We start from the raw sequence: 72089 nt of genomic DNA, 5'->3' as shown, positions 1-72089 counted from the left end.
GACTTGCTTCAGAGCCCTGGACTCCCCCCCGTAAAGCACCCATCCCCACTGATCCTGGCAACAGCAGTGAGCCAGAGAGAAAACGACAGAGGTAAGCCAGGCTCCTATAGCAGCACCCTCTTGTACGGGTGGCATGGCATGCTGAGATGTGAAATTACATAGCAGCTGAAGTGTTGAACGTGAACTATATGCATGGCATACATACGTACATATATACTGTATACATAGTATACAAACACATAAATAGTACACAAACATATATGTAAATACACACACATAGAGTATACATACATAAGGACAGACAGCCCAGTGCAAGCAGCTGTACTGTGCAGCCTGCTATAATGAACCATCCCCTGTGACCTTTTCTAGGCCTCACCCTCCAGCGATAGAGGGCATGGCTATGAATTTCATGGGCCTACCGGGGATTACCCTAAATGCCCCACAGCCCAGTCCAAGCCTGAGCAGAAGAGCCGGTAAAGATGGCAATCAGGCGTCTGGAGGTGGGGAAGACCCTTTGGTCAGTATAGAGTGGCAGGAAGTCGCACGCCAGCATGAAAAGAAAATGGATAATGAGTCTTTCAGAGGCCACAGGATAGGTAAACAGAGTTATCGGGCTGGAAAGCAGTAAGACTTACGTCTTACTCCATGCCCACCCAGGCCACACCCCAATAAGACGCAGTTTATTAAGGTTGCGATCAAGGACAGTTTTGATAAATTGTGCCTTAGAAAACCTACCCCCACTGTGGTGTTTAAATATCTCCTTGCAGGTGTCCTAACACACAAGTGCTCAAACACAAACTGTGTTGCAGTTTGGCAGGGTGATTTCTCACTAAGAGGCCTATTTATTAGCCCCAAATTTCTACATCAGTTGGTGAAAATTAAAATTTTCTCCTACTAGAAAACATACATATTTAATAAATATCCATGTACACCAGAAACATATTACCACGCCTCTACAGGACTAGAACTAAAGTCTAGCCTGAGGGTTATCCGTAATTAATAATAATATTAATTACCTGTCTTGAGTCTGCTACTCCTGCGGTACTATCTTCAGAGTAAAGATGACCTCACAGAAGCCCCGGAGATGTAGGTTGGTGGCTGATGACCTCACAATTCAAGCATGAAGATGGTCCACCTGAAAAAAAAATTAGAGGCGCGATAATATGTTCATGATATACGTGCATATTTATTATTGTTGTTTCTTTATATAGTACCACAAATAAATGCAGCGCGGTCTGTATAGAGAAAACAAGTCAGTCCCTGCCCCATAGGAGCTTACAGTCTATATAAATCTAAAATAATAGCTAAAATATATTATATAATAAAAAATTAAAAATATACAATATATAAGTATAAAAAAAATATCAAATCTATACAAAAATATATCTCTAAAAATATACTTGGAGAAAACTTTGTACATACTGGGAAAATACATGCACAAGTAAACAGGAATGGACCTTATATAAACATTCAAGTAAAATATAAGAGCGTAATGGATAGAACCTTGCCATAACAGAGTAAAGAAAAAACAATAGCAGCGCAGGTGCACTCAAATCAAAACAGAATACAAAAACAAAAATAAAACAGAACATAAGTTCAACCAGGTGAAAGCTATCGCAGCGAAGGTGACCCAAACATCCCAGAAGATTGGGCTGGTATGTTCTCAAGTGAGAGTCCAAGGAGATCAACTGGCCACGGACAGAGACACCACAGTCCTCCAGGATAGAATTACAGTACTCGGGCTAACCAGACCCATCCTCCATCTCCTGCATATTTTAACTGGAAATGGACAGCCACAGATAATTCAGCTATCTCAGCTGTCAGTCTGTTTTCTAAGTGGTAAATGGCTTGGAGAAGCTGTTCCATAGCATGGTCAGAAGATACAGCCAATGTAAGATAACAGAAAAGTTCCACAAGGAAGCCCTGAACAGGAGACTGAAGGTATAGTCAGGAGCTACACAGGGTCACACTGAACTGAAGATAGAAATATAGAGCCAGCGAGACAGATCAATGAGTGAAGGGAAAAGTTCAAGCAAAAGACAACCAGGATGCAGCGGGTATCAGGAGTTGGATACCCCAGAGTAGCACTGAGACGGAAACTGGGGTGACCAGATCAACAGAGCAGGTAAAGAAATGATTACAGCTTAATACCAGCAGACCTCAAGGAGAGCAGTGTGTCCAGTATCACAGGAACTAGAAAGCGGGACAGCACACTAAGCAGCAGTCACCAGGGCCCCACAGACACACGATACGGCATTCAAAATGGCAGCAGACAGAAGACCCCAGCAGCGGAGACGTGACCAGTGTGCAGGAGCAGACAGCAGAACAGAACCCCAGTGCAGGAGCAGAAGTCACAATGGAGGAAGCAGCAATCAGAAGCCGCCAGGCGCTAGATGATGTCCCTTAAGCCAGCAGGTCAGCGGAGCAATGGTACCCGGCAAAGCACACGGAAGCACTGTGGAGCGGAGCTCAGGATCCAAAAAGGCTGCGGCTTGCAGAAGAATCGCGCAGCGAAGTGGCACCACCTGGGGATCAAAAGCAACACTGGCACAGGAAACAGCGAGACCCAGGGGGAGACTGTCCACCATCAGGGAGGACTAAACAGCCAGAGAGACCTTCACGGTCAGTGGAGGCAGTGTCAGACTGGGTCCTAAAGGGCCCACAGGGGAATGCAATGGTAGGGGCCTGCCTAAAGTGTGTGACCAGCTCTGGCCATCAATTGGAGGAGTGTGGTCATTCCACATTAACACAATATCAATAATCTATAACCCTTTTATTATAATCTGTGCCCACTTTATTCAAAATATCAATAATCGTTGACTCTCTTATTATAGTAGCAAAAATTGGTGCAATTATAGTAGCAATAAGTGTCGGAAGCTGCCGTCTTGTCGGAAAGACGGCAGCTTCTGACAGATTTAGGTCGGAAGCTGTTCCTGTCACGATCCGGGTATCTGGACGCCATTACTTACCCTTCAGATGCCTCCTGAGGCTGGCTCAGCGTTCCAGGACCGGATCCCATCCGTTACACTGATGTCCACATTCCTGCCTCCTCTCCTGTCACTCTGAGACGCGGTCACCGCGGCGCCATGTAACATCTGGAATGGCGTTCCCCGCGGCCTCCACCGCTGTCCCTGAGTTCCTGCATGCAGAGTGTCAGAGTGGCGATTACGTCAGCCGCAGCCTCCGCTGTGCCCGCGTGGTTTAGATGTGCAATCATCAGTCTGGCGTCTCCTGTCTCCTGTGGCCGGCGCCGCCATTGCTGTTTCAATTCTCACATGGATTACAAACCAAACTTCCCTCCAATTGTCTGCATGGGCGCAGCCATCTTGGATTTTGTCATCTGATCATTTCCACCAATCTGCTGTCTGTATTGTTAATCTGCATAATTGCCTAGCCAACCCCTTCCTTGCTGCAGGTATAAATATGCTGTGCCTGAGCAAGGAAGGCGTCAGTGCTTTGGTTGTCTAACCTAGTTCCAGTTTGTCTCTCTCCTGTGGTTGTCTTCCAGGTTCCAGCTCCTGTCTCCAGACTTCTGCTATAGAGACCCGCACCAGCATTCCATCTGCGGTGTAGCCTGACTCTCCGATCCATTCTGGACTCACCTGTTTCCAGCTACAACAATCACCTGCTTCCAGCCCAGCTTCCAGCAGTGTACAGCTTCTCTTAAAGGGCCGGTGTCCTTTCTGCAGTTTACCACTCTCCACCGGTATTATTATTTCACCGCTCTCAAACAATTACCTGCTTCCAGCCTAGCTTCCAGCAGTGTACAGCTTCTCTTAAAGGGCCGGTGTCCTTTTCTGCAGTTTACCACTCTCCACCGGTATTATTATTTCACCGCTCTCAAACTCCAAACTTCATTATTATTTCATCGCTCTCAAGTTCGTTTATTATTTAACTGGTTCCAGCCAGTATCCACTCCGTACCAACAACAGTCTGGTTCCAGCCAGTATCCACAGCAGCCGTTTTACCTTCAGCAGCCCAGCCTTTCCTGGAACATCAGCTGGTACGATCCTGGGTTCTCTCCATTGCTACAGTCAGGCCTGGTAAGGACTTTCCAACTAGAAGATTATCAGAACTGTCTCACACTACCAGTGCCTGTGGCCCTTGCCACCCTGTAGTACCCAGGAATTGTATTTATCCTCTGTTGACTTTTATGTTTCCTTTTACTGCTGCTGTGATACGGAGTTTGTCATAATAAACATCATTGACTTTTATCCTGGTTGTCGTGGTCACGCCTTCGGGCAGTTATTCTACATGTTACTTACATGTCTAGGGGTCTGATACAACCTCCCAGGTTCCGTTACATCTCAGCCCCTACAACTGAGGCTGCCTCCCGTCAGCTCAGGCCCTCAGTTGTGACAGTAAGCACTGACCTAATGAATCCAGCCGGAGACCAGGATCAAGCGGCCAGGCCGATGCAAGAACTGGCAGCCCGACTTGAACATCAGGAGGCTGCACAGGGCCACATCATCCGCTGTCTCCAGGATCTCTCTACACGGCTGGATGGGATTCAAACGACCCTCCGTGGACCTGGCACGTCCGGTGCGTCCACTACAGTGACACCAGCTGTAACCCCACCCACCTTACCCATTTCCAGTCCACATCTTCATCTTCCAACGCCAGCAAAATTTGATGGATCTCCAAGGTTCTGCAGGGGATTTCTCAATCAATGTGAAATCCACTTTGAGCTTCTACCTGGCAATTTCTTCAGTGACCGTACCAAAATTGCCTATATCATCTCCCTTCTCAGTGGCTCAGCCCTTGACTGGGCATCACCTTTATGGGAGAAGTCTGATCCCCTGCTATCCTCCTATACTGACTTTGTAGCTACATTCAGGCGCATCTTCGACGAGCCAGGCCGGATAACATCTGCTTCATCTGAGATTCTCCGTTTACGCCAGGGAACACGTACTGTGGGACAGTATCTTATACAGTTTAAAATCCTGGCATCCGAACTGGCATGGAACGACGAGGCCCTGTATGCTGCATTCTGGCATGGCTTATCAGAACGCATCAAGGATGAGTTAGCTACCAGAGACTTGCCCTCTAAGTTGGATGAGCTAATTTCTCTTTGCACGAAGGTTGATCTACGTTTCAGAGAGAGAGCAACCGAGCGAGGAAGATCATCTACTCCTAAATCTTCTGCTCCTCCTCCTCGTCAACCATCTCCATCCAAGGATGAGCCTATGCAAATTAGTCGTTCCCGTCTATCTCCCGCTGAGCGCCGAAGACGTCTCTCTGAGTCTCTCTGTCTCTACTGTGCAGCTCCGTCGCACACTATCAATGCCTGTCCCAAACGTCCGGGAAACTCCAGATCCTAGCTCGCCAAGGAGAGGGCCAGCTAGGAGTAATGATCTCCTCTCCATCTCCTCATGACTGTAACCTCCCAGTGTCGCTCCAAATTGCTCAACGTTACAGGAACGTCATTGCCCTCCTTGATTCCGGAGCAGCTGGGAATTTCATAACCGAAGCTTATGTTAAACGGTGGTCCCTACCCACCGAGAGACTGTCCTCGTCCATCTCTTTGACTGCCGTGGATGGCAGCAAGATTTTTGACGCAGTCATTTCCTTAAGGACTCTTCCAGTTCGTCTGAGAGTGGGAGTTCTTCATTCTGAGTATATTTCTTTTTTAGTGATTCCAAGAGCCACACATCCAGTGGTTTTAGGCCTTCCATGGCTCCGTCTCCACAACCCATCAATTGACTGGACGACTACGCAAATACTGGCATGGGGTCCCTCCTGTGCTGAGACTTGTTTAGCCAAAGTTCTTCCTGTTTGTTCTTCCTTCCCCAGGTCATCTGATGTTCCGCCTCCTCCATATCAAGACTTCACGGACGTGTTCAGTAAAGCCTCTGCTGATATCCTTCCTCCTCATAGAGAATAAGACTGCCCAATCGACCTCATTCCAGGGAAGGTTCCACCGCGAGGCCGAACTTATCCGTTGTCTCTGCCTGAGACACACTCCATGGAAGAGTACATCAAAGAGAACCTGGCGAAGGGTTTCATCCGACCATCTTCTTCTCCAGCCGGCGCAGGCTTCTTCTTCGTTAAGAAGAAAGACGGTGGTCTGCGTCCGTGCATCGACTACAGAGGTCTGAACGACATTACCGTCAAGAACCGATACCCTTTACCCCTGATTACCGAGCTCTTTGATAGAGTTAGTGGTGCAACTATTTTCACAAAGCTGGACTTGAGGGGTGCCTACAATCTCATCCGAATCCGTGAGGGTGACGAGTGGAAGACCGCCTTTAACACCCGTGACGGACATTATGAGTACCTCGTCATGCCCTTCGGATTGAGCAACGCTCCAGCAGTCTTTCAGCACTTCGTGAATGAGATTTTCAGGGACATCTTGTACCGCCATGTCGTGGTTTATCTAGACGACATCCTCATCTTTGCTAATAATCTCGAAGATCATCGTTTCTGGGTAAAAGAGGTTCTTTCCCGTCTCCGTGTCAATCACCTCTATTGTAAATTGGAGAAGTGTGTGTTTGAAGTTAAAACCATTCCGTTTCTAGGTTACATTGTGTCCGGTTCCGGACTAGAGATGGATCCTGAGAAACTCCAAGCAATCCAGAATTGGCCTATACCCTTAAGCCTCAAAGGGGTCCAGAGGTTCTTAGGGTTCGCCAATTATTATAGAAAATTTATACGAGACTTTTCCACCATTGTGGCGCCTATCACTGCATTAACCAAGAAAGGTGCTAATTCGTCCAAGTGGTCCGAGGAAACTACACAGGCCTTTCACCTTCTGAAGCAACGGTTCATCTCTGCACCAGTTCTGAAACAGCCCGACACCGACTCTCCTTTTATCTTAGAGGTAGATGCCTCCTCCGTTGGAGTAGGAGCAGTGTTATCCCAGAGGGCCAAAGATGGACATCTACATCCTTGCAGTTTCTTCTCCCGGAAGTTCTCCCCAGCTGAGCGCAACTATGCCATTGGCTCTGGAGGAGTGGAGATACCTGTTGGAGGGAGCTTCCCACTCAATCACCATACTTACCGACCACAAAAATCTTTTATATCTCAAAGGCGCACAATGTCTGAATCCTCGTCAGGCCAGATGGGCACTTTTCTTCTCTAGGTTTGACTTTAAACTCCAGTTCTGTCCGGGTTCTCAGAATCGTAAGGCCGATGCCCTTTCCCGCTCATGGGAGCAAGAAAATGAGTCCGAGTCTGCAGACAAGCATCCTATTATTAATCCGTTGGCATTCTCCACGGTAGGGATGGACTCTACGCCTCCACCAGGGAAAAGTTTTGTTAAGCCAGTTCTAAGGAAGAAGCTCATGCATTGGGCCCATGCTTCCCGTTTTTCTGGACATACAGGCATTCAGAAAACCCTTGAATTTATTTCTAGGTCCTACTGGTGGCCAACTCTGAAGAAGGACGTTATGGAATTTATTGCCTCCTGCCCAAAGTGTGCCCAACACAAAGTCTCCCGCCAGTCGCCTGCGGGGCAACTGGTTCCATTATCTGTTCCCCGTCGACCTTGGACCCATTTGTCGATGGACTTTGTTTCCGATCTACCTATCTGCAACAAGTTTAATACCATCTGGTTGGTAGTTGACCGGTTCACCAAGATGGCACATTTCATCCCTCTCACCGGTCTTCCGTCAGCTTCCAAGTTGGCTCAAGTGTTTATACAAGAGATCTTCCGACTTCACGGTCTTCCTGAAGAGATCATCTCTGATCGTGGAGTACAATTTGTAGCCAAATTTTGGCGAAGTTTGTGTCAAGCCCTCCAAGTCAAGTTAAAGTTTTCCACGGCTTACCATCCTCAGACCAATGGTCAAACCGAGAGGGTGAATCAGGACTTGGAGGCCTTCCTCCGTATATATGTGTCTTCCTCTCAAGATGACTGGGTTCAACTCCTTCCTTGGGCCGAGTTCAGCCACAACAATCAATACCATTCCTCATCTTCTTCTACACCATTCTTCATTAATTATGGATTCCACCCTAAAGTCCCAGAATTCCAACCGCTTCCCGCAACTTCTGTTCCAGCAGTGGATGTCACCTTGCGTCAGTTTTCAAATAACTGGAGGAACGTCCGCGCAGCCCTGCTTAAAGCCTCATTCAGGTATAAGAAGTTTGCCGATAGGAAGCGTAGAGCGGTTCCTGCTCTCAAGGTGGGTGATCGTGTGTGGCTGTCCACGAAGAATTTGAGGTTGAGAGTTCCCAGCATGAAATTTGCACCTCGCTACATCGGACCCTTCAAGATTGAACAAGTCATCAATCCTGTTGCCTACAGGTTACAGTTACCATCCTTCTTGAAAATACCCAGGACATTTCATGTTTCTTTGTTGAAACCGCTGATCCTGAATCGGTTTCATTCCGCACTTCCTCCAGCTCCCAAAGTTCAGACTCAACGGGGAGTCGAGTACGAGGTGGCCAAGATTTTGGACTCACGTTTCCGTTACGGTCAGTTACAATACCTCATTGACTGGAAGGGCTATGGTCCTGAAGAACGCTCTTGGACCAATGCCTCAGACGTCCATGCTCCTGCCTTGGTCCGAAATTTCCACGCAAAGTTTCCTTTAAAGCCTAAGAAGTGTCCTGGGGCCACTCCTAAAGGGGGGGGTGCTGTCACGATCCGGGTATCTGGACGCCATTACTTACCCTTCAGATGCCTCCTGAGGCTGGCTCAGCGTTCCAGGACCGGATCCCATCCGTTACACTGATGTCCACATTCCTGCCTCCTCTCCTGTCACTCTGAGACGCGGTCACCGCGGCGCCATGTAACATCTGGAATGGCGTTCCCCGCGGCCTCCACCGCTGTCCCTGAGTTCCTGCATGCAGAGTGTCAGAGTGGCGATTACGTCAGCCGCGGCCTCCGCTGTGCCCGCGTGGTTTAGATGTGCAATCATCAGTCTGGCGTCTCCTGTCTCCTGTGGCCGGCGCCGCCATTGCTGTTTCAATTCTCACATGGATTACAAACCAAACTTCCCTCCAAGTGTCTGCATGGGCGCAGCCATCTTGGATTTTGTCATCTGATCATTTCCACCAATCTGCTGTCTGTATTGTTAATCTGCATAATTGCCTAGCCAACCCCTTCCTTGCTGCAGGTATAAATATGCTGTGCCTGAGCAAGGAAGGCGTCAGTGCTTTGGTTGTCTAACCTAGTTCCAGTTTGTCTCTCTCCTGTGGTTGTCTTCCAGGTTCCAGCTCCTGTCTCCAGACTTCTGCTATAGAGACCCGCACCAGCATTCCATCTGCGGTGTAGCCTGACTCTCCGATCCATTCTGGACTCACCTGTTTCCAGCTACAACAATCACCTGCTTCCAGCCCAGCTTCCAGCAGTGTACAGCTTCTCTTAAAGGGCCGGTGTCCTTTCTGCAGTTTACCACTCTCCACCGGTATTATTATTTCACCGCTCTCAAACAATCACCTGCTTCCAGCCTAGCTTCCAGTAGTGTACAGCTTCTCTTAAAGGGCCGGTGTCCTTTTCTGCAGTTTACCACTCTCCACCGGTATTATTATTTCACCGCTCTCAAACTCCAAACTTCATTATTATTTCATCGCTCTCAAGTTCGTTTATTATTTAACTGGTTCCAGCCAGTATCCACTCCGTACCAACAACAGTCTGGTTCCAGCCAGTATCCACAGCAGCCGTTTTACCTTCAGCAGCCCAGCCTTTCCTGGAACATCAGCTGGTACGATCCTGGGTTCTCTCCATTGCTACAGTCAGGCCTGGTAAGGACTTTCCAACTAGAAGATTATCAGAACTGTCTCACACTACCAGTGCCTGTGGCCCTTGCCACCCTGTAGTACCCAGGAATTGTATTTATCCTCTGTTGACTTTTATGTTTCCTTTTACTGCTGCTGTGTTACGGAGTTTGTCATAATAAACATCATTGACTTTTATCCTGGTTGTCGTGGTCACGCCTTCGGGCAGTTATTCTACATGTTACTTACATGTCTAGGGGTCTGATACAACCTCCCAGGTTCCGTTACATCTCTGCCCCTACAACTGAGGCTGCCTCCCGTCAGCTCAGGCCCTCAGTTGTGACAGTTCCGACCTATTCATTGGGGTTTGTTTTTTTCCGACAAGTCGGTCATTCCCGACTTGTCGGAAAACATGTGGATCGGCGGAATAGCCGCCCTTCAGCGTGCTTCTGTCGGAAACGGGGCCAAATCCAACAGGTTTTGGCCCCGTTTCCATCTCAATTCCGACTTTAAAAACAATCGGATTGAGATGAGGAAGCTGAGAGGAGGAGACGGGAGAGAGAAGCGGGGAGACGGAGGAGAGCAGCGGCTACAGCAGCGTAGCAGGAGGATGGGGCTCCCGCTTGCTGGAGCTGGGTGGACGCTGCCGTGAGGTCTGGCGGTGGTGCACCATCCTCATGCTACGCTGCTCTCCCCCGTCTCCCCACTGCTCTCCCCCTCTCAGCTCCATCATCTCAATCCAACTTTTTTTAAAGTCGGATTGAGATGCTCAGGAATGGACAATTCCTGTCGAATTTGGCCGGTCATTGAATAGCCCTTGTCGGATCCATTCCGACAAATGCATGTCGGAATGGATGCGACTTTATCAATAATCCACATAGGCCCCTGCCATTGCATATCCAATTGAAAGCAAATTTCCACAGCTGCAAGGATATTCCTATCTAATCACCAGGGAGAAATTCAGCAGCGTTAATTTCAACAGAAGCAGTCCCAAGGGCTATGAGAAAAATGGGAAATTCCCTTAAACCATCAGGACTTGCTTCAGAGCCCTGGACACCCCCCCTGTAAAGCACCCATCCCCACTGATCCTGGCAACAGCAGTGAGCCAGAGAGAAAACGACAGAGGTAAGCCAGGCTCCTATAGCAGCACCCTCTTGTACGGGTGGCATGGCATGCTGAGATGTGAAATTACATAGCAGCTGAAGTGTTAAACGTTAACTATATGCATGGCATACATACGTACTGTCAAAGTCAAAGTCGAAAAATATCATGATGTATATGCCTTGCACTAACCCCATGCACATGCCCGCTGCGCGTGCACTCGCTCTGCGTGCGTACGCATATCCGCACTTTGCGTAAAGGAGCTTCTACGGCCATGCGCCTTGGCGCGTGGTATGCGCATTTACGGTAGGGTTTGTGAGCGTGTAGCGTGCGACTCGATCGTAGCATATTTAACCCATATAGTGCATGTTGTAGTTAATATTCCCCTAGACAATGTCAGCGAGTATGTTTAGTTTAAACTGTTCCTGGACAGAGAGATTCCTCTTTGCATGATAGGAAGGGTCAGATAAAGGTTGAAAGGTGGTGTCTAGTATCCAGCTGTAGGGTATTTTAAGGGTAACATTCTGATGTTAGTTAGGAAAGGATCGCTCGCTCCTGCGTATAGTTATGTACAGAAATAGATTATAAACATTAACTGTATTTTCTGTAAATTACACATGCGGCGGGAATCCTGAGGATACCTCCCACCAGAGCAGTTGGGGAAAGACACAGCCCACCTGTTCAAATCCACCTATGACCTTTGTTATAATGCAGAGACACATTCCTGTGTCCAATGAACAACAAGATTATAGGGACCATTGTATTGTGAATGTATGTTGTGTATATAAAGACCACTGTTGCCTGGCCAGCCTCAATCTATCTCTCTGAAGGCTTTTTACCTGATAAGCTGAGGACTGGATTCCAGGTCGCGCTTGCGAAAGATTCCCCACGTATGTATTATTCTCTGTAGCGATTATTCTCTGTTACTCTGTTAGATTTCTATGTTAGTTTGTTGTGTATAATTTGTACTGTTTTCTCCTTTTACTCTCAATAATCCTCGGCAGTGTTAGAGCTGCTGCGGTTATGTCACGAACCGGTCTCTCACCTTTGCGGGTTCTGGGGTTCATCCGTTGCCAGTGCGGTTGCTCGCGGTGCTGTGCGCCCGTGTGGGGACACGGCGTGATCAATGGCACAGGTAATGCAGAGTCTGGGAACTGTGAGTGCGGGGACCAAATGGCCTAAGGCACTGCGGTGTGTCTGCTGTATAGGAGGTGGCCATGTTGGAGACCAAATAGCTAATACTGAGCACTTGTGAAAACACCTGTGGGCAGGTGTAAGCCAATCCCGTGCTTGTGCTGCCTTTAAGTAGGCTGGGATTATGTCACTCTGGGCCAGTGCTTTGTTGTATCAAAGCTGTGCCCTAGCTCTGAGCTCTCTCCGTGCATTCCTGTGTGATTCCCGTGGTCCAGATATCGCCTCCGTTCCCAGAGGTCCGTCTGCAGCCTTCACTGCTGAAAGATCTACCGGCTCTCTGCTGTGCTGTCAGTTAATTGCACTCCTATTGGAAATAGTTGGATTCCCAGTGTCCAGCATGAGGTTACCTTGTCAGTCTGCCTATCATTCAAAGTCTGGAGGATTCTGTTTCTCTCAGCTGTTCGTTTGTTCAACTCTGCATTTAACCCATTCATCACCTTGTCATCTACTACAGTTTCACAGTGATCTCCGGAACCCGCAAGTAACCCAATTCAGAACTTTTTATTTGTTATGTTGTCATTACAAGGATAATTCTTCACAGTCTCTCAGTTAACTCTCAAAACTCCATTGCGAACCCTTACAGTTATTTCTTCATGTCTGCATTAACCAGTTAAACACATTCTGCAGTTCAGCATCAAAGCTTGTTTATATTTGGACAATTCTACATTTATTCATCAGCTTGTTTTGCATACAGTTTCATGAACATTTCTTTTATTTATCTTTGAGTGTTATCCTGCATATTGTTTCTGCCATTCTTGCAATACTTCAGTATAATATGATGATTAACAACTTGCCATTTAACACCTTACTGAATTGTTATTTCTAATAAAATATGAAACGGAACTTCCTTCGTCCTCCCTGCTTTCATTTCCCACCAGCACCTACACCTGTGGTTGGTTCAGGGTTTACGGATTCACAAAAACACCCGGACCTGACAGTAAGCACTGGCCACATGGATCCGTCAAGTGACCAATTCGCAGGAGGCGGTGCTACATCAGATATCCTTTCCCGTCTGGAAAACCAGGAGTCTATACAGACACAAATAGTGCAGTTTATGCAAACTATGGCAGACCGTTTAGAGATTCTTCATACAGCTATTAAAACGTCTCTCTAGTCCAGATTCCAACTCCAGTTGTCCCAGTTACCACTACAGCTTCTCCTGAGACGCTACCTACGTCCTGTTTGCAGTTACCCTCTCCAAGTAAGTTTGACGGAACCCCAAAACTTTGCAGAGGATTCCTGAATCAATGCGAGATCCAGTTTGAACTGTTGTCCGCCAGTTTCCCATCAGCTCGTTCTAAGGTTGCATATATTATTGCCCTCCTCTCTGGTCAGGCTCTGGAGTGGGCATCTCCATTATGGGAAAGAGGTGATCCTATCCTCTCTAACTACAAGGAGTTCGTATCATCCTTCCGGAGAATCTTTGACGAACCAGGCAGAACCACCTCAGCATCTTTAGAGATTCTCCGTCTGCGTCAAGGTTTACGTCCTGTCAGTCAATATATTATTCAGTTTCGTACATTGTCTTCAGAGTTAAATTGGAATGAGGAGGCCCTGATCGCCGCGTTTTGGAACGGACTTTCAGAGAAAATCAAGGATGATTTAACCATCCGGGATGTGCCTACTACACTGGATGAATTGATTTCTCTCTGTAACAAACTTGACCTACGCTACAGAGAGCGATCTTTAGAGAAATCCAGGACAGAGCGATCTAGTCCACGTTATCATCCTAGGCCTCGACAAGATTCTTCATCACAGTCGCCGGTAACAACAGAAGAACCTATGCAGATTAGGCGCTCTCGCCTCACAGAGGAGGAACGACTTCATCGTCGACAGGGTAACCTCTGCATGTACTGTGGGTCCTCCGAACATTTAGTTAAATCCTGCAAACTCCGGCCTGGAAAACTCTCGCTCCTAGCTTATTCAAGGGAGCTTAAGCTAGGAGTTACTTTAGAACCACGTTCTGGGAAAGAGCCGACCTTGTCTATTCAATTAGAAGTTCCAAGTTCTACAGTGAAGGTTTCAGCTCTCCTAGATTCCGGGGCAGCCGAGAACTTCATCTCCTCAGCCTTTGTCATGCGGTCTAAAGTTCAAACCATGCCTCTGGAAGCAGCAGTTGCCGTTACAGCAGTGGATGGAAGTCGAATTCCAGATGGTATAATTACTCATCGAACCGTATGTCTCAAGATGAAAGTTGGTGTGCTCCATTCCGAATACCTCTCCTTCTACGTGATTCCCAAAGCCTCTCAAGATGTGATACTTGGTTTACCTTGGCTGCAGAAACATAATCCTCAACTCAATTGGCAAACCATGGAAGTCCTTTCGTGGGGTAAATCTTGTACCAAGGACTGTTTAGCCTCAATTGTACCTCTCCGGTCAATTAGCCTTCCCGACCTACCTCCGGTGTATCAATCTTTTGCAGATGTTTTCAGTAAACAAGCAGCAGACTCTCTACCTCCTCACCGCGAATGGGACTGCCCAATCGTCCTGGTTCCAGGCAAAACCCCTCCTAGGGGACGAATTTATCCGCTATCCATCCCAGAGACGCAAGCTATGTCTGACTATATACAGGAAAATCTAATCAAAGGATTTATCAGACCATCTTCTTCACCTGCAGGAGCCGGATTCTTTTTCGTTAAGAAGAAGGACGGTGGGTTACGACCATGCATAGATTACCGTGGACTCAATGAGATCACTGTGAAAAACAAGTATCCATTACCCTTAATTCCAGAATTATTTGACCGGGTAAAGGGAGCTACTGTGTTTACAAAACTGGATCTCCGAGGGGCCTACAATTTAATCCGCATCCGTGCAGGGGACGAGTGGAAGACTGCTTTTAATACCCGGGATGGGCATTACGAATACCTCGTAATGCCCTTTGGTCTTTGTAATGCACCTGCAGTTTTTCAAAGCTATGTGAATGAACTTTTTCGTGATCTTCTCTACAAGTGTCTAGTAGTGTACCTGGATGATATCCTAATATTCTCTAAGGATCTAAAGTCTCACCGTCACCAAGTTAAAGAGGTTCTGACACGTCTGAGGAAAAATCAACTTTATTGTAAGTTAGAGAAGCGCACTTTTGAAGTATCTTCCATACCGTTCCTTGGTTACATCATTTCTGGATCAGAGCTATGTATGGATCCAGGTAAGGTACAAGCTATCCGAGATTGGTCCACTCCTTCAACTCTCAAGGGGATTCAGCGATTTCTTGGCTTTGCGAATTTCTATAGGAGATTCATCAAGAATTATTCTACGTTAGCTGCTCCCATCACAGCCCTAACTCGCAAGGGAGCAAATCCTACGAACTGGTCTTCTGAAGCAATCAAAGCCTTCTCTGATTTAAAGCAAGCCTTTGTGTCAGCCCCCATTCTTCGACAGCCTGATTTGAATCGTCCCTTTCTACTAGAGGTGGATGCATCTACAGAAGCAGTAGGAGCTGTGTTGTCACAAGTCTTTGAAGATAAAAAGGTCCATCCCTGTGGATATTTCTCCCGTAAGTTCCTCCCGGCAGAACGTAATTATGCAATCGGTGAGCAAGAGTTACTTGCCATCAAGTTGGCATTTGAGGAGTGGAGATACCTTCTAGAAGGAGCTCAACATCGCATTACAGTTTATACTGATCATAAGAATCTTCTGTATCTGCAGTCAGCTCAGTGTTTGAATCCACGACAAGCTCGATGGGCGCTTTTCTTCTCACGATTTGATTTCAAACTCACCTATCGTCCAGGGTCTCAGAACAAAAAGGCAGATGCCCTTTCCCGGTCCTTTGCTTCTTCTGAATTAAACAATGCTACCACGAATCAAGCCATTGTGAATCCTACGTCCTTTTTAATGACTCGAACCTCTCCAGTTCCTCCGCTTGGCAAGACCTTTGTCGCCACAAGTCTTCGAAAACGGCTGCTTACCTGGGCTCACTCCTCTTCCTTCATGGGTCATCCTGGGGTTCTAAAGACTCTCAAATTTATTCAACAGTCTTATTGGTGGCCACGTCTCAAAGCCGATGTCCAAGAGTTTATAGCAGCATGTCCTAAATGTGCCCAACATAAGAGTCCAAGAAGTTCTCCACCAGGTCTACTACATCCACTATCCATACCCAAACAACCATGGACTCATATCTCAATGGATTTCGTGACCGATCTACCTCCATCAAAAGGGCGAAATACCATTTGGGTGATAGTGGATCGATTTTCGAAAATGGCACATTTCATTTCATTAACTGGGTTACCATCAGCCCCTTTACTAGCCAGATTGTTCATCTCTGAAATCTTCAAGTTGCATGGCCTTCCTCGAGAAATTATCTCTGATCGGGGAACACAGTTTGTGGCCAAGTTTTGGAGGTCGCTTTGTTCATCTTTAAATGTCAAGTTGAACTTTTCTTCTGCATATCATCCTCAGACAGATGGACAAACTGAGAGAGTCAACCAAGACCTTGAAACATTTCTCCGGCTATATATATCGTCCTCACAGGATGACTGGGTTGACTACCTTCCATTGGCAGAATTTGCTCATAATAATCTCTTCCATTCATCTTCAGAATCTACGCCCTTTTATATTAACTTCGGCTTTCATCCTCGTGTGCCAGAGTTTCATCCATTGCCAGCCCTAGAGGTCCCAGCGGCAGATCAAGAGCTTAAACGTCTATCTAGCATCTGGAGTTGTGTACGTAAGTCCTTGGTCAAAACTTCAGCTCGTTATAAATCTTTTGCAGATAGAAAACGTAAAGCTGTACCGAATTACAAAGTGGGAGACCAAGTTTGGATTTCTACGCGCAATCTCAAGTTCAAAGTTCCTTCTAAGAAATTTGCTCCCAGGTTTATTGGTCCATTTCCCATTGTAAAGGTACTCAACCCTGTGTCATACAAAGTCAAGCTGCCACCGTCTTTGAGAATTCCTAACGCCTTTCATACATCTTTACTGAAGCCTTTGATTCTCAATAAGTTCCGTACTACCCAGTCCAAATCTCCTAAAGTTCACTCTTTGCAGAATGAGGAATTTGAAGTTAAGGAGATTGTGGACTCACGTTCCCGATATGGACGTTTACAGTTTCTGGTCGACTGGAAGGGTTACGGTCCGGAGGAGAGATCCTGGGTTTTCTCTGAAGATGTTCATGCTCCAAGACTGGTACAGAAATACTTCTCCAAAAATCCTGACAAGGTTCAAAGGTGTTCGGAGACCACCCGTAGAAGAGGGGGTACTGTCACGAACCGGTCTCTCACCTTTGCGGGTTCTGGGGTTCATCCGTTGCCAGTGCGGTTGCTCGCGGTGCTGTGCGCCCGTGTGGGGACACGGCGTGATCAATGGCACAGGTAATGCAGAGTCTGGGAACTGTGAGTGCGGGGACCAAATGGCCTAAGGCACTGCGGTGTGTCTGCTGTATAGGAGGTGGCCATGTTGGAGACCAAATAGCTAATACTGAGCACTTGTGAAAACACCTGTGGGCAGGTGTAAGCCAATCCCGTGCTTGTGCTGCCTTTAAGTAGGCTGGGATTATGTCACTCTGGGCCAGTGCTTTGTTGTATCAAAGCTGTGCCCTAGCTCTGAGCTCTCTCCGTGCATTCCTGTGTGATTCCCGTGGTCCAGATATCGCCTCCGTTCCCAGAGGTCCGTCTGCAGCCTTCACTGCTGAAAGATCTACCGGCTCTCTGCTGTGCTGTCAGTTAATTGCACTCCTATTGGAAATAGTTGGATTCCCAGTGTCCTGCATGAGGTTACCTTGTCAGTCTGCCTATCATTCAAAGTCTGGAGGATTCTGTTTCTCTCAGCTGTTCGTTTGTTCAACTCTGCATTTAACCCATTCATCACCTTGTCATCTACTACAGTTTCACAGTGATCTCCGGAACCCGCAAGTAACCCAATTCAGAACTTTTTATTTGTTATGTTGTCATTACAAGGATAATTCTTCACAGTCTCTCAGTTAACTCTCAAAACTCCATTGCGAACCCTTACAGTTATTTCTTCATGTCTGCATTAACCAGTTAAACACATTCTGCAGTTCAGCATCAAAGCTTGTTTATATTTGGACAATTCTACATTTATTCATCAGCTTGTTTTGCATACAGTTTCATGAACATTTCTTTTATTTATCTTTGAGTGTTATCCTGCATATTGTTTCTGCCATTCCTGCAATACTTCAGTATAATATGATGATTAACAACTTCCCATTTAACACCTTACTGAATTGTTATTTCTAATAAAATATGAAACGGAACTTCCTTCGTCCTCCCTGCTTTCATTTCCCACCAGCACCTACACCTGTGGTTGGTTCAGGGTTTACGGATTCACAAAAACACCCGGACCTGACAGGTTATAACCAAATTCGGTGTGGTGTCTTCACTTTCCTGCAAAGGGCTCTCTCTTAGCGTCTTAATCGCTCAAACTGCATATACATTGTTAAGGTTTCTAAGCGTTACATCATTACAGTATTTGACTAAGGTTTAGAATATAAGCATATTCTTACTGTGTTTATTAATAAGGTTTAAAGGTTATCGACTGCGTGTGCGCTCAATGTGTGTATTCCGTACACTCAGCGCAGCGTGTGTCCGCCGAGTGCGTACCACGTACGGTACTCTGTACGCAAATAGCGTGCAAAGTGCGTAGCACGTGCACGTGGTCTAGCGGCCATAGCGGCTCAATGGTAATGGTATATAGCTTTATGTTTAATGATAATAATTGACATTATCAGTACATATATACTGTATACATAGCATACAAACACATAAATAGAACACAAACATATATGTATATACACACACATAGAATATACATACATAAGGACAGACAGCCCAGTGCAAGCAGCTGCACTGTGTAGCCTGCTATAATGAACCATCCCCTGTGACCTTTTCTAGGCCTCACCCTCCAGCAATAGAGGGCATGGCTATGAATTTCATGGGCCTACCGGGGATTACCCTAAATGCCCCACAGCCCAGTCCAAGCCTGAGCAGAAGAGCCGGTAAAGATGGCAATCAGGCGTCTGGAGGTGGAGAAGACTCTTTGGTCAGTATAGAGTGGCAGGAAGTCGTACGCCAGCATGAAAAGAAAATGGATAGAGTATTTCAGAGGCCACAGGATAGGTAAACCGAGTTATCGGGCTGGAAAGCAGTAAGACTTATGTCTTACTCCATGCCCACCCAGGCCATACCCCCAATAAGACGCAGTTTATTAAGGTTGCGATCAAGGACAGTTTTGATAAATTGTGCCTTAGAAAACCTACACCCACCGTGGTGTTTAAATATCTCCTTGCAGGTGTCCTAATACACAAGTGCTCAAACACAAACTGTGTTGCAGTTTGGCAGGGTGATTTCTCACTAAGAGGCCTATTTATTAGCCCCAAATTTCTACATCAGTTGGTGAAAATGAAAATTTTCTCCTACTAGAAAACATACATATTTAATAAATATCCATGTACACCAGAAACATATTACCACGCCTCTACAGGACTAGAACTAAAGTCTAGCCTGAGGGTTATCCGTAATTAATAATAATATTAATTACCTGTCTTGAGTCTGCTACTCCTGCGGTTCTATCTTCAGAGTAAAGATGACCTCACAGAAGCCCCGGAGTTGTAGGTTGGTGGCTGATGACCTCACAATTCAAGCATGAAGATGGTCCACCTGAAAAAAAAAATTAGAGGCGCGATAATATGTTCATGATATAAGTGCATATTTATTATTGTTGTTTCTTTATATAGTACCACAAATAAATGCAGCACGGTCTGTATAGAGAAAACAAGTCAGTCCCTGCCCCATAGTAGCTTACAGTCTATATAAATCTAAAATAATAGCTAAAATATATTATATAAAAAAAAATTAAAAATATACAATATATAAGTATAAAAAATATATAAAATCTATACAAAAATATATCTCTAAAAATATACTTGGAGAAAACTTTGTACATACTGGGAAAATACATGCACAAGTAAACAGGAATGGACCTTATATAAACATTCAAGTAAAATATAAGAGCGTAATGGATAGAACCTTGCCATAACAGAGTAAAGAAAAAACAATAGCAGCGCAGGTGCACTCAAATCAAAACAGAATACAAAAACAAAAATAAAACAGAACATAAGTGTTAGGCGCGGCGGTGTTCGGCCGTGCCCTGACAGAGCAGCGGTCACGGCCACCGCGCCTCTCTCTCTCCCTGCTTGCGCACGGTGCCTAGCAACGCCGGGACGCCGTGCGCGCGATAGCCGCCGGGTCCCTGGCAACGCTAGGACGCCGTGCGTGCAGGACCGCCGGGTCCATGGCAACGGGGACGCCACAGGTGGACCGCGTTCCCCGTTGCCATAAGATTACTCACCTGTTCTCCCCTGGTCGTGCAGCAAGGCAGCTGCACGACATTTATCAATTAGGCTCTGTACTGCCATTGGAGGGTTCCCTGTTATATGCCTCCTCAGTGTCTCACACAAACGCCGGTGGTAGTTTTCTGTATGCTGTTCCTGCCTTGTAGAAGTTTGTTCCCGGTCAGCTGCATCTGGTCGATCCTGCTCCCTGCCCTCTTGTATTCTGGAGTTCTGAAGCCGGTCCTGGGAATCCTTCTGGTCCTTGTGAACCTGTTACTGTCATCTGGGGTTCTCGCCCGGTTTCGTGAGTAGCGGCTTCTGCCGCGTGTTGCGGCCTAGTCCGCTTAGTATTTGCGTTTCTTTAAGTTGGTGCTTTTGCGGAGGTTTACGCTTTCACTGTCCTCCCCGGAACTCGGCGGTGCCGTGTGGGGGAGTGGACAGTGGTATCCTTTGTAGTTCTTTTCCTTTGGCGGCGTGCCGCACATACGTTTAGTTTTTAGGTAGTTAGTAGCCCCTAGCTTGGTTGTTTCAGTTAGAGGTCCCCTTGTTATTACCCTGTCTCAGTTCACGCTTTGTCTCTCTTTAAGACCTGGGAGCATCGGAGTTGGGCAGACCTAATCCGCCCTTCAAACGCGGCTGCCGTGGGCCCAAGAAACCATAGTCATTCAGGCGTGAATTGACAACACGGGTAAGACAACGGAGGTAGGGTGCTAGGGGCTATTTCCATTCCTTTTCCCTATCCCAGCATCACGTCCTGGTGCTCTGGACTCACTGCATAAGATCTCCCCTGTCCTGAGCATCAGGATCGAAACAATAAGTTCAACCAGGTGAAAGCTATCGCAGCGAAGGTGACCCAAATATCCCAGAAGATTGGGCTGGTATGTTCTCAAGTGAGAGTCCAAGGAGATCAACTGGCCACGGACAGAGACACCACAGTCCTCCAGGATAGAATTACAGTACTTGGGCTCACCAGACCCATCCTCCATCTCCTGCATATTTTAACTGGAAATGGACAGCCACAGATAATTCAGCTATCTCAGCCGTCAGTCTGCTTTCTAAGTGGTAAATGGCTTGGAGAAGCTGTTCCATAGCATGGTCAGAAGATACAGCCAATGTAAGATAACAGAAAAGTTCCACAAGGAAGCCCTGAACAGGAGACTGAAGGTATAGTCAGGAGCTACACAGGGTCACACTGAACTGAAGATAGAAATATAGAGCCAGCGAGACAGATCAACGAGTGAAGGGAAAAGTTCAAGCAAAAGACAACCAGGCTGCAGCGGGTATCAGGAGTTGGATACCCCAGAGTAGCACTGAGACGGAAACTGGGGTGACCAGATCAACAGAGCAGGTAAAGAAATGATTACAGCTTAATACCAGCAGACCTCAAGGAGATCAGTGTGTCCAGTATCACAGGAACTAGAAAGCGGGACAGCACACTAAGCAGCAGTCACCAGGGCCCCACAGACACACGATACGGCATTCAAAATGGCAGCAGACAGAAGACCCCAGCAGCGGAGACGTGACCAGTGTGCAGGAGCAGACAGCAGAACAGAACCTCAGTGCAGGAGCAGAAGTCACAATGGAGGAAGCAGCAATCAGAAGCCGCCAGGCGCTAGATGATGTCCCTTAAGCCAGCAGGTCAGCGGAGCAATGGTACCCGGCAAAGCACACGGAAGCACTGTGGAGCGAAGCTCAGGATCCAAAAAGGCTGCGGCTTGCAGGAGAATGCGCAGCGAGGTGGCACCACCTGGGGATCAAAAGCAACACTGGCACAGGAAACAGCGAGACCCAGGGGGAGACTGTCCACCATCAGGGAGGACTAAACAGCCAGAGAGACCTTCACGGTCAGTGGAGGCAGTGTCAGACTGGGTCCTAAAGGGCCCACAGGGGAATGCAATGGCAGGGGCCTGCCTAAAGTGTGTGACCAGCTCTGGGTAGCTGTGGCCATCAATTGGAGGAGTGTTGTCATTCCACATTTACACAATATCAATAATCTATAACCCTTTTATTATAATCTGTGCCCACTTTATTCAAAATATCAATAATCGGTGACTCTCTTATTATAGTAGCAAAAATTGGTGCCCTTATAGTAGCAATAAGTGTCGGAAGCTGCCGTCTTGTAGGAAAGAATAGCCGCCTATCAGCGTGCTTCTGTCGGAAACGGGGCCAAATCCAACAGGTTTTGGCCCCGTTTCCATCTCAATTCCGACTTTAAAAAAAATCGGATTGAGATGAGGGAGCTGAGAGGAGGAGACGGGAGAGAGAAGCAGGGAGACGGGGGAGAGCAGCGGCTACAGCAGCGTAGCAGGAGGATGGGGCACCGCCGCCGCTCACGGCAGCGCCCATCCGGCTCCAGCAAGCGAGGTCCCGCTTGCTGGAGCTGGGTGGACGCTGCCGTGAGGTCTGGCGGTGGTGCACCATCCTCATGCTACGCTGCTGTAGCCGCTGCTCTCCCCCGTCTCCCCACTGCTCTCCCCCTCTCAGCTCCATCATCTCAATCCAACTTTTTTTAAAGTCGGATTGAGATGCTCAGGAATGGACAATTCCTGTCGAATTTGGCCGTTCATTGAATAGTTCTTGTCGGATCCATTCCGACAAATGCATGTCGGAATGGATGCGACTTTAGCAATAATCCACATAGGCCCCTGCCATTGCATATCCAATTGAAAGCAAATTTCCACAGCTGCAAGGATTTTCCTATCTAATCGCCAGGGAGAAATTCAGCAGCGTTAATTTCAATAGAAGCAGTCCCAAGGGCTATGAGAAAAAATAAGAATTTACTCACCGGTAATTCTATTTCTCGTAGTCCGTAGTGGATGCTGGGAACTCCGTAAGGACCATGGGGAATAGCGGCTCCGCAGGAGTCTGGGCACAACTAAAAGAAAGCTTTTAGACTACCTGGTGTGCACTGGCTCCTCCCACTATGACCCTCCTCCAAGCCTCAGTTAGGATACTGTGCCCGGAAGAGCTGACACAATAAGGAAGGATTTTGAATCCCGGGTAAGACTCATACCAGCCACACCAATCACACCGTATAACTCGTGATACCATATCCAGTTAACAGTATGAAATTTAACTGAGCCTCTCAACAGATGGCTCATAACAATAACCCTTTTGTGAACAACAACTATGTACAAGTATTGCAGACAATCCGCACTTGGGAGGGGCGCCCAGCATCCACTACGGACTACAAGAAATAGAATTACCGGTGAGTAAATTCTTATTTTCTCTGACGTCCTAGTGGATGCTGGGAACTCCGTAAGGACCATGGGGATTATACCAAAGCTCCCAAACGGGCGGGAGAGTGCGGATGACTCTGCAGCACCGAATGAGAGAACTCAAGGTCCTCCTCAGCCAGGGTATCAAATTTGTAGAATTTTGCAAACGTGTTTGCCCCTGACCAAGTAGCAGCTCGGCAAAGTTGTAAAGCCGAGACCCCTCGGGCAGCCGCCCAAGATGAGCCCACCTTCCTTGTAGAATGGGCTTTTACTGATTTAGGATGCGGCAGTCCAGCCGCAGAATGCGCCAGCTGAATTGTGCTACAAATCCAGCGAGCAATAGTCTGCTTAGAAGCAGGAGCACCCAGTTTGTTGGGTGCATACAGGATAAATAGCGAGTCAGTTTTCCTGACTCCAGCCGTCCTGGAAACATAAATTTTTAAGGCCCTGACTACGTCCAGTAACTTGGAATCCTCCAAGTCGCTAGTAGCCGCAGGCACTACAATAGGTTGGTTCAAGTGAAAAGCAGATACCACCTTAGGGAGAAAATGGGGACGAGTCCTCAATTCTGCCCTATCCATATGGAAAATCAGATAAGGACTTTTAAATGACAAAGCCGACAATTCTGATACACGCCTGGCCGAAGCCAAGGCCAATAACATGACCACTTTCCACGTGAGATATTTTAGATCCACGGTCTTTAGTGGCTCAAACCAATGTGATTTTAGGAAATTCAACACCACGTTGAGATCCCAGGGTGCCACTGGAGGCACAAAGGGGGGCTGAATATGCAGCACTCCTTTTACAAATGTCTGAACTTCAGGTAGTGAAGCTAGTTCTTTTTGGAAGAAAATCGACAGAGCCGATATCTGTACCTTAATGGAGCCTAATTTTAGGCCCATAGTCACTCCTGCCTGTAGGAAGTGCAGAAATCGACCCAGCTGAAATTCCTCTGTTGGGGCCTTATTGGCCTCACACCAAGCAACATATTTCCGCCATATGCGGTGATAATGTTTAACCGTTACATCTTTCCTGGCTTTAATCAGCGTAGGAATGACATCCTCCGGAATGCCCTTTTCCTTTAGGATCCGGCGTTCAACCGCCATGCCGTCAAACGCAGCCGCGGTAAGTCTTGGAACAGACAGGGCCCCTGCTGCAGCAGGTCCTGTCTGAGCGGCAGAGGCCATGGGTCCTCTGAGATCATCTCTTGAAGTTCCGGGTACCAAGCTCTTCTTGGCCAATCCGGAACCACGAGTATTGTCCTTACTCCTCGTTTTCTTATTATTCTCAGTACCTTTGGTATGAGAGGCAGAGGAGGGAACACATAAACTGACGGGTACACCTACGGTGTCACTAGAGCGTCCACCGCTTTCGCCTGAGGGTCCCTTGACCTGGCGCAATATCTCTCCAGTTTTTTGTTTAGGCGGGACGCCATCATGTCCACCTGTGGCCGTTCCCAACGATTTACAATCAGTGTGAAGACTTCTGGATGAAGTCCCCACTCTCCCGGGTGGAGGTCGTGCCTGCTGAGGAAGTCTGCTTCCCAGTTGTCCACTCCCGGAATGAACACTACTGACAGTGCTAGCACGTGATTTTCCGCCCATCGGAGAATCCTTGTGGCTTCTGCCATTGCCGTCCTGCTTCTTGTGCCGCCCTGTCGGTTTACATGGGCGACCGCCGTGATGTTGTCTGACTGGATCAGTACCGGCTGGTGTAGAAGCAGGGGTTTTGCCTGACTTAGGGCATTGTAAATGGCCCTTAGTTTTAGAATATTTATGTGTAAGGAAGTCTCCTGACTCGACCATAGTCCTTGGAAATTTATTCCCTGTGTGACTGCCCCCCAGCCTCGAAGGCTGGCATCCGTGGTCACCAGGACCCAGTCCTGTATGCCGAATCTGCGGCCCTCTAGGAGATGAGCACTCTGCAGCCACCACAGCAGAGACACCCTGGTTCTTGGAGACAGGGTTATTAGCCGATGCATCTGAAGATGCGATCCGGACCATTGGTCCAACAGGTCCCACTGAAAGATTCTGGCATGGAACCTGCCGAAAGGAATTGCTTCGTAAGAAGCCACCATCTTTCCCAGGACTCGCGTGCAGTGATGCACCGACACCTGTTTTGGTTTCAGGAGATCTCTGACTAGAGATGACAGCTCCTTGGCTTTCTCCTCCGGGAGAAACACTTTTTTCTGGACTGTGTCCAAAATCATTCCCAGGAACAGTAGACGTGTCGTCGGAACCAGCTGTGACTTTGGAATATTCAGAATCCAACCGTGCTGGTGTAGCACCTCCTGAGATAGTGCTACTCCTACCAACAACTGCTCCCTGGATCTCGCCTTTATTAGGAGATCGTCCAAGTACGGGATAATTAAAACTCCCTTTTTTCGAAGGAGTATCATCATTTCCGCCATTACTTTGGTAAACACCCTCGGTGCCGTGGACAGTCCAAACGGCAGCGTCTGGAATTGGTAATGGCAATTTTGTACCGCAAATCTGAGGTACTCCTGGTGAGGATGATAAATGGGGACATGCAGGTAAGCATCCTTGATGTCCAGGGATACCATGTAATCCCCCTCCTCCAGGCTTGCAATAACCGCCCTGAGCGATTCCATCTTGAACTTGAACTTTTTTATGTATGTGTTCAAGGATTTCAAATTTAAAATAGGTCTCACCGAACCGTCCGGTTTCGGTACCACAAACAGTGTGGAATAGTAACCCCGTCCTTGTTGAAGTAGGGGCACCTTGACTATCACCTGCTGGGAATACAGCTTGTGAATTGCCTCTAGCACAGCCTCCCTGCCTGAGGGAGTTGTTGGCAAGGCAGATTTGAGGAAACGGCAGGGGGGAGACGCCTCGAATTCCAGTCTGTACCCCTGAGATACTACTTGCAAGATCCAGGGATCCACCTGTGAGCGAGCCCACTGATCGCTGAAATTTTTGAGGCGGCCCCCCACCGTACCTGGCTCCGCCTGTGGAGCCCCACCGTCATGCGGCGGACTTGGAAGAAGCGGGGGAGGACTTTTGCTCCTGGGAACCTGCTGTTTGTTGCAGCCTTTTTCCCCTACCTCTGCCTCTGGACAGAAAGGACCCGCCTTTTCCTCGCCTGTTTCTCTGGGTCCGAAAGGACTGTACTTGATAAAACGGCGCTTTTTTAGGCTGTGAGGGAACCTGGGGTAAAAATGCTGACTTCCCAGCTGTCGCTGTGGAAACTAGGTCCGAGAGACCATCCCCGAATAACTCCTCACCCTTATAAGGCAAAACTTCCATGTGCCTTTTGGAATCTGCATCCCCTGTCCACTGCCGAGTCCATAAGCCTCTCCTAGCAGAAATGGACAATGCACTTATTTTAGATGCCAGCCGGCAGATCTCCCTCTGTGCATCTCTCATGTATAAGACTGAGTCTTTTATATGATCTATGGTTAGGAGAATAGTGTCCCTGTCTAGGGTGTCAATATTTTCTGACAGGGAATCTGACCATGCAGGGGCAGCACTGCACATCCATGCTGACGCAATAGCTGGTCTAAGTATAATGCCTGAGTGTGTATATACAGACTTCAGGATCGCCTCCTGCTTTCTATCCGCAGGCTCCTTTAGGGTGGCCGTATCCGGAGACGGAAGTGCCACCTTTTTAGACAAACGTGTGAGTGCTTTATCCACCCTAGGAGGTGTTTCCCAACGTGCCCTATCCTCTGGCGGGAAAGGGAACGCCATTAGTAATTTTTTAGGAATTACCAATCTTTTATCGGGGAAAGCCCACGCTTCTTCACACACTTCATTTAATTCTTCAGATGGGGGAAAAACTACGGATAGTTTTTTCTCCCCAAACATAATACCCTTTTTAGTGGTACCTGGGTTTATATCCGAAATGTGTAATACCTCCTTCATTGCCTCAATCATGCAACGAATGGCCCTAGTGGACATTAGATTTGACTCATCGTCGTCGACACTGGTATCAGTATCCGTGTCGACATCTGCGTCTGCCATCTGAGGTAGCGGGCGTTTTAGAGCCCCTGATGGCCTTTGAGACACCTGGGCAGGCACGAGCTGAGAAGCCGGCTGTCCCGCATTTGGCATGTCGCCAAATTTTTTGTGTAAGGAGTCGACACTTGCACGTAATTCCTTCCATAAAACCATCCACTCAGGTGTCTGCCCCGCAGGGGGTGACATCACTTCTGTAGGCATCTGCTCCGCCTCCACATAATTTTCCTCATCAAACATGTCAACACAGCTGTACCGACACACCGCACACACACCGGGAATGCTCTAACAAAGGACAGGACCCCACAGAAGCCCTTTGGGGAGACAGAGAGAGAGTATGCCAGCACACACCAGAGCGCTATATAATGCAGGGACTAACTGAATTATGTCCCCTATAGCTGCTATAATATTTACTGCGCCTAAATTTAGTGCCCCCCCCTCTCTTTTTTACCCTTTTCTGTAGTGTAGACTGCAGGGGAGAGCCAGGGAGCTTCCTTCCAGCGGAACTGTGAGGGAGAAATGGCGCCAGTGTGTTGAGGGAGATAGCTCCGCCCCTTTTTCGCGGACTTTTCTCCCGCTTTTTTAAGGATTCTGGCAGGGGTAATTATCACATATATAGCCTCTGGGGCTATATATTGTGATTGTTTTGCCAGCCAAGGTGTTTTTATTGCTGCTCAGGGCGCCCCCCCCCCAGCGCCCTGCACCCTCAGTGACCGGAGTGTGAAGTGTGTATGAGGAGCAATGGCGCACAGCTGCAGTGCTGTGCGCTACCTTGGTGAAGACATAAGTCTTCATGCCGCCGATTTTCCGGACTTCTTCTTGCTTCTGGCTCTGTGGAGGGGGACGGCGGCGCGGCTCCGGGACCGAACACCAAGGCCAGTTCTATGCGGTCGATCCCTCTGGAGCTAATGGTGTCCAGTAGCCTAAGAAGCCCAAGCTAGCTGCAAGCAGGTAGGTTCGCTTCTTCTCCCCTTAGTCCCTCGTTGCAGTGAGCCTGTTGCCAGCAGGTCTCACTGTAAAATAAAAAACCTAAATTATACTTTCTTTCTAAGAGCTCAGGAGAGCCCCTAGTGTGCATCCAGCTCGGCCGGGCACAAAAATATAACTGAGGCTTGGAGGAGGGTCATAGTGGGAGGAGCCAGTGCACAACAGGTAGTCTAAAAGCTTTCTTTTAGTTGTGCCCAGACTCCTGCGGAGCCGCTATTCCCCATGGTCCTTACGGAGTTCCCAGCATCCACTAGGACGTCAGAGAAATGGGAAATTCCCTTAAACTATCAGGACTTGCTTCAGAGCCCTGGACACCCCCCCTGTAAAGCACCCATCCCCACTGATCCTGGCAACAGCAGTGAGCCAGAGAGAGAACGACAGAGGTAGCCAAGCTCTTATAGCAGCACCCTCTTGTACGGGTGGCATGGCATGCTGAGATGTGAAATTACAAAGCAGCTGAAGTGTTGAACGTTAACTATATGCATGGCATACATACGTACATATATACTGTATACATAGTATACAAACACATAAATAGTACACAAACATATATGTATATACACACACATAGAATATACATACATAAGGACAGACAGCCCAGTGCAAGCAGCTGCACTGTGTAGCCTGCTATAATGAACCATCCCCTGTGACCTTTTCTAGGCCTCACCCTCCAGCAATAGAGGGCATGGCTATGAATTTCATGGGCCTACCGGGGATTACCCTAAATGCCCCACAGCCCAGCCCAAGCCTGAGCAGAAGAGCCGGTAAAGATGGCAATCAGGCGTCTGGAGGTGGAGAAGACCCTTTGGTCAGTATAGAGTGGCAGGAAGTCGCACGCCAGCATGAAAAGAAAATGGATAATGAGTCTTTCAGAGGCCACAGGATAGGTAAACAGAGTTATCAGGCTGGAAAGCAGTAAGACTTACGTCTTACTCCATGCCCACCCAGGCCACACCCCAATAAGACGCAGTTTATTAAGGTTGCGATCAAGGACAGTTTTGATAAATTGTGCCTTAGAAAACCTACCCCCACCGTGGTGTTTAAATATCTCCTTGCAGGTGTCCTAACACACAAGCGCTCAAACACAAACTGTGTTGCCGTTTGGCAGGGTGATTTCTCACTAAGAGGCCTATTTATTAGCCCCAAATTTCTACATCAGTTGGTGAAAATGAAAATTTTCTCCCACTAGAAAACATACATATTTAATAAATATCCATGTACACCAGAAACATATTACCACGCCTCTACAGGACTAGAACTAAAGTCTAGCCTGAGGGTTATCCGTAATTAATAATAATGGGGGTAATTCCAAGTTGATCGCAGCAGGATTTTTGATAGCAATTGGGCAAAACCATGTGCACTGCAGGGGAGGCAGATATAACATGTGCAGAAAGAGTTAGATTTGGGTGGGTTATTTTATTTCTGTGCAGGGTAAATACTGGCTGCTTTATTTTTACACTGCAAATTAGATTGCAGATTGAACACACCCTACCCAAATCTAACTCTCTCTGCACATGTTATATCTGCCTCCCCTGCAGTGCACATGGTTTTGCCCAATTGCTAACAAAAATCCTGCTGCGATCAACTTGGAATTACCCCCAATATTAATTACCTGTCTTGAGTCTGCTACTCCTGCGGTTCTATCTTCAGAGTAAAGATGACCTCACAGAAGCCCCGGAGATGTAGGTTGGTGGCTGATGACCTCACAATTCAAGCACGAAGATGGTCCACCTGAAAAAAAAATTAGAGGCGCGATAATATGTTCATGATATACGTGCATATTTATTATTGTTGTTTCTTTATATAGTACCACAAATAAATGCAGAGCGGTCTGTATAGAGAAAACAAGTCAGTCCCTGCCCCATAGGAGCTTACAGTCTATATAAATCTAAAATAATAGCTAAAATATATTATAAAATAAAAAATTAAAAATATACAATATATAAGTATAAAAAAAATATCAAATCTATACAAAAATATATCTCTAAAAATATACTTGGAGAAAACTTTGTACATACTGGGAAAATACATGCACAAGTAAACAGGAATGGACCTTATATAAACATTCAAGTAAAATATAAGAGCGTAATGGATAGAACCTTGCCATAACAGAGTAAAGAAAAAACAATAGCAGCGCAGGTGCACTCAAATCAAAACAGAATACAAAAACAAAAATAAAACAGAACATAAGTTTAACCAGGTGAAAGCTATCGCAGCGAAGGTGACCCAAACATTCAAGAAGATTGGGCTGGTATGTTCTCAAGTGGGAGTCCAAGGAGATCAACTGGCCACGGACAGAGACACCACAGTCCTCCAGGATAGAATTACAGTACTCGGGCTCACCAGACCCATCCTCCATCTCCTGCATATTTTAACTGGAAATGGACAGCCACAGATAATTCAGCTATCTCAGCCGTCAGTCTGCTTTCTAAGTGGTAAATGGCTTGGAGAAGCTGTTCCATAGCATGGTCAGAAGATACAGCCAATGTAAGATAACAGAAAAGTTCCACAAGGAAGCCCTGAACAGGAGACTGAAGGTATAGTCAGGAGCTACACAGGGTCACACTGAACTGAAGATAGAAATATAGAGCCAGCGAGACAGATCAACGAGTGAAGGGAAAAGTTCAAGCAAAAGACAACCAGGCTGCAGCGGGTATCAGGAGTTGGATACCCCAGAGTAGCACTGAGCCGGAAACTGGGGTGACCAGATCAACAGAGCAGGTAAAGAAATGATTACAGCTTAATACCAGCAGACCTCAAGGAGATCAGTGTGTCCAGTATCACAGGAACTAGAAAGCGGGACAGCACACTAAGCAGCAGTCACCAGGGCCCCACAGACACACGATACGGCATTCAAAATGGCAGCAGACAGAAGACCCCAGCAGCTGAGACGTGACCAGTGTGCAGGAGCAGACAGCAGAACAGAACCCCAGTGCAGGAGCAGAAGTCACAATGGAGGAAGCCGCAATCAGAAGCCGCCAGGCGCTAGATGATGTCCCTCAAGCAAGCAGGTCAGCGGAGCAATGGTACCCGGCAAAGCACACGGAAGCACTGTGGAGCAGAGCTCAGGATCCAAAAAGGCTTCGGCTTGCAGGAGAAATGCGCAGCGAGGCGGCACCACCTGGGGATCAAAAGCAACACTGGCACAGGAAACAGCGAGACCCAGGGGGAGACTGTCCACCATCAGGGAGGACTAAACAGCCAGAGAGACCTTCACGGTCAGTGGAGGCAGTGTCAGACTGGGTCCTAAAGGGCCCACAGGGAATGCAATGGCAGGGGCCTGCCTAAAGTGTGTGACCAGCTCTGGGTAGCTATGGCCATCAATTGGAGGAGTGTGGTCATTCCACATTAACACAATATCAATAATCTATAACCCTTTTATTATAATCTGTACCCACTTTATTCAAAATATCAATAATCGGTGACTCTCTTATTATAGTAGCAATAATTGGTGCCCTTATAGTAGCAAGAAGTGTCAGAAGCTGCCGTCTTGTCGGAAAGACGGCAGCTTCCGACAGATTTAGGTCAGAAGCTGTTCCGACCTATTCATTGGGGTCTGTTTTTTTCCGACAAGTCGGCCATTCCCGACTTGTCAGAAAACGTGGATCGGCGGAATAACGGCCGATCAGCGTGCTTCTGTCGGCAACGGGGCCAAATCCAACAGGTTTTGGTCCCGTTTCCATCTCAATGCCGACTTTAAAAAGAATCGGATTGAGATGAGGGAGCTGAGAGGAGGAGACGGGAGAGAGAAGCGGGGAGACGGGGGAGAGCAGCGGCTACAGCAGCGTAGCAGGAGGATGGGGCACCGTCGCCGCTCACGGCAGCGCCCAACCGGCTCCAGCAAGCGAGGTCCCGCTTGCTGGAGCTGGGTGGACGCTGCCGTGAGGTCTGGCGGTGGTGCACCATCCTCATGCTATGCTGTAGCCGCTGCTCTCCCCCGTCTCCCCACTGCTCTTCCCCTCTCAGCTCCATCATCTCAATCCAACTTTTTTAAAGTTGGATTGAGATGCTCAGGAATGGAAAATTCCTGTCGAATTTGGCCGTTCATTGAATAGTTCTTGTCGGATCCATTCCGACAAATGCATGTCGGAATGGATGCGACTTTATCAATAATCCACATAGGCCCCTGCCATTGCATATCCAATTGAAAGCAAATTTCCACAGCTGCAAGGATTTTCCTATCTAATCGCCAGGGAGAAATTCAGCAGCGTTAATTTCAATAGAAGCAGTCCCAAGGGCTATGAGAAAAATGGGAAATTCCCTTAAACTATCAGGACTTGCTTCAGAGCCCTGGACTCCCCCCCCGTAAAGCACCCAACCCCACTGATTCTGGCAACAGCAGTGAGCCAGAGAGAGAACGACAGAGGTAAGCCAGGCTCCTATAGCAGCACCCTCGTGTACGGGTGGCATGGCATGCTGAGATGTGAAATTACATAGCAGCTGAAGTGTTGAACGTTAACTATATGCATGGCATACATACGTACATATATACTGTATACATAGTATACAAACACATAAATAGAACACAAACATATATGTATATACACACACATAGAATATACATACATAAGGACAGACAGCCCAGTGCAAGCAGCTGCACTGTGTAGCCTGCTATAATGAACCATCCCCTGTGACCTTTTCTAGGCCTCACCCTCCAGCGATAGAGGGCATGGCTATGAATTTCATGGGCCTACCGGGGATTACCCTAAATGCCCCAGAGCCCAGTCCAAGCCTGAGCAGAAGAGCCGGTAAAGATGGCAATCAGGCGTCTGGAGTTGGAGAAGACCCTTTGGTCAGTATAGAGTGGCAGGAAGTCGCACGCCAGCATGAAAAGAAAATGGATAATGAGTCTTTCAGAGGCCACAGGATAGGTAAACAGAGTTATCGGGCTGGAAAGCAGTAAGACTTACGTCTTACTCCATGCCCACCCAGGCCACGCCCCAATAAGATGCAGTTTATTGAGTTTGCGATCAAGGACAGTTTTGATAAATTGTGCCTTAGAAAACCTACCCCCACCGTGGTGTTTAAATATCTCCTTGCAGGTGTCCTAACACACAAGTGCTCAAACACAAACTGTGTTGCAGTTTGGCAGGGTGATTTCTCACTAACGGGCCTATTTATTAGCCCCAAATTTCTACATCAGTTGGTGAAACTGAAAATTTTCACCTACTAGAAAACATACATATTTAATAAATATCCATGTACACCAGAAACATATTACCACGCCTCTACAGGACTAGAACTAAAGTCTAGCCTGGGGGTTATCCGTAATTAATAATAAGAATTTACTTACCGATAATTCTATTTCTCATAGTCCGTAGTGGATGCTGGGGACTCCGAAAGGACCATGGGGAATAGCGGCTCCGCAGGAGACTGGGCACAAAAGTAAAAGCTTTAGGACTACCTGGTGTGCACTGGCTCCTCCCCCCATGACCCTCCTCCAAGCCTCAGTTAGGATACTGTGCCCGGACGAGCGTACACAATAAGGAAGGATTTTGAATCCCAGGTAAGACTCATACCAGCCACACCAATCACACCGTACAACTTGTGATCTGAACCCAGTTAACAGCATGATAACAGAGGAGCCTCTGAAAAGATGGCTCACAACAATAATAACCCGATTTTTGTAACAATAACTATGTACAAGTATTGCAGACAATCCGCACTTGGGATGGGCGCCCAGCATCCACTACGGACTATGAGAAATAGAATTATCGGTAAGTAAATTCTTAGCTCCCAAACGGGCGGGAGAGTGCGGATGACTCTGCAGCACCGAATGAGAGAACTCCAGGTCCTCCTCAGCCAGGGTATCAAATTTGTAGAATTTAGCAAACGTGTTTGCCCCTGACCAAGTAGCTGCTCGGCAAAGTTGTAAAGCCGAGACCCCTCGGGCAGCCGCCCAAGATGAGCCCACTTTCCGTGTGGAATGGGCTTTTACAGATTTTGGCTGTGGCAGGCCTGCCACAGAATGTGCAAGCTGAATTGTACTACAAATCCAACGAGCAATAGTCTGCTTAGAAGCAGGAGCACCCAGCTTGTTGGGTGCATACAGGATAAACAGCGAGTCAGATTTTCTGACTCCAGCCGTCCTGGAAACATATATTTTCAGGGCCCTGACTACGTCCAGCAACTTGGAATCCTCCAAGTCCCTAGTAGCCGCAGGTACCACAATAGGCTGGTTTAAGTGAAACGCTGTAACCACCTTAGGGAGAAATTGAGGACGAGTCCTCAATTCTGCCCTGTCCGTATGAAAAATTAGGTAAGGGCTTTTATAGGATAAAGCCGCCAATTCTGAGACACGCCTGGCTGAAGCCAGGGCTAACAGCATTACCACTTTCCATGTGAGATATTTTAAGTCCACAGTGGTGAGTGGTTCAAACCAATGTGATTTTAGGAACCCCAAAACTATATTGAGATCCCAAGGTGCCACTGGAGGCACAAAAGGAGGCTGTATATGCAGTACCCCCTTGACAAACGTCTGAACTTCAGGAACTGAAGCTAGTTCTTTTTGGAAGAATATCGACAGGGCCGAAATTTGAACCTTAATGGACCCTAATTTTAGGCCCATAGACAGTCCTGTTTGCAGGAAATGCAGGAAACGACCCAGTTGAAATTCCTCTGTAGGGGCCTTCCTGGCCTCACACCACGCAACATATTTACGCCAAATACGGTGATAATGTTGCACAGTTACATCCTTCCTGGCTTTGATCAGGGTAGGGATGACTTCATCCGGAATGCCTTTTTCCTTCAGGATCCGGCGTTCAACCGCCATGCCGTCAAACGCAGCCGCGGTAAGTCTTGGAACAGACAGGGTCCCTGCTGGAGCAGGTCCTTTCTTAGAGGTAGAGGCCACGGGTCTTCCGTGAGCATCTCTTGAAGTTCCGGGTACCAAGTCCTTCTTGGCCAATCCGGAGCCACGAGTATAGTCCTTACTCCTCTCCTTCTTATAATTCTCAGTACCTTGGGTATGAGAGGCAGAGGAGGGAACACATACACTGACTGGTACACCCACGGTGTTACCAGAGCGTCCACAGCTATTGCCTGAGGGTCCCTTGACCTGGCGCAATATCTGTCCAGTTTTTTGTTGAGGCGGGACGCCATCATGTCCACCTTTGGTTTTTCCCAACGGTTCACAATCATGTGGAAGACTTCTGGGTGAAGTCCCCACTCCCCCGGGTGGAGGTCGTGTCTGCTGAGGAAGTCTGCTTCCCATCCACTCCCGGAATGAACACTGCTGACAGTGCTATCACATGATTTTCCGCCCAGCGAAGAATCCTTGCAACTTCCGTCATTGCCCTCCTGCTTCTTGTGCCGCCCTGTCTGTTTACGTGGGCGACTGCCGTGATGTTGTCCGACTGGATCAACACCGGCTGACCCTGAAGCAGAGGCCTTGCCTGACTTAGGGCATTGTAAATGGCCCTTAGTTCCAGGATATTTATGTGAAGTGACGTTTCCATGCTTGACCACAAGCCCTGGAAATTTCTTCCCTGTGTGACTGCTCCCCAGCCTCTCAGGCTGGCATCCGTGGTCACCAGGACCCAGTCCTGAATGCCGAATCTGTGGCCCTCTAGAAAATGAGCACTCTGTAACCACCACAGGAGAGACACCCTTGTCCTTGGAGACAGGGTTATCCGCTGATGCATTTGAAGATGCGATCCGGACCATTTGTCCAGCAGATCCCACTGAAAAGTTCTTGCGTGGAATCTGCCGAATGGAATCGCTTCGTAAGAAGCCACCATTTTTCCCAGGACCCTTGTGCATTGATGCACTGACACTTGGCCTGGTTTTAGGAGGTTCCTGACTAGGTCGGATAACTCCCTGGCTTTCTCCTCCGGGAGAAACACCTTTTTCTGGACTGTGTCCAGAATCATCCCTAGGAACAGCAGACGTGTCGTCGGAATCAGCTGCGATTTTGGAATATTTAGAATCCACCCGTGCTGTCGTAGTACTACTTGAGATAGTGCTACTCCGACCTCTAACTGTTCTCTGGACCTTGCCCTTATCAGGAGATCGTCCAAGTAAGGGATAATTAAGACGCCTTTTCTTCGAAGAAGAATCATCATTTCGGCCATTACCTTGGTAAAGACCCGGGGTGCCGTGGACAATCCAAACGGCAGTGTCTGAAACTGATAGTGACAGTTCTGTACCACAAACCTGAGGTACCCTTGGTGAGAAGGGCAAATTGGGACATGGAGGTAAGCATCCTTGATGTCCAGAGACACCATATAGTCCCCTTCTTCCAGGTTCGCTATCACTGCTCTGAGTGACTCCATCTTGAATTTGAACCTTTGTATGTAAGTGTTCAAGGATTTCAGATTTAAAATAGGTCTCACCGAGCCGTCCGGCTTCGGTACCACAAACAGCGTGGAATAATACCCCTTTCCCTGTTGTAGGAGGGGTACCTTGATTATCACCTGCTGGGAATACAGCTTGTGAATGGCTTCCAATACTGCCTCCCTGTCGGAGGGAGACGTTGGTAAAGCAGACTTCAGGAACCGGCGAGGGGGAGACGTCTCGAATTCCAATTTGTACCCCTGAGATACTACCTGCAGGATCCAGGGGTCCACTTGCGAGTGAGCCCACTGCGCGCTGAAATTCTTGAGACGGGCCCCCACCGTACCTGAGTCCGCTTGTAAGGCCCCAGCGTCATGCTGAGGACTTGGCAGAAGCGGGGGAGGGCTTCTGTTCGTGGGAAGAGGCTGTCTGCTGCAGTCTTTTTCCCCTTCCTCTGCCCCGGGGCAGATATGAGTGGCCTTTTGCCCGCTTGCCCTTATGGGGACGAAAGGACTGAGCCTGAAAAGACGGTGTCTTTTTCTGCTGAGAGGTGACCTGGGGTAAAAAGGTGGATTTCCCAGCCGTTGCCGTGGCCACCAGGTCCGATAGACCGACCCCAAATAACTCCTCCCCTTTATACAGCAATACTTCCATATGCCGTTTGGAATCCGCATCACCTGACCACTGTCGCGTCCATAACCCTCTTCTGGCAGAAATGGACAGCGCACTTACTCTTGATGCCAGAGTGCAAATATCCCTCTGTGCATCTCGCATATATAGAAATGCATCCTTTAAATGCTCTATAGTCAATAATATACTGTCCCTGTCCAGGGTATCAATATTTTCAGTCAGGGAATCCGACCAAGCCACCCCAGCACTGCACATCCAGGCTGAGGCGATTGCTGGTCGCAGTATAATACCAGTATGTGTGTATATACTTTTTAGGATATTTTCCAGCTTCCTATCAGCTGGTTCCTTGAGGGCGGCCGTATCAGGAGACGGTAACGCCACTTGTTTTGATAAGCGTGTGAGCGCCTTATCTACCCTAGGGGGTGTTTCCCAACGCGCCCTAACCTCTGGCGGGAAAGGGTATAATGCCAATAATTTTTTAGAAATTAGCAGTTTTTTATCGGGGGAAACCCACGCTTCATCACACACCTCATTTAATTCATTTGATTCAGGAAAAACTACGGATAGTTTTTTCACACCCCACATAATACCCTTTTTTGTGGTACTTGTAGTATCAGAAATGTTCAAAACCTCCTTCATTGCCGTGATCATGTAACGTGTGGCCCTACTGGAAAATACGTTTGTTTCCTCACCGTCGACACTGGAGTCAGTGTCCGTGTCTGGGTCTGTGTCGACCATCTGAGGTAACGGGCGCTTTAGAGCCCCTGACGGTGTTTGAGACGCCTGTACAGGTAATAACTGATTTGCCGGCTGTCTCATGTCGTCAACAGTCTTTTGTAAAGTGCTGACACTATCACGTAATTCCTTCCATAAGACCATCCAGTCAGGTGTCGACTCCCTAGGGGGTGACATCACTATTACAGGCAATTGCTCCGCCTCCATACCATTTTCCTCCTCATACATGTCGACACAACGTACCGACACACAGCACACACACAGGGAATGCTCTGATAGAGGACAGGACCCCACTAGCCCTTTGGGGAGACAGAGGGAGAGTTTGCCAGCACACACCAGAGCGCTATATATATACAGGGATAACCTTATATAAGTGTTTTTCCCTTATATAGCTGCTGTATAGATTTATCTGCCAAATTAGTGCCTCCCCTCTCTTGTTTTACCCTGTTTCTGTAGTGCAGGACTGCAGGGGAGAGTCAGGGAGCTTCCCTCCAACGGAGCTGTGAGGAAAAATGGCGCCAGTGTGCTGAGGAGATAGGCTCCGCCCCCTTCTCGGCGGCCTTTCTCCCGCTTTTTTAAGGAAAAATTGGCAGGGGTTAAATGCATCCATATAGCCCAGGAGCTATATGTCATGTATTTTTTGCCATATAAGGTGTTTTTATTGCGTCTCAGGGCGCCCCCCCCCAGCGCCCTGCACCCTCAGTGACCGGAGTGTGAAGTGTGCTGAGAGCAATGGCGCACAGCTGCGGTGCTGTGCGCTACCTTATTGAAGACAGGACGTCTTCTGCCGCCGATTTTCCGGACCTCTTCAGTCTTCTGGCTCTGTAAGGGGGCCGGCGGCGCGGCTCTGGGACCCATCCATGGCTGGGCCTGTGATCGTCCCTCTGGAGCTAATGTCCAGTAGCCTAAGAAGCCCAATCCACTCTGCACGCAGGTGAGTTCGCTTCTTCTCCCCTTAGTTCCTCGGTGCAGTGAACCTGTTGCCAGCAGGATTCACTGAAAATAAAAAACCTATACTTAAACTTTTTTACTAAGCAGCTCAGGAGAGCCACCTAGTGAGCAGCCTTCTCGTTCGGGCACAAAAATCTAACTGGGGCTTGGAGGAGGGTCATGGGGGGAGGAGCCAGTGCACACCAGGTAGTCCTAAAGCTTTTACTTTTGTGCCCAGTCTCCTGCGGAGCCGCTATTCCCCATGGTCCTTTCGGTGTCCCCAGCATCCACTAGGACGTCAGAGAAAATAATATTAATTACCTGTCTTGAGTCTGCTACTCCTGCGGTTCTATCTTCAGAGTAAAGATGACCTCACAGAAGCCCCGGAGATGTAGGTTGGTGGCTGATGACCTCACAATTCAAGCATGAAGATGGTCCACCTGAAAAAAAAAATTAGAGGCGCGATAATATGTTCATGATATACGTGCATATTTATTATTGTTGTTTCTTTATATAGTACCACAAATAAATGCAGCGCGGTCTGTACAGAGAAAACAAGTCAGTCCCTGCCCCATAGGAGCTTACAGTCTATATAAATCTAAAATAATAGCTAAAATATATTATATAATAAAAAATTAAATATATACAATATATAAGTATAAAAATATATAAAATCTATACAAAAATATATCTCTAAAAATATACTTGGAGAAAACTTTCTACATACTGGGAAAATACATGCACAAGTAAACAGGAATGGACCTTATATAAACATTCAAGTAAAATATAAGAGCGTAATGTATAGAACCTTGCCATAACAGAGTAAAGAAAAAACAATAGCAGCGCAGGTGCACTCAAATCAAAACAGAATACAAAAACAAAAATAAAACAGAACATAAGTTCAACCAGGTGAAAGCTATCGCAGCGAAGGTGACCCAAACATCCCAGAAGATTGGGCTGGTATGTTCTCAAGTGAGAGTCCAAGGAGATCAACTGGCCACGGACAGAGACACCACAGTCCTCCAGGATAGAATTACAGTACTTGGGCTCACCAGACCCATCCTCCATCTCCTGCATATTTTAACTGGAAATGGACAGCCACAGATAATTCAGCTATCTCAGCCATCAGTCTGTTTTCTAAGTGGTAAATGGCTTGGAGAAGCTGTTCCATAGCATGGTCAGAAGATACAGCCAATGTAAGATAACAGAAAAGTTCCACAAGGAAGCCCTGAACAGGAGACTGAAGGTATAGTCAGGAGCTACACAGGGTCACACTGAACTGAAGATAGAAATATAGAGCCAGCGAGACAGATCAACGAGTGAAGGGAAAAGTTCAAGTAAAAGACAACCAGGCTGCAGCGGGTATCAGGAGTTGGATACCCCAGAGTAGCACTGAGCCGGAAACTGGGGTGACCAGATCAACAGAGCAGGTAAAGAAATGATTACAGCTTAATACCAGCAGACCTCAAGGAGATCAGTGTGTCCAGTATCACAGGAACTAGAAAGCGGGACAGCACACTAAGCAGCAGTCACCAGGGCCCCACGGACACACGATACGGCATTCAAAATGGCAGCAGACAGAAGACCCCAGCAGCGGAGACGTGACCAGTGTGCAGGAGCAGACAGCAGAACAGAACCCCAGTGCAGGAGCAGAAGTCACAATGGAGGAAACCGCAATCAGAAGCCGCCAGGCGCTAGATGATGTCCCTCAAGCCAGCAGGTCAGCGGAGCAATGGTACCCGGCAAAGCACACGGAAGCACCGTGGAGCGGAGCTCAGGATCCAAAAAGGCTTCGGCTTGCAGGAGAATCGCGCAGCGAGGCGACACCACCTGGGGATCAAAAGCAACACTGGCACAGGAAACAGCGAGACCCAGGGGGAGACTGTCCACCATCAGGGAGGACTAAACAGCCAGAGAGACCTTCACGGTCAGTGGAGGCAGTGTCAGACTGGGTCCTAAAGGGCCCACAGGGAATGCAATGGCAGGGGCCTGCCTAAAGTGTGTGACCAGCTCTGGGTAGCTGTGGCCATCAATTGGAGGAGTGTGGTCATTCCACATTAACACAATATCAATAATCTATAACCCTTTTATTATAATCTGTGCCCACTTTATTCAAAATATCAATAATCGGTGACTCTCTTATTATAGTAGCAATAATTGGTGCCCTTATAGTAGCAATAAGTGTCGGAAGCTGCCGTCTTGTCGGAAAGACGGCAGCTTCCGACAGATTTAGGTCGGAAGGTGTTCCGACCTATTCATTGGGGTCTGTTTTTTTCCGACAAGTCGGCCATTCCCGACCTGTCGGAAAACGTGGATCGGCGGAATAGCCGCCGATCAGCGTGCTTCTGTCGGCAACGGGGCCAAATCCTACAGGTTTTGGCCCCGTTTCCATCTCAATTCCGACTTTTAAAAGAATCAGATTGAGATGAGGGAGCTGAGAGGAGGAGACGGGAGAGAGAAGCGGGGAGACGGGGGAGAGCAGCGGCTACAGCAGCGTAGCAGGAGGATGGGGCACCGTTGCCGCTCACGGCAGCGCCCACCCGGCTCCAGCAAGTGAGGTCCCGCTTGCTGGAGCTGGGTGGACGCTGCCGTGAGGTCTGGCGGTGGTGCACCATCCTCATGCTACGCTGCTGTAGCCGCTGCTCTCCTCCGTCTCCCCACTGCTCTTCCCCTCTCAGCTCCATCATCTCAATCCAACTTTTTTAAAGTTGGATTGAGATGCTCAGGAATGGAAAATTCCTGTCGAATTTGGCCGTTCATTGAAAAGTCCTTGTCGGATCCATTCTGACAAATGCATGTCGGAATGGATGCGGCTTTATCAATAATCCACATAGGCCCCTGCCATTGCATATCCAATTGAAAGCAAATTTCCACAGCTGCAAGGATTTTCCTATCTACTCGCCAGGGAGAAATTCAGCAGCACAATAAACAGGTAATAGTGTAAATTCCTGGCGCAACAGATTATCAGCCCAATCAGAATCCTCAATCCGTCCAAATAACAGATCAAACAATAAAATACAAAAAAAGTGAGGAGGTAGATCAAAGGCGATAACAAAATAAATTAGTAAATGGATATACGTCACATGTTAAGATGTCCTTTCCTGATTGATCACTCTTTGAATCGTCTCACAACATCCAGATAATGGACATGAAAAAAAGAAAATAATACACATACATGGGTGGTATTGCTTTGAGATTAATTGTTTCGCCTATAAGTGTCCAGAAAAAGAAAGCCTAAATTGCCAGACCGATTTTGATAGGAGATGAGGACAGTGTCATGCTACGCTAGTGCTGTCATGCTACGCATAGTCCAAAGTGGTGTCTCATGAAAAGTGCAGAATGATTTCACCAACGGCGTTTCGACCTCTTGGGTCTTTTTCACCTTGAAAAAGACCCAAGAGGTCGAAACGCCGTTGGTGAAATCAGGCAGTGAGTTTCTATTATTATTTTATTCATATTATCATTTGTTTTTAAACCAGACATTCTGCACTTTTCATGAGACACCACTTTGGACTATGCGTAGCATGACAGCACTGGTGTAAAACCGGATTACATCAGCTGCCTTGTCTATTACATTAGACCTGCATGCCTTCTGTATAAACCAGAGAGTGGAAAACAACATAGAAAAGATTATAGATTGCTGTTTTTATGGACATTTTCCTAAATAAACCTTTTTGAAGTATTTTGGACGTTATTTCTGGTCCTGGCTTGAAAGAAACCTTGATACGTGGGAACAATCCCCCTTCTGAAGTAAGTGGGGTACGTCATCTGTATTAACCCTCTTTTGCATTATATCATGTGGGATAGATCATCAAAAGATACCTTTATATACCTGTCCCTACCCTATTTGATGTGAGTTTCGGTACGTCTACGAATATAATAAGAGTGGTGGCGAGACACTGTCCTCATCTCCTATCAAAATCGGTCTGGCACTTTAGGCTTTCCTTTTCTGGACACTTATAGGCGAAACAATTAATCTCAAAGCAATACCACCCATGTATGTGTATTATTTTCTTTTTTTCATGTCCATTATCTGGATGTTGTGAGACGATTCAAAGAGTGATCAATCAGGAAAGGACATCTTAACATGTGACGTATATCCATTTACTAATTTATTTTGTTATCGCCTTTGATCTACCTCCTCACTTTTTTTGTATTAGAAATTCAGCAGCGTTAATTTCAATAGAAGCAGTCCCAAGGGCTATGAGAAAAATGGGAAATTCCCTTAAACTATCAGGACTTGCTTCAGAGCCCTGGACTCCCCCCCGTAAAGCACCCAACCCCACTGATCCTGGCAACAGCAGTGAGCAAGAGAGAGAACGACAGAGGTAAGCCAGGCTCCTATAGCAGCACCCTCGTGTACGGGTGGCATGGCATGCTGAGATGTGAAATTACATAGCAGCTGAAGTGTTGAACGTTAACTATATGCATGGCATACATACGTACATATATACTGTATACATAGTATACAAACACATAAATAGAACACAAACATATATGTATATACACACACATAGAATATACATACATAAGGACAGACAGCCCAGTGCAAGCAGCTGCACTGTGTAGCCTGCTATAATGAACCATCCCCTGTGACCTTTTCTAGGCCTCACCCTCCAGCAATAGAGGGCATGGCTATGAATTTCATGGGCCTACCGAGGATTACCCTAAATGCCCCACAGCCCAGCCCAAGCCTGAGCAGAAGAGCCGGTAAAGATGGCAATCATGCGTCTGGAGTTGGAGAAGACCCTTTGGTCAGTATAGAGTGGCAGGAAGTCGCACGCCAGCATGAAAAGAAAATGGATAATGAGTCTTTCAGAGGCCACAGAATAGGTAAACAGAGTTATCGGGCTGGAAAGCAGTAAGACTTACTTCTTACTCCATGCCCACCCAGGCCACACCCCAATAAGACGCAGTTTATTAAGGTTGCGATCAAGGACAGTTTTGATAAATTGTGCCTTAGAAACCTACCCCCACCGTGGTGTTTAAATATCTCCTTGCAGGTGTCCTAACACACAAGTGCTCAAACACAAACTGTGCTGCAGTTTGGCAGGGTGATTTCTCACTAAGAGGCCTATTTATTATCCCCAAATTTCTACATCAGTTGGTGAAAATGAAAATTTTCACCTACTAGAAAACATACATATTTAATAAATATCCATGTACACCAGAAACATATTACCACGCCTCTACAGGACTAGAACTAAAGTCTAGCCTGAGGGTTATCCGTAATTAATAATAATATTAATTACCTGTCTTGAGTCTGCTACTCCTGCGGTTCTATCTTCAGAGTAAAGATGACCTCACAGAAGCCCCGGAGATGTAGGTTGGTGGCTGATGACCTCACAATTCAAGCATGAAGATGGTCCACCTGAAAAAAAAAATTAGAGGCGCGATATGTTCATGATATACGTGCATATTTATTATTGTTGTTTCTTTATATAGTACCACAAATAAATGCAGCGCGGTATGTATAGAGAATACAAGTCAGTCCCTGCCCCATAGGAGCTTACAGTCTATATAAATCTAAAATAATAGCTAAAATATATTATATAATAAAAAATTTAATATATACAATATATAAGTATAAAAAAATATAAAATCTATACAAAAATATATCTCTAAAAATATACTTGGAGAAAACTTTCTACATACTGGGAAAATACATGCACAAGTAAACAGGAATGGACCTTATATAAACATTCAAGTAAAATATAAGAGCGTAATGTATAGAACCTTGCCATAACAGAGTAAATAAAAAACAATAGCAGCGCAGGTGCACTCAAATCAAAACAGAATACAAAAACAAAAATAAAACAGAACATAAGTTCAACCAGGTGAAAGCTATCGCAGCGAAGGTGACCCAAACATCCCAGAAGATTGGGCTGGTATGTTCTCAAGTGAGAGTCCAAGGAGATCAACTGGCCACGGACAGAGACACCACAGTCCTCCAGGATAGAATTACAGTACTTGGGCTCACCAGACCCATCCTCCATCTCCTGCATATTTTAACTGGAAATGGACAGCCACAGATAATTCAGCTATCTCAGCCATCAGTCTGTTTTCTAAGTGGTAAATGGCTTGGAGAAGCTGTTCCATAGCATGGTCAGAAGATACAGCCAATGTAAGATAACAGAAAAGTTCCACAAGGAAGCCCTGAACAGGAGACTGAAGGTATAGTCAGGAGCTACACAAGGTCACACTGAACTGAAGATAGAAATATAGAGCCAGCGAGACAGATCAACGAGTGAAGGGAAAAGTTCAAGTAAAAGACAACCAGGCTGCAGCGGGTATCAGGAGTTGGATACCCCAGAGTAGCACTGAGCCGGAAACTGGGGTGACCAGATCAACAGAGCAGGTAAAGAAATGATTACAGCTTAATACCAGCAGACCTCAAGGAGATCAGTGTGTCCAGTATCACAGGAACTAGAAAGCGGGACAGCACACTAAGCAGCAGTCACCAGGGCCCCACAGACACACGATACGGCATTCAAAATAGCAGCAGACAGAAGACCCCAGCAGCGGAGACGTGACCAGTGTGCAGGAGCAGACAGCAGAACAGAACCCCAGTGCAGGAGCAGAAGTCACAATGGAGGAAGCCGCAATCAGAAGCCGCCAGGCGCTAGATGATGTCCCTCAAGCCAGCAGGTCAGCGGAGCAATGGTACCCGGCAAAGCACACGGAAGCACTGTGGAGCAGAGCTCAGGATCCAAAAAGGCTTCGGCTTGCAGGAGAATCGCGCAGCGAGGCGGCACCACCTGGGGATCAAAAGCAACACTGGCACAGGAAACAGCGAGACCCAGGGGGAGACTGTCCACCATCAGGGAGGACTAAACAGCCAGAGAGACCTTCACGGTCAGTGGAGGTAGTGTCAGACTGGGTCCTAAAGGGCCCACAGGGAATGCAATGGCAGGGGCCTGCCTAAAGTGTGTGACCAGCTCTGGGTAGCTGTGGCCATCAATTGGAGGAGTGTGGTCAATCCACATTAACACAATATCAATAATCTATAACCCTTTTATTATAATCTGTGCCCACTTTATTCAAAATATCAATAATCGGTGACTCTCTTATTATAGTAGCAATAATTGGTGCCCTTATAGTAGCAAGAAGTGTCGGAAGCTGCCGTCTTGTCGGAAAGACGGCAGCTTCCGACAGATTTAGGTCGGAAGGTGTTCCGACCTATTCATTGGGGTCTGTTTTTTTCCGACAAGTCGTCCATTCCCGACTTGTCAGAAAACGTGGATCGGCGGAATAGCCGCCGATCAGCGTGCTTCTGTCGGCAACGGGGCCAAATCCAACAGGTTTTGGCCCCGTTTCAATCTCAATTCCGACTTTAAAAAGAATCGGATTGAGATGAAGGAGCTGAGAGGAGGAGACGGGAGAGAGAAGCGGGGAGACGGGGGAGAGCAGCGGCTACAGCAGCGTAGCAGGAGGATGGGGCACCGTCGCCGCTCACGGCAGCGCCCACCCGGCTCCAGCAAGCGAGGTCCTGCTTGCTGGAGCTGGGTGGACGCTGCCGTGAGGTCTGGCGGTGGTGCACCATCCTCATGCTATGCTGCTGTAGCCGCTGCTCTCCCCCGTTTCCCCACTGCTCTTCCCCTCTCAGCTCCATCATCTCAATCCAACTTTTTTAAAGTTGGATTGAGATGCTCAGGAATGGAAAATTCCTGTCGAATTTGGCCGTTCATTGAATAGTTCTTGTCGGATCCATTCCGACAAATACATGTCGGAATGGATGCGACTTTATCAATAATCCACATAGGCCCCTGCCATTGCATATCCAATTGAAAGCAAATTTCCACAGCTGCAAGGATTTTCCTATCTAATCGCCAGGGAGAAATTCAGCAGCGTTAATTTCAATAGAAGCAGTCCCAAGGGCTATGAGAAAAATGGGAAATTCCCTTAAACTATCAGGACTTGCTTCAGAGCCCTGGACTCCCCCCCGTAAAGCACCCAACCCCACTGATCCTGGCAACAGCAGTGAGCCAGAGAGAGAACGACAGAGGTAAGCCAGGCTCCTATAGCAGCACCCTCGAGTACGGGTGGCATGGCATGCTGAGATGTGAAATTACATAGCAGCTGAAGTGTTGAACGTTAACTATATGCATGGCATACATACGTACATATATACTGTATACATAGTATACAAACACATAAATAGAACACAAACATATATGTATATACACACACATAGAATATACATATGTGTGCGACTGATCGTAGTAACACCAAGATGGCTGCATCACCTTTTGCATGCTCCTGATCATCTCCATAAAACAGCTGAAATTCACCACAACTGACCCATAAATCATCGTAAATATCCAAGGACTTACCTTTAACTTGTACTACTCTACGCAGACATCTGATCAAAACCAACGGATTGCATTCCTGCGCTGAGATACACACTAGATTGAAACCTCTGCAACTCTCCACTTAGAAGTCCTTCAGTTTGGAATCTACTGTGCTCTGCATTGGACATCCCAGACAAGGTACTGTGAACTACAACCTATATTTGGCTCCATCCAGCCCCTCACTTAGACATCATTCACCTCTGTTCTCTGAGCAAAAAATAACTGACTTCTTGCATTAATCAACTAATATACAGCATATTCAGGCTCTGAATCACTGAAGGGTCACTGCTCACTTCAATTTGGAAGAGCCATTCCAAAGGACACATGTTATCACTACCCCCCACAAGAAATTTACTTCAAAGGCCTCTCACACTGAGATCTTTTACACCTACACAACAGGAATTGATTTCTAACACCTCACCACAAGCCTGCTTTTGACTAAATCAGCAACAGAAAAAGCAGTTATTTTATTTACAGTATCACTTGTTTCAAATATACCCATTGTATTAAGGTGCAGCAATAGGTTACAGCAACTAAGATTATAGCGATTACAATCTAAGATGGCGCCGCAGATGGCTGCCTCGGAGCTACGCAGCTCAGCCAAAATACCTGTTTCCCCTTGTTTTCCCTTGCCCTTGTCTACCCCACCGGTGACCAAATACAGCAGGGAAGCCCTCCTTAGTTGGAGCGCTCCCGAGGTGCTTACCACACGTTCGGGCCCGTCGGCGGGCAGATCAGCGGCCCTTGCAGCCCTCGCTGCCCTTGCTGCCCTGTGTGGCAAGGATGCAGACGTTGTGGACACCGAAGTGGATGACCGAGCGGCCGCGCCCCCCCGCAGCCCAGGTGGTGACTGGCGGATGGATCACCGGCCCCGGAAAGAGAATGACGGAGGCCCTCATGTCGGCCCTAGTAGAAGGACCTGGACTCAGAGGAGAGGCTGTCGCGCAGGCGCCCTAGTGAGGTGGCGGCGGCGAGGGCACCGGTCTGCACTACCCGCGATCCTGCTTTCGAATGTGCGCTCACTGGCAAACAAGTTCGACGAATTGTCCCTCCTTCTGGGCAGCGCAGGGTCAGGCATTACAGGGTCATCTATCCTCTGCTTTACGGAGACGTGGCTGGACGACCATATTGCGGACAACCCGATGTCTCTGCCGGGCTTCAGTCTCTTCAGGGCCGATCGCTCCAAGGTTCTCTCAGGAAAAACGAAGGGTGGTGGCATCTGCTTCTACATCAACGACGGATGGTGCACCAATGTCACGATCATAGGCAAATCATGCAGCCCCCACCTGGAGATGCTGAGTATCAACTGCAACCCCTTCTACTCCCCCCGGGAATTTGCCTCAATTGTCCTTGTGGGAGTGTACATCCCCCCCCTCGCCTGCGCGAACGAAGCCCTGCACCACCTGGCCATATGTATATCCGACATAGAACAAAAACACCCAGACTCTCTGCTTATAGTACTGGGTGACTTCAACAGAACTAACCTGAGCAAGGAGCTACCTAAGTACAAACAACAAGTCACGTGTCCCACTAGGGAAGGGCACACCCTTGATCACTGCTACACTACTCTCAAGTCTGCCTTCCGGTCTATCCCGCGTGCTGCACTCGGCCTATCTGACCACTGCCTCGTCCACCTACTCCCTACCTATACACAGAAGCTGAGAGCAGTTAAGCCTGTCGTTAAGACTGTCAAGAAATGGACCAATGAGGCCAAGATGAAGCTCCAGGCCTGCTTTGACTGCACGGAATGGGGGGTCTTTGAAGCCTCGGCAACCGACCTGAATGACTTGACAGACACTGTCACATCCTACATCAGCTACTGTGAGGACATGTGTGTACCTACCAAGACTTACCGCATTTACAACAACAACAAGCCCTGGTTCAATGCCCAGCTCAGGCAACTTCGTCGAGCCAAAGAGGAGGCCTATAGCAGCGGTGACAGAGCACTATACAACCGTACTAGGAACTCTCTGACTAAAGGAATTAGGCTAGCAAAAAAGCGGTTCTCGGACAAGCTGACAAACGATCTCTCCACCAATGACCCCGTATCTGTATGGAAAGGAATGCAATCCATAACCAACCATAGGAAAACATCAAAGTCCACCGCCATGCACCAAGACCTTGCAGATGAACTGAACCACTTTTATTGCAGGTTCGCAAAAGAAGTCCCCTGCAACCCAAACAATCACCTCTACGATGCCCCGAACACCGACGGCCAACCCCAGGCACTGCAAGTCACCCAAGTAGAGGTGGAGGCATTGTTCAAAAGGACCAAAACCAGGAAAGCTCCGGGTCCTGACGGAGTGTCACCATCTGCCCTAAGAGCATGTGCGGATCGGCTCGCCCCCATATTCACCAAGATCTTCAATAAATCGCTGGAGCTACAGAAAGTCCCTTCCTGCCTCAAAAGGTCTACTATAGTCCCGGTCCCCAAGAAACCTACTATCACGAACCTGAACGACTACAGGCCGATAGCACTGACGTCTGTGGTCATGAAAACGTTCGAGCGTCTGGTTTTGAATCACCTGAAAACTGTGACTGGCCCCCAACTGGACCCCTTGCAGTTCGCCTATCGCTCGAATCGGTGTGTCGAGGATGCAGTCAACCTGGGCCTGCACTACATTCTACAGCACCTAGACATTCCCGGTACCTACGCGAGGGTCCTGTTTGTCGATTTCAGCTCGGCCTTCAATACAATCGTCCCCAGCATCCTCCACCCCAAATTACTTCGCCTAGGGGTCCCAGAAGCTACCTGTTCCTGGATAATAGACTTTCTGACAGATAGGACACAGGTGCTGAAAGCGGGGGAATTCACCTCTCAAGCGCGGTCCATCAGTACAGGGGCCCCTCAGGGCTGTGTCCTCTCACCCCTGCTCTTCTCCCTGTACACAAATGACTGTACCTCAGAGGCGCAATCAGTAAGGATCATCAAATTCGCCGATGACACCACCGTCATCGGCCTCATCAAGGATGGGGACGAATCGGCCTATAGACAGGAAGTAGACCGGCTGGCCCAGTGGTGCATCCACAACAACCTTGACCTCAACCCCCTCAAAACTGTCGAGATGATAGTGGACTTCAGGAAGAAGTCATCTAGTGCACCTCCGCTAACGATTGCTGACAGTGTGGTATCGCTAGTGGACTCCTTCAAGTTTCTAGGGACCACAATCTCCAGGGACCTTAAATGGGGGTCCAACACTGACGCCACTGTTGGGAAAGCGCAGCAGAGGTTGTTCTTCCTCAGGCAACTAAGGAAGTTCAACATCCCACAGAAGCTCCTGCTCCTCTTCTACTCCGCGATTGTGGAGTCGGTACTGTGCTCCTCGATACTCGTATGGTACAGCTCCGCCAGCGCGAGGGACATATGCAGGCTCCAAAAGGTGGTCAGAACCGCAGAGAAGATCATCGGGTCCGACTTTCCCTCAGTCCAGGACCTGTACTTGTCCAGAGCTAAAAAGCGGGCAATGAAGATAGTAAAAGACCAGCTACACCCCGGCCACAGCATGTTTAACTTGCTTCCTTCAGGCAGGCGTTACAGGGCTGTCCCCGCCAGATCCACCAGAAGCCTCAAAAGTTTATTTCCCCAAGCTGTCCGCCTGCTGAACTCCTGAACATTGACTGACTAGACGTACATGTAACTCACTTGTGTCCCTACGGTATACCCATCTGTGTAACTTTACTTGCCCCCCCCACACACACACACACACACACACACACACACACACCTGCTTACCTGTTACCTACTTGGCTGTTGTATAGCAAACCGAAGACAAATTCCTAGTATACGTAAGTATACCTGGCCAATAAAGCTGATTCTGATTCTGATTCTGATAAGGACAGACAGCCCAGTGCAAGCAGCTGCACTGTGTAGCCTGCTATAATGAACCATCCCCTGTGACCTTTTCTAGGCCTCACCCTCCAGCAATAGAGGGCATGGCTATGAATTTCATGGGCCTACCGAGGATTACCCTAAATGCCCCACAGCCCAGCCCAAGCCTGAGCAGAAGAGCCGGTAAAGATGGCAATCATGCGTCTGGAGTTGGAGAAGACCATTTGGTCAGTATAGAGTGGCAGGAAGTCGCACGCCAGCATGAAAAGAAAATGGATAATGAGTCTTTCAGAGGCCACAGAATAGGTAAACAGAGTTATCGGGCTGGAAAGCAGTAAGACTTACTTCTTACTCCATGCCCACCCAGGCCACACCCCAATAACGCGCAGTTTATTAAGGTTGCGATCAAGGACAGTTTTGATAAATTGTGCCTTAGAAACCTACCCCCACCGTGGTGTTTAAATATCTCCTTGCAGGTGTCCTAACACACAAGTGCTCAAACACAAACTGTGTTGCAGTTTGGCAGGGTGATTTCTCACTAAGAGGCCTATTTATTATCCCCAAATTTCTACATCAGTTGGTGAAAATGAAAATTTTCACCTACTAGAAAACATACATATTTAATAAATATCCATGTACACCAGAAACATATTACCACGCCTCTACAGGACTAGAACTAAAGTCTAGCCTGAGGGTTATCCGTAATTAATAATAATATTAATTACCTGTCTTGAGTCTGCTACTCCTGCGGTTCTATCTTCAGAGTAAAGATGACCTCACAGAAGCCCCGGAGATGTAGGTTGGTGGCTGATGACCTCACAATTCAAGCATGAAGATGGTCCACCTGAAAAAAAAAATTAGAGGCGCGATAATATGTTCATGATATACGTGCATATTTATTATTGTTGTTTCTTTATATAGTACCACAAATAAATGCAGCGCGGTATGTATAGAGAATACAAGTCAGTCCCTGCCCCATAGGAGCTTACAGTCTATATAAATCTAAAATAATAGCTAAAATATATTATATAATAAAAAATTAAATATATACAATATATAAGTATAAAAAAATATAAAATCTATACAAAAATATATCTCTAAAAATATACTTGGAGAAAACTTTCTACATACTGGGAAAATACATGCACAAGTAAACAGGAATGGACCTTATATAAACATTCAAGTAAAATATAAGAGCGTAATGTATAGAACCTTGCCATAACAGAGTAAAGAAAAAACAATAGCAGCGCAGGTGCACTCAAATCAAAACAGAATACAAAAACAAAAATAAAACAGAACATAAGTTCAACCAGGTGAAAGCTATCGCAGCGAAGGTGACCCAAACATCCCAGAAGATTGGGCTGGTATGTTCTCAAGTGAGAGTCCAAGGAGATCAACTGGCCACGGACAGAGACACCACAGTCCTCCAGGATAGAATTACAGTACTTGGGCTCACCAGACCCATCCTCCATCTCCTGCATATTTTAACTGGAAATGGACAGCCACAGATAATTCAGCTATCTCAGCCATCAGTCTGTTTTCTAAGTGGTAAATGGCTTGGAGAAGCTGTTCCATAGCATGGTCAGAAGATACAGCCAATGTAAGATAACAGAAAAGTTCCACAAGGAAGCCCTGAACAGGAGACTGAAGGTATAGTCAGGAGCTACACAGGGTCACACTGAACTGAAGATAGAAATATAGAGCCAGCGAGACAGATCAACGAGTGAAGGGAAAAGTTCAAGTAAAAGACAACCAGGCTGCAGCGGGTATCAGGAGTTGGATACCCCAGAGTAGCACTGAGCCGGAAACTGGGGTGACCAGATCAACAGAGCAGGTAAAGAAATGATTACAGCTTAATACCAGCAGACCTCAAGGAGATCAGTGTGTCCAGTATCACAGGAACTAGAAAGCGGGACAGCACACTAAGCAGCAGTCACCAGGGCCCCACAGACACACGATACGGCATTCAAAATGGCAGCAGACAGAAGACCCCAGCAGCGGAGACGTGACCAGTGTGCAGGAGCAGACAGCAGAACAGAACCCCAGTGCAGGAGCAGAAGTCACAATGGAGGAAAACGCAATCAGAAGCCGCCAGGCGCTAGATGATGTCCCTCAAGCCAGCAGGTCAGCGGAGCAATGGTACCCGGCAAAGCACACGGAAGCACTGTGGAGCGGAGCTCAGGATCCAAAAAGGCTTCGGCTTGCAGGAGAATCGCGCAGCGAGGCGGCACCACCTGGGGATCAAAAGCAACACTGGCACAGGAAACAGCGAGACCCAGGGGGAGACTGTACACCATCAGGGAGGACTAAACAGCCAGAGAGACCTTCACGGTCAGTGGAGGCAGTGTCAGACTGGGTCCTAAAGGGCCCACAGGGAATGCAATGGCAGGGGCCTGCCTAAAGTGTGTGACCAGCTCTGGGTAGCTGTGGCCATCAATTGGAGGAGTGTGGTCATTCCACATTAACACAATATCAATAATCTATAACCCTTTTATTATAATCTGTGCCCACTTTATTCAAAATATCAATAATCGGTGACTCTCTTATTATAGTAGCAATAATTGGTGCCCTTATAGTAGCAATAAGTGTCGGAAGCTGCCGTCTTGTCGGAAAGACGGCAGCTTCCGACAGATTTAGGTCGGAAGGTGTTCCGACCTATTCATTGGGGTCTGTTTTTTTCCGACAAGTCGTCCATTCCCGACTTGTCGGAAAACGTGGATCGGCGGAATAGCCGCCGATCAGCGTGCTTCTGTCGGCAACGGGGCCAAATCCAACATGTTTTGGCCCCGTTTCCATCTCAATTCCGACTTTTAAAAGAATCGGATTGATATGAGGGAGCTGAGAGGAGGAGACGGGAGAGAGAAGCGGGGAGACGGGGGAGAGCAGCGGCTACAGCAGCGTAGCAGGAGGATGGGGCACCGTCGCCGCTCACGGCAGCGCCCACCCGGCTTCAGCAAGTGAGGTCCCGCTTGCTGGAGCTGGGTGGACGCTGCCGTGAGGTCTGGCGGTGGTGCACCATCCTCATGCTACGCTGCTGTAGCCGCTGCTCTCCTCCGTCTCCCCACTGCTCTTCCCCTCTCAGCTCCATCATCTCAATCCAACTTTTTTAAAGTTGGATTGAGATGCTCAGGAATGGAAAATTCCTGTCGAATTTGGCCGTTCATTGAAAAGTCCTTGTCGGATCCATTCTGACAAATGCATGTCGGAATGGATGCGGCTTTATCAATAATCCACATAGGCCCCTGCCATTGCATATCCAATTGAAAGCAAATTTCCACAGCTGCAAGGATTTTCCTATCTAATCGCCAGGGAGAAATTCAGCAGCGTTAATTTCAATAGAAGCAGTCCCAAGGGCTATGAGAAAAATGGGAAATTCCCTTAAACTATCAGGACTTGCTTCAGAGCCCTGGACTCCCCCCCCTCCCCCCCGTAAAGCACCCAACCCCACTGATCCTGGCAACAGCAGTGAGCCAGAGAGAGAATGACAGAGGTAAGCCAGGCTCCTATAGCAGCACCCTCGTGTACGGGTGGCATGGCATGCTGAGATGTGAATTTATATAGCAGCTGAAGTGTTGAACGTTAACTATATGCATGGCATACATACGTAAATATATACTGTATACATAGCATACAAACACATAAATAGAACACAAACATATATGTATATACACACACATAGAATATACATACATAAGGACAGACAGCCCAGTGCAAGCAGCTGCACTGTGCAGCCTGCTATAATGAACCATCCCCTGTGACCTTTTCTAGGCCTCACCCTCCAGCAATAGAGGGCATGGCTATGAATTTCATGGGCCTACCGAGGATTACCCTAAATGCCCCACAGCCCAGCCCAAGCCTGAGCAGAAGAGCCGGTAAAGATGGCAATCATGCGCTTGGAGGTGGAGAAGACCCTTTGGTCAGTATAGAGTGGCAGGAAGTCGCACGCCAGCATGAAAAGAAAATGGATAATGAGTCTTTCAGAGGCCACAGGATAGGTAAACAGAGTTATCGGGCTGGAAAGCAGTAAGACTTACGTCTTACTCCATGCCCATCCAAGCCACACCCCAATAAGACGCAGTTTATTAAGGTTGCGATCAAGGACAGTTTTGATAAATTGTGCCTTAGAAACCTACCCCCACCGTGGTGTTTAAATATCTCCTTGCAGGTGTCCTAACACACAAGTGCTCAAACACAAACTGTGTTGCAGTTTGGCAGGGTGATTACTCACTAAGAGGCCTATTTATTATCCCCAAATTTCTACATCAGTTGGTGAAAATGAAAATTTTCACCTACTAGAAAACATACATATTTAATAAATATCCATGTACACCAGAAACATATTACCACGCCTCTACAGGACTAGAACTAAAGTCTAGCCTGAGGGCTATCCGTAATTAATAATAATATTAATTACCTGTCTTGAGTCTGCTACTCCTGCGGTTCTATCTTCAGAGTAAAGATGACCTCACAGAAGCCCCGGAGATGTAGGTTGGTGGCTGATGACCTCACAATTCAAGCATGAAGATGGTCCACCTGAAAAAAAAAATTAGAGGCGCGATAATATGTTCATGATATACGTGCATATTTATTATTGTTGTTTCTTTATATAGTACCACAAATAAATGCAGCGCGGTATGTATAGAGAATACAAGTCAGTCCCTGCCCCATAGGAGCTTACAGTCTATATAAATCTAAAATAATAGCTAAAATATATTATATAATAAAAAATTAAATATATACAATATATAAGTATAAAAAAATATAAAATCTATACAAAAATATATCTCTAAAAATATACTTGGAGAAAACTTTCTACATACTGGGAAAATACATGCACAAGTAAACAGGAATGGACCTTATATAAACATTCAAGTAAAATATAAGAGAGTAATGTATAGAACCTTGCCATAACAGAGTAAAGAAAAAACAATAGCAGCGCAGGTGCACTCAAATCAAAACAGAATACAAAAACAAAAATAAAACAGAACATAAGTTCAACCAGGTGAAAGCTATCGCAGCGAAGGTGACCCAAACATCCCAGAAGATTGGGCTGGTATGTTCTCAAGTGAGAATCCAAGGAGATCAACTGGCCACGGACAGAGACACCACAGTCCTCCAGGATAGAATTACAGTACTTGGGCTCACCAGACCCATCCTCCATCTCTTGCATATTTTAACTGGAAATGGACAGCCACAGATAATTCAGCTATCTCAGCCATCAGTCTGTTTTCTAAGTGGTAAATGGCTTGGAAAAGCTGTTCCATAGCATGGTCAGAAGATACAGCCAATGTAAGATAACAGAAAAGTTCCACAAGGAAGCCCTGAACAGGAGACTGAAGGTATAGTCAGGAGCTACACAGGGTCACACTGAACTGAAGATAGAAATATAGAGCCAGCGAGACAGATCAACGAGTGAAGGGAAAAGTTCAAGTAAAAGACAACCAGGCTGCAGCGGGTATCAGGAGTTGGATACCCCAAAGTAACACTGAGCCGGAAACTGGGGTGACCAGATCAACAGAGCAGGTAAAGAAATGATTACAGCTTAATACCAGCAGACCTCAAGGAGATCAGTGTGTCCAGTATCACAGGAACTAGAAAGCGGGACAGCACACTAAGCAGCAGTCACCAGGGCCCCACAGACACACGATACGGCATTCAAACTGGCAGCAGACAGAAGACCCCAGCAGCGGAGACGTGACCAGTGTGCAGGAGCAGACAGCAGAACAGAACCCCAGTGCAGGAGCAGAAGTCACAATGGAGGAAGCCGCAATCAGAAGCCGCCAGGCGCTAGATGATGTCCCTCAAGCCAGCAGGTCAGCGGAGCAATGGTACCCGGCAAAGCACACGGAAGCACTGTGGAGCGGAGCTCAGGATCCAAAAAGGCTTCGGCTTGCAGGAGAAATGCGCAGCGAGGCGGCACCACCTGGGGATCAAAAGCAACACTGGCACAGGAAACAGCGAGACCCAGGGGGAGACTGTCCACCATCAGGGAGGACTAAACAGCCAGAGAGACCTTCACGGTCAGTGGAGGCAGTGTCAGACTGGGTCCTAAAGGGCCCACAGGGAATGCAATGGCAGGGGCCTGCCTAAAGTGTGTGACCAGTTCTGGGTAGCTGTGGCCATCAATTGGAGGAGTGTGGTCATTCCACATTAACACAATATCAATAATCTATAACCCTTTTATTATAATCTGTGCCCACTTTATTCAAAATATCAATAATCGGTGACTCTCTTATTATACAGGTTGAGTATCCCATATCCAAATATTCCGAAATACGGAATATACCGAAATACGGACTTTTTTGAGTGAGACTGAGATAGTGAAACCTTTGTTTTCTGATGCTCAATGTACACAAACTTTGTTTAATACACAAAGTTATAAAAACTATTACAGGTTGAGTCTCCCTTATCCAAAATGCTTGGGACCAGAGGTACTTTGGATATCGGATTTTTCCGTATTTTGGAATAATTGCATACCATAGTGAGATATCATGGTGATGGGACCTAAATCTAAGCACAGAATACGTTTATGTTACATATACACCTTATACACACAGCCTGAAGGTCATTTTAGCCAATATTTTTTATAACTTTGTGCATTAAACAAAGTGTGTCTACATTCACACAATTCATTTATGTTTCATATACACCTTATACACACAGCCTGAAGGTCATTTAATACAATATATTTAATAACTTTGTGTATTAAACAAAGTTTGTGTACATTGAGACATCAAAAAACAAAGGTTTCACTATCTCACTCTCACTCAAAAAAGTCCGTATTTCGGAATATTCCGTATTTCGGAATATATGGATATGGGATACTCAACCTGTATATTAAATGACCTTCAGGCTGTGTGTATAAGGTGTATATGAAACATAAATGAATTGTGTGAATGTACACACACATTGTTTAATGCACAAAGTTATTAAAAATATTGGATAAAATTAACTTCAGGCTGTGTGTATAAGGTGTATATGAAACATAAATGCATTCTGTGCTTAGATTTAGGTCCCATCACCATGATATCTCATTATGGTATGCAATTATTCCAAAATGCGGAAAAATCCGATATCCAAAATACCTCTGGTCCCAAGCATTTTGGATAAGGGATACTCAACCTGTAGTAGCAATAATTGGTGCCCTTATAGTAGCAATAAGTGTCGGAAGCTGCCGTCTTGTCGGAAAGACGGCAGCTTCCGACAGATTTAGGTCGGAAGATGTTCCGACCTATTCATTGGGGTCTGTTTTTTTCCGACAAGTCGGCCATTCCCGACTTGTCGGAAAACGTGGATCGGCGGAATAGCCGCCGATCAGCGTGCTTCTGTCGGCAACGGGGCCAAATCCAACAGGTTTTGGCCCCGTTTCCATCTCAATTCCGACTTTAAAAAGAATCGGATTGAGATGAGGGAGCTGAGAGGAGGAGACGGGAGAGAGAAGCGGGGAGACGGGGGAGAGCAGCGGCTACAGCAGCGTAGCAGGAGGATGGGGCACCGTCGCCGCTCACGGCAGCGCCCACCCGGCTCCAGCAAGCGAGGTCCCGCTTGCTGGAGCTGGGTGGACGCTGCCGTGAGGTCTGGCGGTGGTGCACCATCCTCATGCTACGCTGCTGTAGCCGCTGCTCTCCCCCGTCTCCCCACTGCTCTTCCCCTCTCAGCTCCATCATCTCAATCCAACTTTTTTAAAGTTGGATTGAGATGCTCAGGAATGGAAAATTCCTGTCCAAATTGGCCGTTCATTGAAAAGTCCTTGTCGGATCCATTCTGACAAATGCATGTCGGAATGGATGCGACTTTATCAATAATCCACATAGGCCCCTGCCATTGCATATCCAATTGAAAGCAAATTTCCACAGCTGCAAGGATTTTTCTATCTAATCGCCAGGGAGAAATTCAGCAGAATTAATTTCAATAGAAGCAGTCCCAAGGGCTATGAGAAAAAGAAGAATTTACTCACCGGTAATTCTATTTCTCGTAGTCTGTAGTGGATGCTGGGTACTCCGAAAGGACCATGGGGTATAGACGGGCTCCGCAGGAGACTGGGCACTCTTAAAAGAAAGATTAGGTACTATATCTGGTGTGCACTAGCTCCTCCCTCTATGCCCCTCCTCCAGACCTCAGTTAGGGAAACTGTGCCCGAAAGAGCTGACATTACTAGGAAAGGATTTGGAATCCAGGGTAAAACTCATACCAGCCACACCAATCACACCGTACAACTCGTGATAACTATACCCAGTTAACAGTATGAACAATAACTGAGCCTCTCTCAGCAGATGGCTCATACAATAACCCTTTAGTTAAGCAATAACTATATACATGTATTGCACAGAGTCCGCACTTGGGACGGGCTCCCAGCATCCACTACGGACTACGAGAAATAGAATTACCGGAGAGTAAATTTTTATTTTCTCTGACGTCCTAGTGGATGCTAGGTACTCCGTAAGGACCATGGGGATTATACCAAAGCTCCCAAACGGGCGGGAGAGTGCGGATGACTCTGCAGCACCGAATGAGCAAACTCAAGGTCCTCCTCAGCCAGGGTATCAAACTTGTAGAATTTTGCAAAAGTGTTTGAACCCGACCAAGTAGCAGCTCGGCAAAGTTGTAAAGCCGAGACCCCTCGGGCAGCCGCCCAAGAAGAGCCCACCTTCCTCGTGGAATGGGCTTTTACTAATTTAGGATGCGGCACTCCAGCCGCAGAATGTGCAAGCTGAATCGTGCTACAGATCCAGCGAGCAATAGTCTGCTTTGAAGCAGGAGCAGCCAGCTTGTTGGGTGCATGCAGGATAAATAGCGAGTCAGTTTTTCTGACTCTAGCCGTCCTGGAAACATAAAGTTTCAGGGCCCGGACTACGTCCAGCAACTTCGAATCCTCCAAGTCCCTAGTAGCCGCAGGCACCACAATAGGTTGGTTCAAATGAAACGATGATACCACCTTAGGGAGAAATTGGGGACGAGTCCTCCATTCTGCCCTTTCCATATGGAAGATCAGATATGGGCTTTTACATGACAAAGCCGCCAATTCTGACACACGCCTAGTCCAAGCTAAGGCCAAAAGCATGACCACTTTCCACGTGAGATATTTTAGCTCCACGGTCTTAAGTGGCTCAAACCAGTGGGATTTTAGGAATCCAACACACGTTAAGATCCCAAGGTGCCACTGGAGGCACAAAAGGGGCTGAATATGCAGCAGCCCTGTTACAACGTCCGAACTTCAGGCAGTGAAGCCAGTTCTTTTTGAGAGAAAAAGGGATAGGGCCGAAATCTTGGCCTTTGTGGATCCTAATTTTAGGCCCATAGTCACTCCTGACTGTAGGAAGTGCAGGAATCGACCCCCCTGCAATTCCTCTGTAGGGCCTTCCCGGCCACACACCAAGCAACCTATTTTCGCCATATACAGTGAAAAAGTCTTGCTGTCACGTCTTTCCTAGCCTTTATCAGCGTAGGAATAACTGCATCCGGAATGCCCTTTTCCGCTAGGATCCGGCGTTCAACCGCCATGCCGTCCAACGCAGCCGCGGTAAGTCTTGGATCAGACAGGGTCCCTGTTGCCTGACTGAGAGGCAGAGGCCATGGGTCCTCTGAGAGCATTTCTTGCAGTTCCGGGTACCGAGTCCTTCTTGGCCAATCCGGAGCAAAGAATATTGTTCACACTTCTCCGTTTATTACAATTCTCAGCCCTTGGGTCTGAGAGGAAGAGGAGAGAATATATAGACCGACTGGAACACCCACGGTGTTACTAGTGCGACCACAGCTATCGCCTGAGAGTCCCTTGACCCAGCGTAAAACCTTTTTTATCTTTTTATTGAGGTGGGACGCCATGTAGTCCACCTGAGGCAGTTTCCATCAATTTGCAAAACTGCGTGAAGACTTCCTGATGAAGTCACCACTTTCCCGGGTGGAGGTCGTGTCCACTCCCGGAATGAACACTGCTGACAGTGCGCTTACTTGATTCTCCGCCCAGCGAAGAATTCTGGTGGCTTCTACCCTCGCCACCCTGCTCCTTGTGCCGCCCTGGTGGTTTACATGAGCCCCTGCGGTCTGACTGGATCAGAACGGGTTGGTCGCGAAGCAGGAACTCCGCTTGACTTAGGGCGTTGTATATGGCCCTTAGTTCCAGGATATTGATGTGAAGGCAAGTCTGTTGGCTTGACCACAAACCTTGGAATTTTCTTCCCTGTGTAACTGCCCCCCACCCTCGGAGGCTTGCATCCGTGGTCACCAGGACCCAGTCCTGAATGCCGAATCTGCGGCCCTCGAGAAGGTGAGCACTCCGCAGCCACCACAGGAGAGACACCCTGGCCCTGGGGGATAGGGTGATTAACCGATGCATCTGAAGATGTGATCCGGACCACTTGTCCAGTAAGTTCCATTGTCCTTGCATGGAACCAGCCGAAGGGGATGGCCTCGTATGATGCCATCATCCTTCCCAGGACTCGAGTGCAGTGATGCACTGACACCTGTTTTGGTTTTCAATGGATTCCTGACCAGTGTCATGAGCTCCTGAGCTCTCTCTATCGGGAGATAAACCCTCTTCTGGTCTGTGTCTAGGATCATGCCTAGGCGAGGCAGATGAGCTGTAGGAACCAACTGCGACTTCGGAATATATAGAATCCAGTCGTGTTGCCGTTTCACTTCCAGAGAAGGTGATACGCTGTCCAGCAACTGCTCTCTTGATCTCGCTTTTATGAGGAGATCATCCAAGTATGTGATAATAGTGACACCTTGCTTCCGCAGGAGCACCATCATATCCGCCATTACCTTGGTGAAATTGGTAATGACAATCCCGTACCGCAATTCTGAGGTACGCCTGATGAGGTGGATAAATGGGGACACGAAGGTATGCATCCCTTATGTCCCGATTCATTTCAGGCTTGCAATGACCGCTCTTAGCGATTCCATCTTGAACCTGAACCTTTTCAGGTATATGTTCAGGGATTTTAATACAATATGGGTCTAACCGAACCGTCTGGTTTCGGGATTATAACATGGTCGAATAATAACACCCTCTTGTTGAAGGAGGGGACCCTTGACCACCACCTGTTGAAGATACAATTTTTGAATTGCAGTTAACACTGGCTCCCTCTCTTGGGGGGAAGCCCGCCGGGTCCTCGGTGAGGGGGCATCTTCTCACAGTCCAGCCTGTATCCCTGCGATACAATTTCTATTGCCCAGGGATCTAACAGGGAGTGAACCCACTTGTGGCTGAACTTACGAAGGCGTGTCCCCACCGGGCCTAGCTCCGCCTGTGGAGCCCCAGCGACATGCGGTGGATTTTTGTAGAGGCCGGGGAGGACTTCTGTTCCTGGGGACTAGCTGTGTTGTACAGCTTCTTTCCTCTGCCCCCGGCTCTGACAAGAAAGGACGCACCTCAGACTTTCTTGTTTCTTTATTCGAAAAGCTGCATTTAATAATGTCGTGCTTTCCTAGGCTGTGCAGGAATATAAGGCAAAATATCAGAATCACCAGCTATAGCTGTGGAGACCAGGCCCGAGAACCTTTCTCCACACAATCCTCAGCCTTCCATATGCCTCTTAAGTCGGCATCATCTGTCCAATGTATATTCTACAGGACACGTCAAGCAGAAATCGACATAGCTTTTGTATCTAGGACCCAGTATACTCATGTCCCTTTGGGCATGCTTTATAATTACGGTATATATCTATCACTTAAGACAGCATCTTAAAATATTTATATGCATACTAGGGTCTCAATCTCTGCTGATAAGGTACCTGTCCACGCTGCCACAGCGCTATAAACCCATGCCGACACAATTGCCGGTCTGGGTAGTATACTAGAATGTGCACACTATCTGCAGGATCCCTGAGAATAGCTAGTGCAAACAGGACACCCAAGGGGAAGATTCTCAACACATCCTGGCCCTAGTGGGGAAAGGATACAGCCTGAGAATTCTCTTGTGGGAAGCTGCCGTCTCTTGTCTGGAGATTCCCGCTCTTTTTCCTCATGAGAGGAGGGAAATTTACGTCAGCATTCTTCCCCTTAACATGTGTACTCTCGTGTCAGGGACAGATGAGTCTTCAGTGATATGCAAATCATCTTTTATTCCAATAATCATATATTGAATATCTTTTAGCCCTCTTGGCTGTAACTTTGCATTATCGTAGTCGACAGTGGAGTTAAACTCCGTGTCGATACTTTGTTATTTTGGATAGTGAACATAGAGAGACTCTGAAGGACTCTGTGACATAGGGACAGACCAGGGTAGATTTCCTTTCTGTTCCCTAACCTTTTGTGCAATAATTTTACCTCAGCACTTACACATATCCAAACAGGTGTCGGCGTTGTCGACGGAGACACCCTCCCACACACATATCCGCTCTATCACCTCCTAAGAGGAGCCTTTTACCTCAGACATGTCGACACACGCGTACGGACACACCACACACACAGGGGATGCTCTATTTGAAGACAGTTCCCCCACCTGGCCCTTTGGAGAGACAGAGAGAGAGTATGCCAGCACACACCACAGCGCTATATAATACAGGGATATACACTATACTGAGTGATTTTTCCCCTATAGCAGCTTATATACACAGTTTTTCGCCTAAATTTATGTGCCCCCCCTCTCTTTTTTACCCTTTGTGTACCAGGATACTGCAGGGGAGAGCCTGGGGAGCTTCCTTCCAGCTGAGCTGTGAAGAGAAAATGGCGCCGGTGTGCTGAGGAAGAAGGCCCGGCCCCCTCAGCGGCAGGCTTCTGTCCTTTTATGTACTTTAATGGCGGGGGTTAATGCACATATACAGTTTATCAGACTGTATTATGTGCTTTTCGCCAAGTAAGGTTATCTAATTGCTGCCCAGGGCGCCCGGCGCCCCCCCCCCCCCCCCCCCAGCGCCCTGCACCCATCAGTGACCGGAGTGTGTGGTGTGCTAAGGGAGCAATGGCGCACAGCTGCAGTGCTGTGCGCTACCTTAATGAAGACCGGAGTCTTCAGCCGCCGATTTTCAACTTCTCTTCGTTCCTCTGGCTCTGCAAGGGGGACGGCGGCGCGGCTCCGGGACCGGACGACCGAGGACTGGGCCTGTGTTCGATCCCTCTGGAGCTAATGGTGTCCAGTAGCCTTAGAAGCCCAAGCTAGCTGCAAGCAGGTAGGTTCGCTTCTCTCCCCTCAGTCCCACGTAGCAGTGAGTCTGTTGCCAGCAGATCTCACTGAAAATAAAAAACCTAACAAATACTTTCTTTTCTAGGAAGCTCAGGAGAGCCCCTAGGGTGCATCCAGCTCTGGCCGGGCACAGATACTAACTGAGGTCTGGAGGAGGGGCATAGAGGGAGGAGCCAGTGCACACCAGATATAGTACCTAATCTTTCTTTTAAGAGTGCCCAGTCTCCTGCGGAGCCCGTCTATACCCCATGGTCCTTACGGAGTACCCAGCATCCACTAGGACGTCAGAGAAAATGGGAAATTCCCTTAAACTATAAGGACTTGCTTCAGAGCCCTGGACTCCCCCCCGTAAGGCACCCAACCCCACTGATCCTGGCAACAGCAGTGAGCCAGAGAGAGAAAGACAGAGGTAAGCCAGGCTCCTATAGCAGCACCCTCTTGTACGGGTGGCATGGCATGCTGAGATGTGAAATTACATAACAGCTGAAGTGTTTAACGTTAACTATATGCATGGCATACATACGTACATATATACTGTATACATAGCATACAAACACATAAATAGAACACAAACATATATGTATATACACACACATAGAATATACATACATAAGGACAGACAGCCCAGTGCAAGCAGCTGCACTGTGTAGCCTGCTATAATGAACCATCCCCTGTGACCTTTTCTAGGCCTCACCCTCCAGCAATAGAGGGCATGGCTATGAACTTCATGGGCCTACCGAGGATTACCCTAAATGCCCCACAGCCCAGCCCAAGCCTGAGCAGAAGAGCCGGTAAAGATGGCAATCATGCGTCTGGAGTTGGAGAAGACCCTTTGGTCAGTATAGAGTGGCAGGAAGTCGCACGCCAGCATGAAAAGAAAATGGATAATGAGTCTTTCAGAGGCCACAGGATAGGTAAACAGAGTTATCGGGCAGGAAAGCAGTAAGACTTACGTCTTACTCCATGCCCACCCAGGCCACACCCCAATAAGACGCAGTTTATTAAGGTTGCGATCAAGGACAGTTTTGATAAATTGTGCCTTAGAAACCTACCCCCACCGTGGTGTTTAAATATCTCCTTGCAGGTGTCCTAACACACTAGTGCTCAAACACAAACTGTGTTGCAGTTTGGCAGAGTGATTTCTCACTAAGAGGCCTATTTATTATCCCCAAATTTCTACATCAGTTGGTGAAAATGAAAATTTTCACCTACTAGAAAACATACATATTTAATAAATATCCATGTACACCAGAAAAATAAGAATTTACTCACCGGTAATTCTATTTCTCGTAGTCCGTAGTGGATGCTGGGAACTCCGTAAGGACCATGGGGAATAGCGGGCTCCGAAGGAGGCTGGGCACTCTAGAAAGATTTCAGACTACCTGGTGTGCACTGGCTCCTCCCACTATGACCCTCCTCCAAGCCTCAGTTAGGATACTGTGCCCGGACGAGCGTACACAATAAGGAAGGATTTTGAATCCCGGGTAAGACTCATACCAGCCACACCAATCACACCGTACAACTCGTGATATGAAACCCAGTTAACAGTATGAAACAACTGAGCCTCTCAACAGATGGCTCAACAATAACCCGATTTAGTTAACCATAACTATGTACAAGTATTGCAGATAAACCGCACTTGGGATGGGCGCCCAGCATCCACTACGGACTACGAGAAATAGAATTACCGGTGAGTAAATTCTTATTTTCTCTGACGTCCTAGTGGATGCTGGGAACTCCGTAAGGACCATGGGGATTATACCAAAGCTCCCAAACGGGCGGGAGAGTGCGGATGACTCTGCAACACCGAATGAGAGAACTCCAGGTCCTCCTCAGCCAGGGTATCAAATTTATAGAATTTTGCAAACGTGTTTGCCCCTGACCAAGTAGCAGCTCGGCAAAGTTGTAAAGCCGAGACCCCTCGGGCAGCCGCCCAAGATGAGCCCACCTTCCTTGTGGAATGGGCATTGACAGATTTTGGCTGTGGCAGGCCTGCCACAGAATGTGCAAGTTGAATTGTACTACAAATCCAACGAGCAATAGTCTGCTTAGAAGCAGGAGCACCCAGCTTGTTGGGTGCATATAGGATAAACAGCGAGTCAGATTTTCTGACTCCAGCCGTCCTGGAAACATATATTTTCAGGCCCCTGACCACGTCTAACAACTTGGAGTCCTCCAAGTCCCTAGTGGCCGCAGGCACCACAATAGGCTGGTTCAAATGAAACGCTGACACCACCTTAGGGAGAAACTGGGGACGAGTCCTCAATTCTGCCCTATCCATATGGAAAATCAGATAAGGGCTTTTATAAGACAAAGCCGCCAATTCTGATACTCGCCTGGCAGAAGCCAAGGCCAATAACATGACCACCTTCCACGTGAGATATTTCAGATCCACGGTTTTTAGTGGTTCAAACCAATGTGATTTTAAGAAACTCAACACCACGTTGAGATCCCAAGGTGCCACAGGAGGCACATATGGGGGCTGAATATGCAGCACTCCCTTTACAAATGTCTGAACTTCAGGTACTGAAGCTAGTTCTTTCTGAAAGAAAATCGATAGAGCCGAGATCTGTACCTTAATGGAACCCAGTTTTAGGCCCATATTCACTCCTGCTTGCAGGAAATGCAGAAATCGACCTAGTTGAAATTCCTCAGTTGGGGCCTTTTCGGCCTCACACCATGCAACATATTTCCGCCATATGCGGTGATAATGATTTGCTGTAACCTCTTTCCTGGCTTTAATAAGCGTAGGAATGACTTCCTCCGGAATGCCCTTTTCTTTCAGGATCCGGCGTTCAACCGCCATGCCGTCAAACGCAGCCGCGGTAAGTCTTGGAACAGACAGGGCCCCTGCTGTAGCAGGTCTTGTCTTAGCGGCAGAGGCCACGGGTCCTCTGAGATCATCTCTTGAAGTTCCGGGTACCATGTTCTTCTTGGCCAATCCGGAACCACGAGAATTGTGTTTACTCCTCGCTTTCTTATTATTCTCAATACCTTTGGTATGAGAGGCAGCGGAGGGAACACATAAACTGACTGGTACACCCACGGTGTCACCAGAGCGTCCACAGCTATCGCTTGAGGGTCTCTTGACCTGGCGCAATACCTCTCTAGTTTTTTGTTTAGGCGGGACGCCATCATGTCCACCTGTGGACGACCCCACTGATGTACAATCATTTGGAAGACTTCTGGATGAAGTCCCCACTCTCCCGGGTGGAGGTCGTGTCTGCTGAGGAAGTCTGCTTCCCAGTTGTCCACTCCCGGAATGAACACTGCTGACAGTGCTAGTACATGATTTTCCGCCCATCGGAGAATTCTTGTGGCTTCTGTCATTGCCATCCTGCTTCTTGTGCCGCCCTGTCGATTCACATGGGCGACTGCCGTGATGTTGTCTGACTGGATCAGCACCGGCTGGTGTAGGAGCAGGGATTTTGCTTGACTTAGGGCATTGTAGATGGCCCTTAGTTCCAGAATATTTATGTGAAGGGAAGTCTCCTGACTTGTCCATAGTCCTTGGAAGTTTCTTCCCTTTGTGACTGCCCCCCAGCCTCGCAGGCTGGCATCCGTGGTCACCAGGACCCAGTCCTGAATTCCGAATCTGCGACCCTCCAGAAGATGAGCAATCTGCAGCCACCACAGAAGAGACACCCTGGTTCTTGCAGACAGGGTTATCAAGCGATGCATCTGAAGATGCGATCCGGACCACTTGTCCAACAGGTCCCACTGAAAGATTCTGGCATGGAACCTGCCGAATGGAATTGCTTCGTAAGAAGCTACCATCTTTCCCAAGACCCGCGTGCAGTGATGCACCGATACCTGTTTTGGTTTCAGGAGGTCTCTGACTAGAGAAGACAACTCCCTGGCTTTCTCCTCCGGGAGTAACACTTTTTTCTGGACTGTGTCCAGAATCATCCCCAGGAACAGTAGACGTGTCGTCGGGACCAGCTGTGACTTTGGGATATTCAGAATCCAGCCGTGCTGGTTCAGCACTTCCTGAGATAGTGCTACTCCCACCAACAACTGTTCTTTGGACCGTGCCTTTATTAGGAGATCGTCCAAGTACGAGATAATTAAAACTCCCTATCTTCGAAGGAGTATCATCATTTCCGCCATAACCTTGGTAAATACCCTTGGTGCCGTGGAGAGTCCAAACGGCAGCGTCTGGAATTGGTAATGGCAATCCTGTACCACAAATCTGAGGTACTCCTGGTGAGGATGGTAAATGGGGACATGCAGGTAAGCATCCTTGATGTCCAGGGAAACCATGTAATCCCCTCGTCCAGGCTTGCAATAACCGCCCTGAGCGATTCCATCTTGAACTTGAATTTTTTTATGTACATGTTCAAGGATTTCAAATTTAAAATGGGTCTCACCGAACCGTCCGGCTTTCGGTACCACAAATAGTGTGGAATAGTAACCCCGGCCTTGTTGAAGTAGGGGTACCTTGATTATCACCTGCTGGGAATACAGCTTGTGAATTGCCGCTAGCACCGCCTCCCTGTCTGAGGGAGCAATCGGCAAGGCAGATTTTAGGAACCGGTGGGGTGGAGCCGCCTCGAATTCCAGCATGTATCCCTGAGATACTACTTGAAGGATCCAGGGATCCACCTGTGAGCGAGCCCACTGATCGCTGAAATTTCTGAGGCGGGCCCCCACCGTACCTGGCTCCACCTGTGGAGCCCCACCGTCATGCGGCGGACTTGGAAGAGGAAGCGGGGGAGGACTTTTGTTCCTGGGAACCTGCTGTCTGTTGCAGCCTTTTTCCCCTACCTCTGCCTCTAGACAGAAAAGACCCTCCTTTTCCACGCTTGCTTTTCTGGGTCCGAAAGGACTGAACCTGATAAAATGGCGCCTTCTTAGGCTGTGAGGGAACATGGGGTAAAAATCAGGATTTTGGTACTTACCGATAAATCCCTTTCTCCGATTCCACAGGGGCCACTGGAGTGTAGTTACAATGGGGAAATAGTAGGTAGTAATTGGGAGCTGGCACTTTAAAAATTCTCACACTGTGGCTAGCTCCTCCCCTACTATCTCCCCTCCAAGCCAGTCTACGTAAAACTGTGCCCGAGGAGAGCTGTAATAAACAAACCTTAAGGTAGAGGAGGTTAACGACGCCCTGTAAACCAGGAGAACACAAACTAAACCTGGAACAGAACCTGACAAAAACCAGGCTAGCCTGAACTCAACAAGCAGTCATATGGTGATCTGCAAACCGTTAAGCAAAAACCCAGGAGGAACAGCGCTGGGCGGGCGTCCAGTGGCCCCTGTGGAATCGGAGAAAGGGATTTATCGGTAAGTACCAAAATCCTGATTTCTCCTTCATCCACTAGGGGCCACTGGAGTGTAGTTACAATGGGGACGTCCCAGAGCTCCCAAAAACGGGTGGGAAAGCGCTGAGAGTCCTGTAAAAACTGCTCGGCCAAACGGTGATGAAGAGGCCGCAAAAGTGTCAAACTTGTAGAATTTGACAAAACGAATGTTGGTTCGACCAAGAAGCCGCCCGACAAAATATTCATGGAGACCCAACGGGCAGCCGCCCTCGAAGGTCTTACAATGCGCGTAAAGTGCGTTGAAATGGAAAACGGAGGCTCCCTAGTAACCGCCAAGAAGACTGTCTGATGGTCAGATGTATCCAACGGCCCAGCGTATGCTGGGACCCTGGCTATTTAGTACGGGAGCATCGTACAGAACAAAGAAGAAAAACACTTCATCGAATAGCCTGAGACCTCTGTAGAGAGAGTCGGCGAGCCCTGACAACATTCAGAGAGGATTGAAAAACACTAGTGTCAGATTTATATGAAAAAATGGACATCCCCTCTGGAAGAAACGACCGCTGAGGCCGAAGCTCAGCCAGGGGAGTTGCCAATAGAGTACTCCCTGAAAAAGAGGCCGAACTTACGGCCGCTAGGCTAATCTCATTTGGAAGAAAAACCGAAAAAGGCAGAGACCTAAAATTCCGGTCAGTGTGGTTTGAAGCGCAGCGGAGCAAAACCTCCCAGAGAAACCAAAGATGAATGGTAACTGAAAGAAGGGGAAAAACCCCTCTTATCCTTATTATGTCCCATAAAGTTTTCCAAAAGTGGCAAAAGCGAGAAGAGGTAACAGACTTCTGAAATCGGGGCCCAGTAGGCCTAACCGAACTAGGGAACTCCTCCCTTCTGAGGTCTCGTGAACAGTCACACGGTTAAACGAAACCAGTGTAAGATTGAACAAAGAGAAAAAAGGAGCCTGTTGAAGTAGACAGTCCAGTCGATGTAGGAGCCAAGGCTCCTCTACTGACAACAGGCGTATCTGTATCTTCAAGTCATGCGTGGCCCAACCAGCGCCACCGAGAGGACTAGCACACATAATTCCCTCCTGTGTTACCGAACATGAGGTAGAAATAGAAAAGGAGGCAGGATAGAATAACCAGAAAACTCCCCGGAGCCCTGAGGGCCTCCTCGGCTACTGCCGCCAGAGCTCACGTCTGAGAGTAATAAAGGGTTAAAGAGTCCGTCAGAACTCCCTGAGGTCGATCCGAAATCTCCGCCCACAGCGGACCAGCTGACAAAACTCCGGGGAATGTTCCCTCACCCGGGAGTCTGATCTGGTGGCTTGACCTGGAAAGAAGATTGTTGTCTCCCCGCTCAGAGAGGAATGGAGGCAACCACTCATTGCGTCGCCACTTGACTGAAGGAATAGAGTACCTGGTGCCGAGGAAGGAAAAATCCTCTGACGGACCGTGTTGAGAAACGTCTATGCGGAGCATAAATTGGATCTGTGTCGAATCAGAAGCTCCTGGATCCTTCGGATATTCAGAAGCCACCTAATGTACAGAGTGGGATAGTAGCAGTAAATTGTCCCATTAGGGAACCAACGTCACCCACTGCCCTTGAAAAAGAGTTATTCTGTGATCTTCCTAAACACTGTGGGAGCGGAAGAGAGACCGAGAGGAAAGGACTGACAGTGAAAATGAGAATCCTGTAATGCGAATCTGAGAAAAGCCCGTCCAACGGAAATCAGTAAACAGGCATCTCTGAAGACAAGGGACACGTAAAACTCCCTTTCTTATTCAAACTAGCAATCACAGACTAAAAGGATTCTAAGGCCAGAATAGGCCTGTCCGAGCCAACTGGCTTCGGAACGTGAAAAGAAAACAAAGGCCTGAGAACTGTCCTGATTCAAATGATATGTGAAAAACAGGGATCAACACCCTTTGCGGTTAGAAGCCTATGGAGCGCAGCCTGCAGTATGACTCTCTTGTCATCGTAAATCGGCCGACCCATGCCGAGGGACTCCTGAGACGGTTGTAACCGCCCAAGCCTTCTCCCATCGACCTGCGCCTACCCTGGGACCCTCCAGGTGGTAGGAAAGTCTGTGTAATGGGTGTATAGGATGACATAAAATCAGACTGGACCGAGGATGTTGAACCTCTGCTTCAGCTTTTTACCCTGAGAACCCCTGGCGACGGAGATATCGCCCGTGTGGAGACGAAAGCCTGAAAGGGCACGGAAAAATGTAAAGGAAAGACCAGTAAAGGTCTGTCTTGGAGCTGGGTCAGTAGTAGGAGAAAGCAAAGTGGACTTACCTCCAATGGTTCAAGAAATCCTGCAGAAAGTTCCTTCCCCAGAACCATCTGCCCCGTAGGATTTCATGTTCACCTGTCACTGTCGCAGCCCCAGAGGTCGTCGGGTTAAGACAGCCCAAGCGAAGATGCAGGGTCCGAGTCTGCAGACGTGGAGACCTCCAAAGAACATAAAGCAGAATCGTGATTCTGACCTGTACCAAAGTATCAATTGATCCTGATGCGAAACATCCTG

General features: G+C 47.7%; 1 long non-coding RNA gene across 1 annotated transcript; it reads right to left on the bottom strand.

Annotated features, from left to right (window-relative positions):
* Positions 1–39315: 39315 nt before the first annotated feature.
* On the bottom strand, positions 39316–55915 carry LOC134935604 (uncharacterized). The gene is made up of 4 exons (XR_010180283.1): positions 55585–55915; positions 51896–52014; positions 44243–44361; positions 39316–39430 (listed from the first exon to the last, which is right to left on the bottom strand). It is a non-coding gene; the product is annotated as an uncharacterized LOC134935604 (long non-coding RNA).
* Between the last annotated feature and the right edge of the window lie 16174 nt (positions 55916–72089).

This window comes from Pseudophryne corroboree, chromosome 6 (assembly GCF_028390025.1).
Source record: "Pseudophryne corroboree isolate aPseCor3 chromosome 6, aPseCor3.hap2, whole genome shotgun sequence".
NCBI lineage: Eukaryota > Metazoa > Chordata > Amphibia > Anura > Myobatrachidae > Pseudophryne > Pseudophryne corroboree.
Note: the sequence above shows the minus strand (reverse complement) of the source record. Positions and strands in the feature narration are given on the sequence as shown.